General features: G+C 54.1%; 4 protein-coding genes and 4 non-coding genes across 9 annotated transcripts in view; 4 read left to right on the top strand and 4 right to left on the bottom strand.

Moving 5' to 3' along the window:
- The window catches only part of LOC115916518 (zinc finger and BTB domain-containing protein 45-like), a 1,497-nt gene extending 1,273 nt beyond the window's left edge, over nt 1-224 (top strand). Inside the window, 1 exon segment of the mRNA XM_030970253.1 lies at nt 1-224. This exon segment is cut by the window's left edge and continues 254 nt beyond it. Coding sequence (XP_030826113.1) covers nt 1-224 — 224 coding nt within the window.
- A 3,039-nt stretch (nt 225-3,263) lies between these two features.
- Nucleotides 3,264-4,836, bottom strand: LOC115916522. 2 transcript variants are annotated; one of them, XR_004061606.1, is made up of 3 exons: nt 4,559-4,836; nt 4,211-4,452; nt 3,264-3,858 (listed from the first exon to the last, which is right to left on the bottom strand). XR_004061606.1 is itself a non-coding variant. In XM_030970258.1 (2 exons), exons 1-2 carry the CDS (start codon nt 4,691-4,693, stop codon nt 3,370-3,372), a joined length of 624 nt encoding a protein of 207 aa, XP_030826118.1. In that variant the 5' UTR covers nt 4,694-4,836; the 3' UTR covers nt 3,264-3,369. The 2 variants fall into 2 exon arrangements, 1 of the variants encoding a protein (XP_030826118.1); XM_030970258.1 differs by lacking the exon at nt 4,211-4,452.
- A 28,438-nt stretch (nt 4,837-33,274) lies between these two features.
- Nucleotides 33,275-48,046, top strand: LOC115916524 (deleted in malignant brain tumors 1 protein-like). Its single transcript, XM_030970260.1, has 15 exons — nt 33,275-33,344; nt 33,627-33,680; nt 33,846-33,920; nt 34,059-34,100; nt 34,183-34,245; nt 34,443-34,463; nt 34,690-35,013; nt 35,979-36,053; nt 36,150-36,479; nt 37,569-37,696; nt 39,851-40,060; nt 41,274-41,580; nt 43,596-43,940; nt 45,377-45,478; nt 47,946-48,046. The coding sequence occupies exons 1-15, from the start codon at nt 33,275-33,277 to the stop codon at nt 48,044-48,046; spliced, it is 2,247 nt and encodes a 748-aa protein (XP_030826120.1).
- Nucleotides 48,047-51,300: 3,254 nt separating this feature from the next.
- On the bottom strand, nt 51,301-55,569 carry LOC115916523 (zinc finger protein 629-like). The gene is made up of 2 exons (XM_030970259.1): nt 55,521-55,569; nt 51,301-52,681 (listed from the first exon to the last, which is right to left on the bottom strand). The coding sequence occupies exon 2, from the start codon at nt 52,671-52,673 to the stop codon at nt 51,453-51,455; it is 1,221 nt and encodes a 406-aa protein (XP_030826119.1). The 5' UTR covers nt 52,674-52,681; nt 55,521-55,569; the 3' UTR covers nt 51,301-51,452.
- A 2,478-nt stretch (nt 55,570-58,047) lies between these two features.
- TRNAS-GCU lies at nt 58,048-58,129 on the bottom strand. Its single transcript has one exon. It is a non-coding gene; the product is annotated as a tRNA-Ser (tRNA).
- A 1,548-nt stretch (nt 58,130-59,677) lies between these two features.
- On the top strand, nt 59,678-59,749 carry TRNAM-CAU. Its single transcript has one exon. It is a non-coding gene; the product is annotated as a tRNA-Met (tRNA).
- Nucleotides 59,750-62,247: 2,498 nt separating this feature from the next.
- On the top strand, nt 62,248-62,321 carry TRNAT-AGU. Its single transcript has one exon. It is a non-coding gene; the product is annotated as a tRNA-Thr (tRNA).
- Nucleotides 62,322-62,519: 198 nt separating this feature from the next.
- Nucleotides 62,520-62,591, bottom strand: TRNAE-CUC. The gene has a single exon. It is a non-coding gene; the product is annotated as a tRNA-Glu (tRNA).
- Nucleotides 62,592-68,825: the final 6,234 nt, after the last annotated feature.

Here is a 68,825-nt window from a genome sequence, read left to right as displayed (position 1 = left end):
CACCATCTGGGCTGGCACTGGGGCTACCACTGGGATCATCACCAGGACTGCCACCAGGGCCAGCAGCAGGGCCACCACTGGGACTGCCACCAAGACAATCACCCGGGCTGCCACCAGGGCAACCAGCAGGGCCACCATCTGGGCCACCATCAGGACCATCACTGGAGCCTGGACTGGGCACGTGGCAGGACGTGGCAGGTGCTGGCCCCGCTCACATGGCCTGAGGAGGGGTCCCAGCCCCTTGCAGGGCCATCAGGGTGGGCCTGGGGACTCCTCGGAGGAGCAGCGGGGGTGAAGGATGGAGGAGGTGGGTGAGGGGATCTCCGTGGGGTTCTGGAGGGTGTGGGGACGTTCATGGTGACAGGAGAAGGGGACGGGGATGTGGGGGACGCCCGGGGGTCCAGGCAGGACCAGGAGAAGGGACAGATGAGCAGGAACAGATCCATGAGCAGGGACAGATCCATGAGCAGGGACAGATCCTGACCTGATGGGACACCCAGAATGTTCTGGAACTGAGCTGGGCACGGGGATATGACAGATGGAGCAGGAGTGGCCATGGAGATGCTTGCAGAGCTGGACAATGAGGGTGATGACCTGATGGGATCCCCAGAATGTTCTGGAACTGAGCTGGGCACTTTATGATACCATGAGTGGCCATGGAGATGATTGGTTGGATGGATCACACCATGATTGCCCATGGAGATGCTCAGAGGGCTGGACATTGAGGGTATTGATGTGATTACTCTGGAATGTTCTGGAACTGAGCTGGGCACAGGGATTGGATGGATGGACCGTGAGTGGCCATGGGATTGGTCAGAGGGGTGGACATTGAGGGTGATGATGTCATTGAGCTGGTGGGACCCCCAAAGAATGTTCTGGAACTGAGCTGGGCACAGGGATTGGATGGATGGACCACACTGTGGTTGGCCATGGAGATGCTCAGAGGGCTGGACATTGAAGGTGATGATGTCATTGAGCTGGTGGGACCCCGGAATGTCTCTGGAACTGAGCTGGCACAATGATTGGATGGATGGACCATGAGTGGCCATGGAGATGCTTGGAGGGCTGAACAGAGTTGAGGTGTCGCACCTGGAGAAGGATCCAGGGACACTTAGTGTGACACAGGAGCTTGCAATGGAAAAAAGGTTACTGGGAGATACTGGGAGCACTGGGAGATACTGGAGGTTACTGGGAGATACTGGGAACACTGGGGGTTACTGGGGACGCTCACTCAGGGGGTACTGGGATCACTGGGAGAACTGGGGGTTACTGGGAGATAGTTTACTGCCCCCCCCATGGGATCTCAGCTTCATCACCTTTGCCCCCTCTCCCCACATCTCCCCCTTTTCTGTTAATTAAAAAGGCCCCTCCAATTGTCTTCAAGAGAGCTTTATTGAGGCAAGATGTAACAATCACAACAATCCCTGTTATGATGATGACCCACAGCAGCCCTCTTAAGACAGAGGAGGCCCACTCAGGAATTCCCCATCAGTTAAACAGCCTGCCCAGCCAGTCGGACGCCTTTTTCTCAGTCTTAATGTCGTTCCCCTGATTTAACAATCCCTTTATGTTCGCCCTGTATCGAGCTGCTGTGCGAAAACAAGTTGAAGCAGCAAAGTCCTTCAAAGTCCTCACATCCGTGGCCACGGGAGAGCAGCAGAAAGTCGACTGCTGCCCTGTTTTGCGACGTGGCGTGCCTGGTGGTCTCCTCGTCCGCAAGGAGATCAGACAGCGCAGCGGACGTGGCGTTGGCCTGCTTACTGAGCCAACACCCCAGGTGAGAAATCTCACCGAGGGCCTTCGCAGCGGCGACCCAGGGTAGAAAGATGGGATACCGCAGCCCTCTTTGTTGTTCCCCAAGCGTAAATTTGGCTATCGCAATCTGGACCAAATTCTTCAAAGGATCTCTTTTGGTAGGCCAATTTGCTATTCTGCTTCCAGTTCTGCAATTGAGTGGTATTTGGGGTGAGGGTAGTCAGCTGGCCAAGGCTGCAGGGACCCCCTTTGATGTTGGAGGGGATTCCTGCCCACAGCCTATCGCCACAGATAAGAAACACTCCCCTTGGGAGCTCTCTGGGGTGTGACATGGACTCGGAAGGTGTGGTGCTGGTGTAGTTGCACCATTCAGCTCTGTTGTACCACTTATCGTTTGGTGAGACATCTTTGCTTGGAGGTCTCGTGGTTTGCCAATTAGGTCTTGCTGTATGCACAAAGTTAATGCAGTACTTTGCTCTAGATGAGCCCAACAAGTCTAACTCGTGGGGCTTTTGTGAGGCACGTGGAAGAATCCTTGTCCATTCATCCCAGGAGTCCACAGGGCTGGGTTTCTTACCTATGAACAGATAATCTTTTTCCATTAGGGGGACTCCCACCAGGCACGTAGATAACGGATCGTCCACGCTTCCTTCCCATGGCCGTACAAAAGGTGTCCTGTTGGAGAACTTCGCCAAGGTGACTCAAACGTTTGGGCTGGGGGACGATCCAGCCAGAGGTCACCTGATTGGAAATGAGGATACAGGCGAGGGCGGCAAGACTGGCTGCAAAGCTGGGGATGCCCGGAAGTGTGGCAACAAGAAGCGTGTTCCTCCCCTCGGTCTGCACCTGTGTACCTGATCTTTTGTTAGGAAACAAAGACCCATTAGAACAAGTCTCCTTCCTTGCGGCCCCCTTGGGAGGACACCAGCTCTGCATACCACCACCTCCAAATCCCAGACTATGCCGAAGTGTAGTAAAGTTCCTTGATGCCTTGATTGATACGTATGTGTTTAGGAAGTGTAAAGCCCCCCAGGAGCATGGAGTGCAAAAGAGGTGCCTCCTGCATGGAAAAGCACGGGACTTCTAAATTGCCTTTTATATGAAAAACGTGCAACCTCAAAGGCAGCTTTTACACAAAACCACGCGACCTACTTGAAAAACACGCGACCTCAGCTCATCCGTGGGAAAGCACGTAACTTCCAAAAACACTGCCTACAAAAGACATGCAACTTTGCCGTACCCTTACAACCTCAACCTAACTCCAACTTTCATGGCTTTCCAATTGTTGAAAAGGTTTCCTAACCAAAACAAGGGGCCCAAACCATCCCAACCTATTCCAGACTTATAATGGGTAAGGGGGCCGGCTCGCTGGCGTGGAGCCGTGCCGCAGAACACAAGCGCTCAGTGAGCCACCTCTGGCAAACAAAACCGGCGCTGCGGGATGAACCGAACGCCGAGTCAAGGCACCCGATGCCAACACTCATCAGACCCCAAAATTATTAGGGATCTTGGGGCCAATAAGCTCTCAACCATAACTCAAGCTTTCTCTGTCTTGTCTTTGCAACCCCTGTTCTCACGGGAAATGGTCGTTTCCTGTTAGACATCAACCTGTACTCAAACTTTCTCTGACACCTCCCTCTTCTTTATGGGTTGAAGAGGGAGCAGGAGGATGGGAAAGAGGAGAAGGAGATGCAGGAGAAGTGCCAGAGGGAGGGAGAAGGGAAGGATGATGGCAAAGAATGGAGGAGTGAGAAAGGGGCGGAACCCGACGCGCATAATGTCGGCAGTCGGGAGGAGGCAATGACTTCTTGCTAATAACGGCCCTTTGGGAAGGGTGGGAGTACATTTGTGTACAAAATGTTTGTCTGCTCGATCAAGGGGATATATCTGCGTGTAATGAGCATCCTTGCAACCAGGTTTGGCTACGTCCCCTTCCTGCTTCTCCTTTTCCACGGGAAGGCCGATTCCGGGGCAGGATGGGCGACACGGTGGGCTTGTCTGTCGGCAGGTGAATCTTCCTGTGTCTGCCATCATCGAAAGGTTGAAGTTCTTCTCCTTGTAGGAGACGGTGACTGAAATGTTGGGTGTTCCTCCGGATAATTTCTGTGTAAAATAAACATCATGATTAGACATATCAGGGTCTTGTCCTGGAAGCACATACATCTGTGCAAAAGGAGTGTGCTTGCACAAAGTGTACGGCGGTGTGGTACAGGAAACAGTCACAGTTATTTCATTGGAAGGGTGAACGGTACCAACCCCTGGGATTACAGTAATTTCAAAAGGAGTGTGTTTGTTGTCCCCAACGATCAGCACCTCGATGGTCCTGTCGTGGAAGGGAGGCTCCAAGAAGCCAGCTGGAACCCTGTCAAAGTCCTCGTCCTCTAGCATAATTGTGACTGAGCTGCGGAGGACTCTGCAAAGGCTCGAGTCTAACTGCCCTGTCCCACAGAAGTACCTGAAACCTCCCTCGGGGCTCCAAGCCTCAGAAATGACCCGTCTGGGAACTGGTTCTCGCTGCCACCTGGAACCGCTGCGGCCTGCCACTTGGTGTCATTGCACAGGGCCGGGGCGCGCTGAAAAAACCGTTTCCCGGATGCCGAGGAGGCTGCTGGAACCGCGGTGGGCGAGGAGCGAAGGAGGTGGGCATCCTCGCAGAGTGAGCAACGGAGGCGGGCAGGTGGGAATCGATGCGTCCATCTGACAGGGGGCAGGGACAGTTGGCATAAACATGGCCATGCTGCTTGCAATTAAATTATTGAATATTATTTAAAGTAACCATTGCCTCCCCAACACCCTTGCTTACCGCAGCTGCAACTGTCTGTTCCATGGAGGTGGCTCTGGTGCAGGCGGTGACCATCTGGGGGATAGAAGGCTCAGGGTCCTGTGGAAGAGCTCTGAGTATCTTCTTGGTGTCTGGGTTGGTGTTAGTCATGACCATTTTTCAGAGTAGCTCGTCCCTGGCTTCCACGTTGTCAATCTGCCTTTCGATGGCTTCTCGGAGGCGGTCCACGAACTTGATGAAGGGCTCATCGACTCCCTGGTGGATGGCTGAGAAGCTTTGCAAGGGGGTGGCACTGTCTGGGATCTTTAAAAGAGCAGTTTTACCAGTTAGTTTAATTTCATTAATCACATCAACAGGCAATAACAAAAAAATCTCCTTCAGCTGCAAATGCATCCATAGCACCATCACCTAATCCTTGTATTTGATGTTTCTCAATCAGGGCCTTTAACAGTTTTTTCCAATTGGCTTCCCAGAGAAGAAACTCAGTGGGGGACAACAGGGCTGTCATAATGTACTTTAAGTCATGGGCTACTAGACTATGTCCAGTAAATGTTAGTTCTAGTAAATTTTTAAAACAGGCTGAACCTCTCCCATAGTCTTTCGCTGCTTTCTGCAGCTCTTTGATCTCTGTGTATGGAATTTGCTCCCACCTCGCGTTCCCATTTGGATTAAGAATGGCTGGAGCAGCCACCCAGTCCAGGTCCCTTGCCAGCTCAAGGTTCACGTCCCTGATTGCCTCCTCCCGGATCTTTGCCCAGCTGCTCCCCGGCCTGGTGTTGTGGCCGGGGGTGCAGCAAGTCTCCTCCCGTGAGGCAGGGACCGGGCAAGCTACAACACAGGGTTTCCAGCAAGCCAAGATGGCAGCCTTCTGGTTTAAACCACGCCCACTTCCCATCCCGTTGCCATGGGAACCAGAAGGCACAAGTGATAGGGCGGCGCAGCTTGATTGATGATGTCACGCCCCTGGGCGGGGCCTTCTGGGGAAACACCACCCACAGAAGACCCACCCCGGGGAGGGGTAAAGGGGGTGGAAGGGGCGGGGCCCGACGCCCGTGACGACGCTCGGGAGAGGGCGGGACCCGGCGTGGGGGGGCGTGGCCGGGGAGTGGCGGGAGAGCCCTTGGGAGGAGGGGAATGGCGGCCACGAGGCCGCCGCCATCTTGGGCTGCCCATGGCCACCGCCATTTTGTGAACAAGAACCGGGGGAGAAACCGGGACCCGAACTGCAAACAGAGGTTTTAGGATCGGGGGTACGGGTAAATTCCAGTCTGGGGTGGCCAGTCCCAGGCTGGGAGAGGGGCTGGTGGATGCAGGAGACAGCCGGGGAACAATGTTTGCATCCTGCATCCACCACGGGTGCAGAGGCTTTAGGAGTAGGGCGGGGGGGACACGGGGAAGGAGGACCGGGATACTGGGCTTTTCCCCTTTGTTTTATCAACTTAAAAATCGAATTAAACCAAGCAGTGAATTTTCCAACCCTGAAATTTCCCTTAACTTGCTCTAAATAAATGCATTTCCCCGCTTTTTCCCCAAAACGTAACAGACAAAACATCTTCCCGAGGAATCTCGTGAAAATGCTCAAACAGAAACCAAACTAATACCGCAACATCCCTTTTTAAAAAACAATTTTTTTCCCGAAACAAGAAGACTTTGAATTTGGAGATAAAACTCTCTCTCGAGTGTGGGATAGGTGACTTCCCATCGCTAAAAACCCACTCGCAAGGCAAACACATTAAAATAAAAGTGGATTCGTCCGGCGGGGGGGGGGAGGTGCGCGCTCCGATGAGCGCTGTATTTTACTTACCAAAGTTCTCCCAAAGTCCCGGACAGACAGACAGACGCCGCGGAGCGGCTGGCTGTGCTCCTGCCAGTCTTTTTCAGCTTCGCAGCGGCTCCCCCGGGGCCGGGTTCTGTGCGGAGCTCAAGAGAAGCCTCAGCAGGGCACGGGGGCCCAGCCCTGAGCGCAGGCGGGACCTCGGGTTAAGAAGGGGAGCGGAGGGGCGGGCACAGCGCTGCTCTCTGCTGAAGAGAGGGTTTGTGCTTCTTGTGAAAGGGGGTGAGGAGGGAGGAGACTGGGGGGAAGGGAGGGGGAAAGGGGGGAAATTTGGAAAGGGAGATTAGGGGTGAAATGGGGGTTTTGTGGGTTATAGGAAAGGAAAGGGGTGTGTTGGAAAAACTAGGGTGAATGGGTGTAAAAAGGAAAATTGGGGGAAAAAAAGGGAAAAAAAAAAAAATAAAATATAAAAAAAAAAAATTTATATTAAAAAAAAAAAAGAGAAAAGAAAAAAAAAAAAAAAATAAAAATAAAAATTATTAGAATATAAGATTAAAAAAAAGAATGAAAAAGAAAAAAAAAAAAAGACAAAAAAAAAAAAATAAAAAAAGGGGGAGGAGGGGGAGGAAAAAAAAAAAACACAAAAAGAAAAATTTTTTAAAAAAAAAAGAGTTATTTATTTATTAAAACTTTATATATAATTTAAAATTAAAAATAAATATTTTTTATTTTTTTAGTTTTTCTTTTCTTTTTCTAAAAAAATAAATAAAAAGAAAAGGAGTTCGTTTGTTATATTAATTTGTAAAGTATAACAATATATTAATGTTTTATTAAATAATGGTGTTTTTTTTGTTTTGTTTCTTTTTTTTTATAAAAAAAAAAATTTAAAAAAAAAAAATCCTATTTTAAATATTATTTAAAAAAAAAAAAAAAAATTAAAATAAAAAAAAAATAATAAATTATTAATAAAAAAAAAAACAAAAAAAATTTAATTTTTTTTTAAAAAAAAGAAAAAAAAAAAAAAATAAATTATATCTATTACGGGAAAGATGGAAAAAAGGGTGAGTTGGGAGTGGTAGTTGTTGTTAAAAAGGGGAATAGGGGGAAAAAAGGGGAAAGAGGGGGAAGGGGGGGAGTGGAGGTGAGGGAGATAGTAGGTGTTATGATATTTTGTAAAAAAAAAAAAAAAAAAAAGATAAAATATGTATGTTTTTTTTTTTGAGGTGGTTTTGAAGGGAGGGTCTTTTTTTGGACAAAACTAAATCTAAAAATTTATTATAAATAAACATTTTTTTTTTTTTTGTAATTTAAAAATAATATAAATTATTAAAAAAAAAATAATTTTTTTTAAAAAAATATAAAAAAAAGCCGGGCCCTATGGGTTTTTTCTTTTTAATTTAAAATTTTAATTTTATTATTTTTTTATAAAATATTTTTTTTTATTTAACAAACACCACATCTAACAGTTATATCATTTATCACACTGCTCACGCAGGTGCAGTGATCTGGCAAAACACAAAGCCCAACATTTCCAGGGTCTATCTTTAACATTTTCCAGCGCCCCCATTGTCATCCTCCCCCCTTTGAACGCATTTTCCCTTCGCTGTAGGTGTAAATGTTTTCACTCCATACAGTCCTTTATCTCTCAATTCATGCTGGAGATTTTTCAAATCCACGGTTGATGTAAACGTTGTCACGAACTGGAGAACCAGGAGATGCTGGGCATGGATCTCGTGTCAGCGCCTTTATTATCCTCTGTTTCCAGGACGTTTTCTTCTGTACCTCCCCCTTTAAATGCTGTAAACTAACCAAATTGCCAAGAATACAATTAGTAAGGTTATCACACTCTCCATGACAGATTTAACCCATGAACTCGCGTTCCACCCTAACCCTTCAAAGACTTTACCTAACCAGCTCGTAGTCAAATCCTTTTGCTCTTCTTGTGCTTCATGCTCTGTTTGTTTGATTGGTGTCACACTCTACATCTGCAGTTACATTTGGGATGTGAACACAGCAGTGATCAACCCGTCCCTTTAAAACCCCACATGCTCCATGCTCTTCCAGGAGTAACACATCTAAGGCCAGTCGATTTTGTAAAGTCATTTTTGTGGTGGCTTGTAACTGTACGTTTAATTCTTTAAATCCTTCCCGGGCGATTCTTGCTTGGCCTGTAAGTTTGTACAGTGTGAAAAACGCCAATCACTTGTTTTCAAAATTTTAAAAGTTTCATAGTAATAAAAAAAATGGTTATAAAAATAGTAATAAATCAGAGTAATAATAATTTGGACCATCAGGATTTAAGACCATATGGGACAATAAAGACAAAGAGTTACGGACAGCCGGGTACCTCTTTCCAGGCAGCATGGGCCCGGGAAAAAGGACACACCTCTAACTGTCGGGATCTCTAGCTGGTCAGAGTGACTTCGAGAAAAGTTCGAAAGTCTTTTTTCTCAGCTCGGCGCTTGAAGAAGGAGTCAGGGCTCTTCATTTTTCGGTCTCAAGGTTGTTTATTTTATCTCATCTATAAAAAATTTTCTCTTGCTCTGCCGAGGTCAGCTCAGCAAGACAGTTCCAGGCACTCTCCGCCCGCTCCCAAGGCTGCGTCGTCTTTTGTACTACAAATTACGTATATCATATTTACTTTTACTTTCTAATACTTATCACTCATGTTAGACAGTGCACTTATATTCTAAACTAATCTCTAAGTGCTAACATTACAGCAGAAGATGGAGGCCAAGAAGAAGAAGGAGAAAGGCTGGGCACACCCAGTTCCCTCTATCTTGCTTCTTGAACTCTCATACTAAAAAACTCAAAATCTTCTTTTCTAGCTCGTGATAATTTCACTATTATTCTACCTAAACTGTTGTGGCTTGCTGATCTTCATATAAGGTTGGTAATTTGCTCCATGGGTCATAATCAAAACTACAGGTGTCTTGGGCTTTGCGACAGGGTCTCTGAGACTCTTAACAGGGGTCTTGGTGTCTTGGACAGCTAGAGGTGTGTCTTGGGTCTTGACATCTAACAAAAGGAGTAATCTTTAAGAGCAATAGCCTGTTGCATATTCATACACTTCATCCATGATGCATAAATTCTTATTGAAACACAGGATCTTGTCTGGTCAGTGTCAACTTTTTCACCTAATCCCCACAGCGCCAAAGAGGCTGAACAGAGCCCATCTCTTCTTGTTAGGAAAGCAATAAATACTTTTCTCTGAAAGATTTAGGTGTCCGGTGGTTGTTTATTCGATAAGAGTGTCTCCTTCCTTTCTTAGAGGGAGAGAAAAGAAAAACAAACTACACTAAAACAGTTCTTATTTGTGACAAAAAAGTTACCTTCTAATTACAAGACTGCATCCACTATTAAAATGTTAATACAGCACAACTAATCCCTACATCGAAATCCATTTGGTAAATATCTGCGTAGAGCCATATAATGTGCATTTCTCACATACAGCATTTCTCTATTCTGATAGTTTGCTGTAGGACCAAGCAAAGACTCTGGGGCCCACCCAAATTTCTCTCCACTGGAGGGTTCTTGCCGAGTGTCATCTGAATTTTCATTGTCCAGAACTTCTCGTCTTGCTCTTATCTGCAGGAGTTCATGTTTGCCACTAAATGGGGACTTTTTCCAAATTGGACACAAGGTTGGGAGGCCTAAAATAATTTCCTTTACTTTCCCATCTACAGGCAGATGTGTTGTCCAGGTACCATCGCTTGTTGCCCATACAAATTGTCCTGGACCTCGAATTGTACTCCTGATGCATCCTACAACTGCTTTACAATTCACTCTGCCTTGTGGATGTTTGATCCCTCTGCAAGCACAACCAGTTTGCAGGGCTGTTGCCAGGTGTGGTGTAGGAATCCATATAAAGTTAGATGGTTTCAGGTTTGTGGGAAAACAGACAAGCCTTAGTTATGACAGAATTGTTAATGTTGCTGATGCACCTCGTTCAGCTGCAGGGAGACGTGAGGAACAGAACACCAGACCTGTGTCAACGTTCCGGAATTGCTTTCTAAGCTGCAGGAAGTATCCGTGGCAAAGCTGAATTTTACAAATAGACTTTTACGCATTGATTTCTTATAAATGACCAAGCAAGCGTTGTTTGAACTCAAGCTACGTGTGTTCACGTCGATTGGTTAAACTGTCTGTCAGTGTGTTTCTGCTCTGTGCGATTGGCTGAGACGAGTATTTAGCAGTTTGTAACAGCAAACTGCTGTGATATTTTTCACAGCAAATTTCTGTGATATTTTCTATAATTCTTTTACAGTGTGGCAAATAGCATTGCCATTGTTTGATGCCTCCTGATGCTCCCATAAGGGTTCCTAATGTGCCATCACTTAGAATTCAGTCTTCCTGGCTCATGGGTTTCATCCATGTTCTGTTTTCTCCCAGGTTTCCTCGGCTGCTTACCTCGATTTGGGTACCTGTTTACATGCAATTGTTTTGTTCCCTTGTATTTCAGGTAGTTTTGATGTTATGATTCCCCAATTTACTGGGTCTCCTGCTGCCTTTGGCATTGGCAGACAGGCGGTTATCCTGCTGGTGTTTTGCATTTTGGCCAAATCTTTGAGTAATCCAATCATTACATTCTCGGCCTGAACTGCATTGGAAACTTTTATCACCTGTGTTCCTGCTTGTACCTCTCTCTTCATTTCTAGAATGAAGAGTGGATGGTTTTGCATTCAACATCCCAAAGACATTAATGACCATAACCTTAGCACAATTACTGATAGCATTCTCAAAGGAATTAAACACCTCTTCTCAAAGCAATTAAACACAACTTATCCTCTCAAAGCAATTAAACACAACTTATCTTCTCAAAGCGATTAAACACAACTTATCCTCTCAAAGCGATTAAACACATCTTGTCTTCTCAAAGGAGTTAAACACATCTTATCCTTTCAAAGTGATTAAACACATCTTCTCAAAGCAATTAAACACATCTTATCCTCTGAAAGGAATTAAGCACATCTTATCTTCTCAAAGGAATTAAACACATCTTCTCAAAACAATTAAACACATCTTACCTTCTCAAAGCAATTAAACACATCTTATCTTCTCAAAGGAATTAAACACATCTTCTCAGAGCAATTAAACACAACTTATCCTCTCAAAGTGATTAAACACATCTTATCTTCTCAAAGCAATTAAACACATCTTCTCAAAGGAATTAAACACATCTTATCCTCTCAAAGGAATTAAACACATCTTCTCAAAGCAATTAAACACATCTTACCTTCTCAAAGGAATTAAACACATCTTCTCAAAGGAATTAAACACAACTTATCTTCTCAAAGGAATTAAACACATCTTATCTTCTCAAAGCAATTAAACACATCTTCTCAAAGCAATTAAACACATCTTATCTTCCCAAACCAATTAAACACATTTTATCTGCAGCCTTGCTGGTTCCACAGCTTACACAGTCCGTGACCCAGGGTGGATTTTCTTCACTCGGCTGTAGTGAATCCAGGGGTCCACGCCAGGTGCTTTGACTGCTGTACAGGTGGTCAGCAGTACCTTTTCCACCTTTCTTTCAGCGGTTCTTCGTTCCAGTTTTTGATGCACGCCTCGTCTCCCAGATGTACGTTACGGACTGGATTCTGCAGAGCCAGCGGTCTGTTCCACACGAGGATGCTCCGGAGCCGAGCTGAAGCTTTCCCGAGAGACAGAACATAATTATGCAATTCCTGCTTTCCTGTGGCGTGTACGTCAGGGTGAGGCTCACGAGATTCGTATGGTTTCCCATGCAATATCTCAAAAGGACTGACCGACATCTCCGTGCACATCAGGGTGAGGCTCAGAGATCCATATCACTTCCCATGCAATATCTCACAAGGACTGACCGACATCTCCTTGTACGTTAGTGTGAGGCTCAGGGGATCCATATCATTTCCCATGCAATATCTCACAAGGACTGACCGACATCTCCGTGCACATCAGGGTGAGGCTCAGAGATCCATATGGCTCCCATGCAATATCTCACAAGGACTGGCTGACATTGTGTACATCAGGGTGAGGCTCAGAGATCCATATCATTCCCATGCAATATCTCACAAGGACTGACCAACATCTCATTAGTGTGAGGCTCAGAGATCCATATCATTTCCCATGCAATATCTCACAAGGACTGACCAACATCTCATTAGTGTGAGGCTCAGAGATCCATATAATTTCCCATGCAAACAACATTCCACATAGGTGACTCAGGGGTGATAATTCCACACACCGACATCTCCGTGTACATTAGGGTGAGGCTCAGAGATCCATATCACTTCCCATGCAATATCTCACAAGGACTGGCTGACATCTCCATGTACATCAGGGTGAGGCTCAGGGATCCATATCATTTCCCATGCAATATCTCACAAGGCTGACCACATCTCATTAGTGTGAGCTCAGGTTCCCATCATAATCTTCGTGCACATCAGGGTGAGGTTCATGAGATCCATATGGCTCCCATGCAATATCTCACAAGGACTGACCGACATCTCCGTGCACATCAGGGTGAGGCTCAGGGGATCCATATGGCTCCCATGCAATATCTCACAAGGCTGGCGACATCTCTGTGACATCAGGTGAGGTTCATATCTTAGATCAACATTGGCTAGGTAATTCAATTCACAAGGACTCGCTGACATCCCACTCCTGGGCTTTACCCGAATCCTCAGCAGTGCTATTGGCAAAGCCTGGGGCCACTGCAGTTTGCCTTCTTGGCATATTTTACTGATTTGCCTTTTTAGTGTCTGGTCCATCCTCTCTCCCTGTCCGCTTGCCTGGGGTCTCCATGGTGTGTGGAGGTCCCAAGTTATCTCCAGCAATATCCTGGTCTCTCTCACTGCTGTAGCCATGAAACGGGGCCCCTATCTGATGACAACACCCGAACCTGGGAATAATCTCCTGTAACAACCACCTAACTGTTTGCTTGGTCTGTGCGACAGGGAAGGGCTTCTGGCCATCCAGAAAATGTGTCAGCCCCCGCTAACAGGTATTTGTATCCTCGAGTTCTTGGCAATTCTACAAAATCCACCTGCCAACAGTCTCCTGGCTCTATTCCTACCCGAATTCTTCCTGCCTGGCCACTGGGTTGTTCTTCAAGCAGATATCACATTTTGACATTACTGATTTTGCCATTGTTAGCATCCTTACTGAGATTAAACTCTGCTTTAGCAATTTTACCAATGCCTCTGCGCCCCAATGACATTTGTTCTGTTTAATTTGTAGAACTTCTCTCATTATCAGGGGGGGTGCCACTGTTTGTCCTTGTGCAGTCACACACCAAACCTCTGAATTCCTTTGTGCATTCAGCAAACGCGCCAGCCTCTCATCTTCCACTGAGTATTTTGGTTTTGGAGGCAAATTGAACTGGGATACATTGAGCTTCAAAGGTGTCAGTGCCGTTGTTGTCTGCACCTCTCAAGCAAGCTGTCGGGCTGCCCAGTCTGCCCTTCGATTTCCCTCGCCGGTTTTGGAGTTCCCTGCAGTGTGCGATCGCCGCCCGCTCAGGTGTTTGCGCTGCTCCCATTGACGGCGGGACCGCGTGCTGGTGTTCAACGCGCGCGCCTCGAGAAGGCAACGGTCCAGGACCGCGTGCTGGTGTTCAACGCGCGCCTCGAGAAGGCAACGGTCCAGGACCGCGTGCTGGTGTTCAACGCGGCCGCCGCGAAAACAACGGTCAGGACCGGGGCTGGGGTTTCTACGGGCGCTCCACAGCGGTACTGGGGTTCCTTCGAGCCCTGGGTACAGGGCGCACTGGGGAAACTGGGGTACTGGGGGTACTGGGGGAAACTGGGGGTACTGGGAACACTGGGGGTACTGGGAACACTGGGGGTTACTGGGGGAAACTGGGGGTACTGGGGGATACTGGGAGGTACTGGGAGCACTGGGGGCTACTGGGAGCACAGGGACACACTGGGGGTTCCTGGGAGATACTGGGAGCCACTGGGAGGTACTGGGCATACTGGGGGTTACTGGGAGACACTGGGAAATACTGAGGCTTACTGGGGGATACTGGGAGCACTGGGAGATACTGGGGGAAATGGGAGATACTGGGAGTTCTGGGGGATCCTGGGGGTTACTGGAAGATACTGAGAACACTGGGAGTTACTGGGAGATACTGGGAGCACTGGGGGCTACTGGGAACACTGGGAGTTACTGGGAGCCACTGGGAGATACCGGGAGTTACTGGGAGGTACTGGGCATACTGGGGGTTACTGGGAACATTGGGAAATACTGGCAGATACTGGGAGCACTGGGGGTTACTGGGGGTTACTGGGAGCACTGGGAGTTACTGGGAGATACTGGGACATACTGGGGGTTACTGGGAGATTCTGAGAACACTGGGAGTTCATGGGAGCCACTGGGAGGTACTGGGAGCACTGGGGGTTACTGGGAGATACTGGGAGTTACTGGGAGATACTGGGAACACTGGGAGTTACTGGGGGTTACTGGGAGCACTGGGATACTGGGAATTACTGGGGGTTACTGGGAACACTGGGAAGTACTGGGGATACTGGGAACACTGGGAGCACTGGGGGAAATTGGGAGATACTGGGAGCATTGGGGGATCCTGGGAGTTACTGGGAACACTGGGAGATACTGGGAGCCGCTGGGAGATACTGGGAGTTACTGGGGGTTACTGGGAGCACTGGGGGTTACCTCTGCACACTCGTGCTCTCTTGGGCCTCCTCCAGCTGTGCTGCCTCGGTGCCACCCTGGTTTGTCCAGGTGTTCTAAGCCTCCTGACACTGACGTTCTCGTAGTGAAGTTCCTGTAAATAACCCGCTGTTCTGGTTCCTTTGTGGAGAAGGAGACACTCGATGGACTCCTGGTTTGTCCAGCGTCATTGCAGAGGTGGCACTGTCGTTGGCGTTCTTGTAGTGAAGTTCCTCTAAATAACCCGCTGGTTTGCGTTCCTTTATGGAGGAGGAGAGACTCGATGGACTCCTGGTTTGTCCAGCGTCATTGCAGAGGCGGCACTGTCACCCTCCAATCCGCCGGCGCTTTTGGAAATCTGCAAACGCTGCAGTCAGAAATTGAACTGCCCTCTTTCCTCCGTCACCTCGAGATCGGCGGTGTGCTCGCTTGCCTCGGTGACACCCAGAGCAAAGCCGGCTGCGGGAGGTTCCTGGTTCTCAACGTGATGCCGGGCGCTGTGCTCGCGTCCCTCGGTGACACCCGGGAGCAAAGCCGGCTGTGGGACGTTCCTGGTTCTCAACGCGACGCCGGGCGCTGTGCTCACGTCCCTTGGTGACACCCGGGAGCAAAGCCGGCTGTGGGACGTTCCTGGTTCTCAACGCGACGCCGTCCTGCTCGGCCAGGCCTGCCGGGATTTCCTCATCCCGCCTGGGGACGGCCAAGGGCCCAGTCCTGTTCTGGTTCCAGGGCGGAGGGAGAGACGTGGATCTGGCCCCGCGTTTCAGAAGGCTTCATTTATAATTTTGTGATTTATACATCCATCTAAAAGAAAGGGGAGTTTCCAGAAGCTGCTCAGCTACCTAAGAATAGAAAAGCAAAAGGAATGAGCAACAAACCTCGCTCTCCAAGCTCAATCCCAGTCCTGCGTTGGCCACCGACTCCGAACATCCCAGCTGAGCCCATCCCGGCCGACGTGCCGCAGTGCACAGCACCGGGACATGTTCGTGTCTGAGTGACCCTGAGTGTCCCCTGTGTCACTGAGTGACCCTGAGTGACCCCTGAGTGTCCCTGAGTGACCCTGAGTGACCCTGAGTGTCACTGAGTGACCCCTGAGTGACCCCTGAGTGTCCCTGAGTGACCCCTGAGTGACCCCTGAGTGACCCTGAGTGACCCCTGAGTGACCCCTGCTATGACCCCTGAGTGACCCTGAGTGCTGAGTGTCCCTGGTGACCCTGGTGACCCTGAGTGTCCCTGAGTGACCCCTGTAGTGACCCCTGAGTAGACCCTGAGTGTCCCTGGTGACCCCTGAGTGACCCCTGGTGACCCTGAGTGACCCCTGAGTGACCCTGGTGACCCCCTGAGTGTCCCTGGTGACCCTGACCCCTGGTGACCCCTGGTGACCCCTGGTGCCCCTGTGACCCTGGTGACCCCTGAGTGTCCCTGAGTGACCCCTGGTGACCCCTGAGTGACCCTGGTGACCCCTGAGTGACCCCTGGTGACCCCCTGAGTGACCCCTGAGTGACCCTGAGTGACCCCTGAGTGACCCCTGCGTGACCCTGAGTGTCCCTGAGTGACCCTGAGTGACCCCTGAGTGACCCCTGAGTGTCCCTGAGTGTCACTGAGTGACCCCTGAGTGTCCCTGAGTGACCCCTGAGTGACCCCTGAGTGACCCTGAGTGACCCCTGAGTGTCCTTGAGTGACCCTGAGTGACCCCTGAGTGACCCCTGAGTCACCCTGAGTGACCCTGAGTGTCCTTGAGTGACCCTGAGTGACCCTGAGTGACCCTGAGTGACCCCTGAGGTGACCCTGGTGACCCCTGGTGACCCCTGGTGACCCCTGAGTGACCCTGAGTGACCCCTGAGTGTCCTTGAGTGACCCTGAGTGACCCCTGAGTGACCCCTGAGTGACCCCTGAGTGACCCTGAGTGTCCCTGACTGACCCTGAGTGACCCCTGAGTGACCCTGAGTGACCCCTGTGTCCCTGAGTGACCCTGAGTGTCCCCTGTGTCCCTGAGTGACCCCTGAGTGTCACTGAGTGACCCCTGAGTGACCCTGAGTGACCCTGAGTGACCCTGAGTGACCCCTGAGTGACCCCTGAGTGACCCCTGAGTGACCCCTGAGTGACCCTGAGTGTCCCTGTCCCAGGACACCCCAAATTTGGGTGTCACCCACACCCGAGGGGACGCTGACGTCACCCGTGATGTCACCTGTGACGTCACCTGTGATGTCACCTGTGACGTCACCCGTGATGTCACCTGTGACGTCACGGTGCCAGCTGTACGGCGGGCGGTGTTACGTCATGGTGTACGTCACACGGTGGGTGTAGGTTTATGTCTGTACTGGTCCGTACTGGTCCATACTGGTTTATACTGGTCTGTACTGGTTTTTACTGGTTTGTACTGGTTTTATTGAATTTTTACTGGTCCATACTGGTTTGTACTGGTCCATACTGGTTTGTACTGGTTTATACTGGTTTTATTGAGTTTTTACTGGTCCATACTGGTCCATACTGGTCCATACTGGTCTATACTGGTCCATACTGGTCTATACTGGTCTATACTGGTCTATACTGGTCCGCACTGGTCCGCGCCGCTCTCCGCTCTCCGCGTTCGCCGTTCCGGGGGCTCCGGGGGCAGCAGGGGCTCACCTGGGGGGAGGGAAGGGGTCAGGGGGGGTTGGGGGGACCCCAAAATCCCCCAAATTCACCCCAAAACCCCTCAGGGACCCCCAAATCCACCCCAAAATCTCGTTTGCGCCCCAAAATTCCCCCAAATTCCCCCAGGGACCCCCAAAACCTTCCCGGGAACCCCAAATTCCCCAAATTCACCCCAAAACCCCTCAGGGACCCCCAAACCTCACTGGGACCCCCAAAATCCCCAAACCCCCTCCCCAAAATCTCCTCAATTCACCCCGAGCTCCCCCAAATCCCACCCCCAGGACCCCCCAAAATCTCCCAAATTCCCCCCAAAAACCCCAAATTCCCCCAAATTCCCCCCAAAATCCCCCCCAGGACCCCAAAATCCCCAAATCCATCCCAAACCCCTCAGGGACCCCCAAAAATCCCCAAATCTGCCCCAAAATCCCCCCAACCCCCCAAAAAAACCCCCAAATTCCCCAAAATCCCCCAGGACCCCCAAAATCCCCCAAAATCCCCAGGACCCCCCACGAGACCCCCCAGGGGACCCCGGGGGAATTTGTGGGATTTTGGGGGTCCCTGGGGGTGTCTCAGGGGATTTTGGGGAATTTGGGGGGAATTTGGGGGATCCCTGGGGGGATTTGGGGGTTTTGGGGTCCCCCGAGGGGTTTTTGGGGTGGATTTTGGGGATTTTTGGGGTCACCTGAGACATTTTTGGGGTGGATTTTGAGGATTTGGGGTTTTTTTGGGGGAGGGATTTTGGGGGAATTTGTGGGGGGATTTTGGGGATTTGGGGAGAATTTTGGGTTTTTGGGGGAGGATTTGGGGGATTTTGGGGTCCCAGGGCCATTTTTGGGGTGGATTTTGGGGGATTTGGGGGAATTTGGGGGTTTTTTTGAGGGAATTTTTGGGATTTGGGGGTTTTGGGGAGGATTTTGGGGTCCCTCAAGCCGTTTTTGGGGTGGATTTGGGGGTTTTTGGGGAGGATTTTGGTGGTTTTGGGTTCCCCAGGACGTTTATGGGGGGATTTGGGGGCCTGGGGGAGAATTTTGGGTTTTTTGGGGTTTTTGGGGGAGGATTTGAGGGGTTTTGGGGTCCCTGGGGCATTTTTGGGGTGGATTTTGGGGGATTTGGGGGTTTTGGGGGGGAGGATTTTGGGGATTTTGGGGGTACCTGAACCGTTTGGGGAACTTTGGGTTTTTGGGGTGGATTTTGGGGATTTTGGGGTTAATTTTTGGGGTGGATTTTGGAGATTTGGGATTTTGGGGGGAGGGATTTTTGGGGGGTTTGTGGGGGATATTGGGGGAGTATTTGGGGGATTTTGGGATTTCTGGGGAGGATTTTGGTGGTTTTGGGGACCCCAAGACATTTCTGGGGGATTTGGGGGATTGGGGAAGAATTTGAGGATTTGGGGAGAATTTTGTGGTTTTTGGGGAGGATTTGGGGGTTTTGGGGACCCAGAGCCATTTTTGGGGTGGATTTTGGGGTTTTTTTTGAGGGAATTTTGGGGATTTGGGGGTCCCTGGGTTTTTGGGGTGGATTTTGGGGCTTTGGGTCCCAACGTTTTGGGGATTGGGGATGGGGAGTTTGGGGTGGGGAGATTTTGGGTTTTGGGGTTTTGGGGGTGGGGGTTTGGGGGTCCCCGGCCATTTTGGGGTGGATTTTGGGGTTTTGGGGGGAATTTGGGGCATTCTGGGGGATTTTGGGGTCCCCTGATCCGTTTTTGGGGTGGATTTTGGGAGTTTTGGGGGGGAATTTTGGGGTACCTGAACCGTTTTGGGGGAACTTGGGGAATTTGGGGAATTTGGGGGTTTTTGGGGAGGATTTTGGGGGGAATTTGGGGGATCCCTGGGGGGATTTGGGGGTTTTGGGGTCCCCCGAGGGGTTTTTGGGGTGGATTTTGGGGATTTGGGGTTTTTGGGGTCCCAGAGCCATTTTTGGGGAGGATTTTGGGGATTTTGGGGTTTTTGGGGAGGATTTTGGTGGTTTTGTGTTCCCCAAGACGTTTCTGGGGGGATTTTGGGGATTGGGGGAGAATTTCGGGGAGAATTTTGAGGTTTTTGGGGAGGATTTGGGGGATTTTAGGGTCCCTGAGCTGTTTCTGGGGTGGATTTTGGGGAATTTTGAGAGAATTTGGGGGATTTTGGGGAGGATTTTGGGGATTTTGGGGTTGTTAGGGAGGATTTGGGGGGATTTTGGGGATCCCTCAAGCCGTTTTTGGGGTGGATTTTGGGGATTTTTGAGGGAATTTTGGGAATTTTGGGGTTTTGTGGAGGATTTTGGGGCCCCTGAAGCCATTTTTTGGGGTGGATTTTGGGGTGGATTTGGGGGTTTTTGGGGTGGATTTTGGGGGTTTTGGAGGGAATTTTGGGGATTTTGGGGTCCCTCAAGCCATTTTTTGGGGGGAATGTTGGGTATTTTGGGTCCCCGAGCCGTACCTGGCCGTGTCTGTGCCCACGTGGCGCCCCTGGCATACCTGGCGCACCTGGCACACCTGGCGCACAGGTAGAGGCCCAGCAGGGCCCCGCAGAGCCCCGCCCCCACCCCCAGCAGCGCCCCCAGCAGCGAACAGGAGTCGGGCGGGGCTGGGCAGGTGAGAGAGAGAGAGAGAGAGAGAGAGACAGGTGAGGGACGGACAGGTGAGACAGGTGAGACATGGACAGGGGAGATATGGACAGGTGAGACATGGACAGGTGAGATATGCACAGGTGAGACAGGTGAGACATAGACAGGGGAGATATGGACAGGTGAGACATGGACAGGTGAGATATGGACAGGTGAGGGATGGACAGGTGAGATATGGACAGGTGAGACATGGACAGGTGAGACAGGTGAGACATGGACAGGTGAGAGAGAGACAGGTGAGATATGGACAGGTGAGACAGGTGAGAGAGAGACAGGTGAGAGAGAGACAGGTGAGATATGGACAGGTGAGATATGGACAGGTGAGACATGGACAGGTGAGATATGGACAGGTGAGATATGCACAGGTGAGATATGGACAGGTGATGTATGGACAGGTGACAGAGAGACAGGTGATGTATGGACAGGTGATGTATGGACAGGTGAGACATGGACAGGTGAGATATGGACAGGTGAGAGATACAGGTGAGACATGGACAGATGAGATACAGGTGAGACAAGTTAAGGACAGGTGAGGGATGGACAGGCAAGATACAGGTGAGACACAGGTGAGACACAGACAGGTGAGATATGGACAGGTGAGACAGGTGAGATACAGCGAGATGGGCAGGTAAGGGAGACAGGTAACAGATGACAGAGGTGAGGGATGGACAGGTGAGGGATGGACAGGTGAGGGACGGACAGGTGAGGGATGGACAGGTGAGGGACGGACAGGTGAGGGACGGACAGGTGAGAGATGGACAGGTGAGAGATGGACAGGTGAGGGATGGACAGGTGAGGGACAGACAGGTGAGGGATGGACAGGTGAGGGATGGACAGGTGAGGGATGGACAGGTGAGGGATGCCCAGGACAGATGGGACAGGAGATCACAGGTGAGGGGCAGGTGAGATACAGGTGAGAGATGGACAGGTGAGGGGCAGGTGAGAGAGATTAGATACAGGTGAGACAGGTGAGGGACAGGTGAGAGCGATGGGACAGGTGAGGGACGGACAGGTAAGACAGGTGACACACAAGCAGGTGAGACAGGTGAGGGACAGATGGGGCAGGTGAGGGGACAGGTGAGAGGGGTGGGACGGGAGAGCACAGGTGGGGACAGGTGAGATGGACAAGTGGGGACAGGTGAGATACAGGTGAGCCAGGTGAGGGATGGACAGGTGAGACACGTAGGAACAGGTGAGACAGGTGAGACACAGGTGAGAGACAGATGAAGGATGTGCAGGTGGTGACAGGTGACACCAGGTGACCCCACCTGCCCGCACCTGCCCCGCCCCCCAGCTCCCCGCTCACCTGGCGGCTCCTCACAGGCCACGTTGGCGACCGCACCTGTCCCGCAGGTGCCCGTGCCGAGCCGCGGGCACTCGATCAGCAGCTCCTCGGAGCCCCGGCAGGTGAGCTCGGCCAGGTGAGGCTGCCCCACCTGGGCCAGGTGAGGCTCCTGCCCGGCCAGGTGAGGCCCCGCAGGTGCGCTGAGGGCGGGGCCGCAGCCCAGCTGCCGGCACAGCACCTGCGCCTCGGGCAGCCCCCAGGTGAGGCCGCACACCTGCAGCCAGGTGCGGTTCAGCAGCACCTGCACCTGCCCCGAGCAGGGCCTGGCCCCGCCCTGCAGCCGCACCTGGGGGGGATCCGCACCTGGGGGGGGAGGGGAGGGAGGGCTCAGGTGGGGGTGGGGACAGGTGAGGGCACCTGAGCTCACCTGAGCACACCTGGGTGTCTCACCCCATCTGTGTTACCTGAGCACACCTGGGCACACCTGAACCCACTGAACCCACCTGAGCTCATCTGAGCACACGTGGAAGCACCTGGGGAGCACCTGGGCACACCTGAGCTCATCTGAGCACACCTGAGCTCACCTGGGCACACCTGGGTGCCTCACCCCATCTACATTACCTGAGCGCACCTGAACCCCACCTGTGGCTCAGCTGTTCTCACCTGTCCCACCTGTCCCTCACCTGTGCTCACCTGAGCACACCTTTGGCTCACCTGTCCCACCTGTCCCCTCACCTGTCCTGGTGCTCACCTGTCCCTCACCTGTCCCACCTGTCCAACCTGTGCTCACCTGAGCTCACCTTTGGCTCACCTGTCCCACCTGTCCCTCACCTGAGCAGATGGCGCCGGCGTCCTCGCCGTGCCCGCAGTCGTGCTCTCCCCAGGTGTGCAGGGCGCACCTGGCCAAGGTGAGCTCCTCACCTGTGCAGTGCGTCCCGTCCAGCCAGATCGGCCCCTCCCCCTGCCCGAAGTGGGCGTGGCCAGGTGCGGCCAGGGCGGAGCCGCAGCCCAGGGAGCGGCAGATCACCTGTGGGGGGGAGGGGACAGGTGAGATGGGGGGGGGACAGGTGTGCCCAGGTGTGCCCAGGTGTGCCCAGGTGTGTCACAGGTGTGTCACAGGTGTTCCCACGTGTGTCCAGGTGTATCTGTTGATATCTCCAGGTGTGTCCAGGTGTGTCCAGGTGTCCCCAGGTGTGTCCGGGTGTGCCCAGGTGTATCTGTGGATATCCCCAGGTGTGCTCAGGTGTCCCCAAGTGTCCCCACCTGTCCCCAGGTGTGCCAAGGTTTGCCCAGGTGTGCCCAGATGTGTCCCCAGGTGTGCCCCAGGTGTGTCCAGGTGTGCCCCAGGTGTGTCCCCAGGTGTGTCCCAGGTGTGTCCCCAGGTGTGCCCAGGTGTGCCCAGGTGTGTCCCCAGGTGTGTCCCAGGTGTGTCCCCAGGTGTGTCCCAGGTGTGTCCCCAGATGTGCCCAGGTGTGTCTGTGGATATTCCCAGGTGTGCCCAGGTGTGCCCAGGTGTGTCCCCAGGTGTGCCCAGGTGTGCCGAGGTGTGCCCAGGTGTCCCCAGGTGTGTCACAGATGTGTCCGGGTGTGCCCAGGTGTGTCGGTATCCCCAGGTGTGCTCCCCAGGTGTCCCCAGCTGTCCCCAGGTGTGCCCCAGGTGTCCCCAGGTGTGTCCCCAGGTGTGTCCCACCTGTCCCCAGGTGTGCCCAGGTGTGCCCAGGTGTGCCCCAGGTGTGCCCAGGTGTGTCTGTGGATATTCCCAGGTGTGCCCCAGGCGTGCCCAGGTGTGTCCCGGGTACCCCCAGCTGCCCCAGGTACCCCCAGGTGTGTCCCCACCTGTCCCAGCTGTGTCCCCTGGGCTCACCTGTGTGTCTGCCATGTCCCAGGTATGGCCCCAGGTGTGTCCCCAGGTACCCCCACCTGTCCCCATCTGTCCCCAGGTGTGTCCCCAGGTACCCCCAGGTGTGTCCCATGTGTGTCCCAGGTGTGTCCCCACCCCCAGGTGTGTCCCCAGGTGTGTCCCCATCCCCAGGTGTGCCCTCATCCCCAGGTGTGCCCCCAGCTCTCACCTGTGCGTCCACCATGTCCCAGGTGTGTCCCAGGTGTGTCCCCATCCCCAGGTGTGTCCCAGGTGTGTCCCCAGGTGTGTCCCCAGGTGTGTCCCCATCCCCAGGTGTGTCCCCAGGTGTGTCCCCACCGGGTGCATGTCCCAGGTGTGTCCCAGGTGTGTCCCCACCCCCAGGTGTGTCCCCACCCCATGCATGCCCCAGGTGTGTCCCCAGGTGTGTCCCAGGTGTGTCCCAGGTGTGTCCCCACCCCCAGGTGTGTCCCCAGGTGTCCCCCCGCTCTCACCTGTGCGTCCGCCATGTCCCAGGTGTCGTCGCAGACCGAGCCCCACCTGTCCCTGTGCAGCACCTCCACCCTGCCCACGCACCTGGACGAGCCGTTCACCAACCGCACCTGGGGGCACACCTGGGGTCACCTGAGCTGCACCCGGGGGCACCCAAGGGCACCTGCAGCACACCTGGGCACGCCTGGGGGCATTGGGAACACCTGAGCACACCTGGGGGCGCCTGGGGGTACCTGGGACACACCTGGGGTCACCTGAGGGTACACCTGAGCAAACCTGGGCACACCTGGGCACACCTGGGGTCACCTGAGCTGCACCCGGCGGCACCCAAGGGCACCTGCAGCACACCTGGGCACACCTGGAGTCACCGGGGGTAACCTGGGGACACACCTAGGGGTACACCTGGCTCACCTGGGCACACCTGGGCACACCTGGGCGCACCCTTGCACACCTGGCGTCACCTGAGCAGCACCTGTGGGCACCCAAGGGCACCTGGGCACACCTGGGCCAAGCTGGGGGTACCTGAGCCACACCTGTGGGCACACCTGGGTCACCCAAGGGCACACCTGGGCACACCTGGGTCACCTGGGTCACCTGCGGTAGCCACAGACACACCTGGGAGCAGCTGGGGGTACCTGAGGGCACCTGGGGGCATCTGGGCACACCTGGGCACACCTTGGGGCACCTGCGGGCACACCTGGGTCACCTGAGCACACCTGAGGGCACCTGTGGGCACAGCAGGGGTACCTGGGGACACCTGGGGACACCTGGGCGCACCTGGGGACACACCTGGGGACACCTGGGGTTACCTAGGATCACCTTGGGTCACACCTGGGCCCTTACCTTCAACCGATCCTGGGCGTCCACCTGCGGCTCCACCTGTGAGTGCACCTGGGGATTCACCTGGGCATCCACCTGCGAGTGCACCTGTGGGCACACCTGAGTCGTTACCTGGTTCCATACCTGGTAACACACCTGGGCATCCACCTGGGGTTCACCTGTGCCCTCACCTCACCTGTGCCCTCACCTGTGCCCTCACCTGGGCATCCACCTGTGCATCCACCTGGGGATTCACCTGGGGCTGCACCTGCAGCAGGGGATCAGCATCTGTGGGGGAGGGAAAGAGGGGAGTGGCGCACCTGAGCACACCTGAGCACACCTGAGCACACCTGAGCACACCTGTACACACCTGAGCACACCTGAGCACACCTGTACACACCTGCTCACCTGTCCATATCTCACCTGCACAGCACACACCTGCACACACCTGTAATTTGTAGACACAATAACTGTTAATTTGTTATGTAATAATAAAAAAAAAATTAACAGACACTGTCCATGTCCCACCTGCTCTCACCTGTGCACACCTGTCCATAGCTGCACAGCTGCACACACCTGCGCACCTGTCCCTGCTCACCTGCGCAGTGCACACCTGCACACCTGTCCTGCACACACCTGAGCACACCTGCACACACCTGTCCGTATCTCACCTGCACCCACCTGCGCACATCTGTGCCTGTCTCACCCGCTCTCACCTGCCCTCACTCACCTGTGCAGCGCACACCTGCACACACCTGAGCACACCTGTCCATGTCCCACCTGCTCACACCTGTACACCTGTCTATAGCTGCACACCCGCACACACCTGAGTACACCTGTCCACATCTGAGCACACCTGTCCATGTCTCACCTGCACACACCTGTCCGTGTCTCACCTGCGCACCGCACACCTGCGTCCTCCCCATGGTGGCAGTTGTGGCTGCACACCTGTCCACACCTGTCCACACCTGTCCACACCTGTCCATACCTGTCCATACCTGCACATACCTGTCCCTACCTGTCCATACCTGTGTCTCACCTGTGCACCGCACACCTGCATCCTCCCCATGGTGGCAGTTGTGGCTGCACACCTGTCCATACCTGTCCATACCTGTCCATACCTGTCCATACCTGTCCACACCTGCGCACACCTGTCCATGCTCACCTGTCCGTGTCTCACCTGCACATTGCACACCTGCGTCCTCCCCATGGTGGCAGTTGTGGCTGCACACCTGTCCACACCTGTCCACACCTGTCCACACCTGTCCACACCTGCGCACACCTGTCCATACCTGCGCACACCTGTTCACACCTGCGCACACCTGTCCATGCTCACCTGTCCGTGTCTCACCTGCGCACCGCACACCTGCGTCCTCCCCATGGTGGCAGTTGTGCTCCCCCCAGGCGCGGGCGGGGCAGCTCCGAAGCTCCGCCTCCCAGCCTTGGCAGGTGACGTCATCGAGCCAGACGGGGCCCTCACCTGGCCCGAACTCACCTGGGCCGGGCAGGGCGCGCAGGGCGGGGCCGCAGCGCACCTGGCGGCAGGTGACGCGCGCGGCCGCCAGGTCCCAGGTGTCGTCGCACACCGTGCCCCACCTGCCCGCGTGGAACACCTCGACGCGCCCAAGCACCTGTGCGGCCCCCCCGCCAGGCGCACCTGGCCCTCCTGGGGCTCACCTGGGGGCACGGAACGGGCACAGGTGAGGGCACCTGGGCACGCTCAGCACCGACAGGTGAGCTCAGCTGGGCATCCAGGGGCTCACCTGGGCACCCAACATGGACAGGTGAGCTCAGTTGGGCACTCAATGAGGACAGGTGAGCTCACCTGGGCACTCCAGGGTTTCACCTGGGCACCCAACAGGGACAGGTGAGCTCAGTTGGGCACCCAACATGGACAGGTGAGCTCACCTGAAGGTGCCAGGGGCTCACCTGGGTGTGCCAGGAGCTCACCTGGGCACTCCAGGAGCTCACCTGGGCACCCAATGGGGCTCACCTGGGCACGCAACAGGGACAGGTGAGCTCACCTGAGCACCAAGAGCTCACCTGAGGGGGCCACAGGTTCACCTGGGCGCTCCAGGCGCTCACCTGTGGGTGCCATGGGCTCACCTGGGCACCCAATGGGGACAGGTGAGGGCAGGGGGTGCCCACAGGGACAGGTGAGCTCACCTGGGCACCCAATGGAGCTCACCTGGGGGTGGCAGGTTCTTACCTGAGGGTTCCGGGGTCGCACCTGGGGAACACAGAACATGGACAGGTGAGCTCGGGGGGGGCACGGTGGGGACAGGTGAGCTCACCTGGGCACCAAGAGCTCACCTGGGCACTCCAGGGGCTCACCTGGGCACCCAACAGTCCCAGGTGAGCTCAGTTGGGCACCCAATGGGGACAGGTGAGCTCAGCTAGGTGTGCCAGGGGCTCACCTGGGCACCCAGAACATGGACAGGTGAGCTCACCTGGGCACCAAGAACTCACCTGAAGGTGCCAGGAGCTCACCTGGGCACAACAGGAGCTCACCTGGGCACCCAATGGGGACAGGTGAGCTCAGCTAGGTGTGCCAGGGGCTCACCTGGGCACACAGAACACAGCCAGGTGAGCTCACCTGGGCACTCCAGGGTTTCACCTGGGCACCCAATGGGGACAGGTGAGCTCACCTGAAGGTGCCAGGGGCTCACATGGGCACCCAATGGGGCTCACCTGGGCACCAAGAGCTCACCTGAGGGTGCCAGGAGCTCACCTGGGTGTGCCAGGGGCTCACCTGGGCACCCAGAACATGGACAGGTGAGCTCAGCTGGGCACACCAGGAGCTCACCTGGGTGTGCCAGGGGCTCACCTGGGTGCCCAACACGGACAGGTGAGCTCACCTGAAGGTACCACAGGTTCACCTGGCCCTCCTGGGGCTCACCTGGGCACACAGAACACGGACAGGTGAGCTCACCTGGGAACAACAGGGTTTCACCTGGGCACCCAATGGGGACAGGTGAGCTCAGCTGAAGGTGCCAGGAGCTCACCTGGGCACCCAACATGGACAGGTGAGCTCAGCTGGGCACCAAGAGCTCACCTGGGCACCCCATGGGGCTCACCTGGGCACCAAGCACTCACCTGAGGGTCCCGGGGTAGCACCTGAGGGTGGCAGGGCCTCACCTGGGGGCACACCTGGAACACGGGGCACGGACAGGTGAGCTCACCTGGGCACCCCATGGGGGGGAAATTGGGAGAAACGTGGGAATTTTCCACCAAAATTCACGGATTTGATCCCAAAAATTTCTGGGATTTGGGGCAAAACCTCAGGGATTTGATCCCAAAATTCGGGGATTTGATCCTAAAAAATTCCGGGATTTTATCCCGAAAGATTTCGGGATTCGAGTCTAAAATTTGGGGATTTCATCCCAAAATATTCTGGGACTTCATCCCAAAATATTCTGGGATTTTTTCCCCAAAATTCCCAAATTTTATCCCAAAATAATTTGGGGATATCTTTCCCCCCCCCAAAAAAAAAAAATCAGGATTTGGGGGCAAAATTCAGGAATTTTATACCAAAAAATTCAGGGATTTCCCCCCAAAATTGGGAGATTTTTATCCCCAAATTGAGCAATTTTATGCCAAAAAAATCGAGGGATTTTATCCCAAAAATCGCCTTTTTCCCCCAAATTTCGATAAATGGGAAAAATGAGGAGGAAAAATTGGGGAAATCGGGAAAAATGTGGGGGGAGGGAGGAGAAAAATTGGGGAAAATTGGGAAAATTTGGGGAAAAATCAAGGAAAAAGGGGAAAAGGTGGGGGAAGGGAGGAGAAAAATTGGGAAAATGAGGAGAAAATTGGGGGAAAATTGGGAAAATTGTGGAAAATTGGGGGAAAAGAGGAGAAAGATTGGGGGAAAATGGGGAAATTTGGGAAAAAATCGGGAAATTTTGGGAAAAGTCGAGGGGAAAAAAGTGGGGGAAGGAAGGAGAAAAATTGGGGAAAATCGGGAAAATTTGGGGAAAAATTTGGGGAAAAAAGGGGGGAAAGGAAGAGAAAAATTGGGGAAAAGGAGGAGAAAATGGAGGAAAAATCAGGAAAATTTGGTAAATGTGGGAAAAAGGGGGAGAAGTGAGAAAATGAGAAGGAAAAATTGGGGAAAATGTGGGGAAAAGGAGGAGAAAATTGGGAAAATTCAGGAAAAAATCGAAGAAAAAGGGGAAAAAGTGGGGGAAGGAAAGAGAAAAATTGGGGAAAAGGGAGGAGAAAAATCGGGGAAATGGGGAGAAAAATTGGGAAAATATGGGAAAAATTGGGAAAAATCGAGGAAGGAAGGAGAAAAATTGGGGAAAATCGGGGAAAATTGGGGAAAAAATGAAAAAAAATCGGGGAAAAGGGGAGAAATGAGGGGAAAACCTGAGAAAAATTGGGGAAAATTGGGAAAATTTGGGAAAAAATTGTGGGAAAATTGGGGGGAAAGTGGGGGGAGGATGGAGAAAATTGGGGGAAAGGAGGAGAAAATTGGGGGAAATTGGGAGAAATTGTGGAAAATTGAGGGGAAAGAGGAGAAAGATTGGGGAAAAATGGGGAAATTTGGGAAAAAATTGGGAAATTTGGGAAAAGGCGAGGGCAAAAAAAGTGGGGGAAGGAAGGAGAAAAATTGGGGAAAAGAGGAGAAAATTGGGGAAAATTGGGAAAATTGTGGAAAAATTGGGGGAAAAGGGGGAAAAAGGAGGAGAAAAATTGGGAAAAAGGAGGAGAAAATGGAGGAAAAATCAGGAAAATTTGGTAAATGTGGGAAAAAGGGGGAGAAGTGAGAAAATGAGAAGGAAAAATTGGGGAAAATGTGGGGAAAAGGAGGAGAAAATTGGGAAAATCAGGAAAATTTGGGGAAAAATTGCAGAAAAATGGGAAAATAGGGGAAGGAAAGAGAAATTGGGGGAAAGGGGGAGAAAAATTGGGAAAAATAAATGAAAATTGGGAAAAATGGAGGGAAAAATTAGAAAAAAATTGAGGGAAAACGAGGAAAAATGAGGGGAAAACCTGGAAAATTGGGGAAAAAAGGGGGGAAAAATGGGGGAAAAGGGGAAATGGAGAAAAGGGGGAGAAAAATGGGAAAAATGAGAAAAAATTGGGGGGAAATGGGGAAAAATTGGGGGAAAATTGAAGAAAAAAGGGGGAAAGTGGGGGGAAGGGAGGAGAAAAAATGGGAAAAAATGGGGAAATTTGGGAAAAAATCGAGAAAAAGGGGAGAGGTGGGGGAAGGAAAAATTGGGAAAAAGGGAGCAGAAAAATCGGGAAAATTTGGGAAAATTGGGAAAAAATTGGGAAAAAATTGAGGAAGGAAAGAGAAAAATTGGGGAAAAATCGGGTGAAAAGGGGGAAGGGAGGAGAAAAATCGGGAAAAATCGGGAAAATTGGGGGGAAAACGGGGAGGGAATGGGGGAATTCTGGGAAATTGGGGATTTCGGGAATTCGGGAGCCGGGAGGGGCCGAAGGTCGCGCGGGGGCCCCAAAATCGCGGAATTTGCCCCCAAAAATCGATGGAGGCCCAAGGGCGGGGGAGGGGCGGAATTCCCGGGAAAAAATGGGCGGGAAAAGGGAAATTCCGGGAATTTGGGAAAGGGGGGGGGGGAATGGGGGCAAAAAATGGGAATTTGGGGAAAACAATCCTGAATTTTGGGGTTAACCAAGGGAATTTTGGGATAAAATCCCCGAATTTTTTGGAATAAAGTCCCTCAAGTTTGGGGTGAAATCCTGATTTTTTTTCAAATAAAATTTCCCAGTTTTGGGATGAAATCTCCGAATTGTTTTGGAATAAAATCGCTGAATTTTGGCCCCAAATCCCGAAATGTTGGAATCAAAATCTGGATTTTTTGGGGGATTAAAATCCCAGAATTTTTTGAGATTAAGCCTCCAAAATTCCCCGAATTTTGGGATAAAGTCTCCCAGTTTTGGCCCCAAATCCTGATTCTTTTTTTGGAATCAAATCCCCGAATTTTGCGATAGAATCCCTCATTTTTTGGGGATAAACTCCCTGAATTTTGGCCCCAAATCCTGAATTTTTGGGGGTGAAATCCCCCGGTTTTGGAGGGGAAATTCCTGATTTTTTGGGTATAAAATCCCTGAATTTTGGCCCCAAATCCTGATTTTTTTTTTGTGGGGGGGCAGAAATCCCCAAATTATTTTGGCATAAAATTTGGGAATTTGGGGATAAAATCCCAGAATATTTTGGGATGAAATCGCCGAATTTTGGGATAAAATACCTGAGGTTTGGCCCCAAATACCAGAAACTTTTGGGATAAAATCCGTGAATTTTGGTGGAAAATTCCCGAATTTTGTCCCCAAATCCTGAAATTCTTTGGGATAAAATCCCTCAATTTTTTTTCCATAAAATCCTCACATTTTGGACTGAAATCCCCAAATTTTTTGGGATAAAATCCCTGAAATTTTTGGGATAAAATCCCAGGTTTTTTGCGATACAATCCGCGAATTTTTGTGAAACCGCCCTCCCCTCCATTTTAGGATAAAACCCCCGAATTTGGGGCATAAAATCCCTGAATTTTAATGGAAAATTTCGAATTTTGGACTCAAATCCCCCAGTTTTTTGGGATGAATTTCCCACGCTTTGGCCCCAAATCATGAATTTTTGGGGGGGATAAAATCCCCGAATTTGGGTATAAAATCCCCGAAATTTTTGGGATTAAATCACCCTATTTTGGGATAAAAATCCCTCAAGTTTTGGGATAAACTGCCCAATTTTGGGATAAAATCCCTGAATTTTGGCTTAAAATACCTGATTATTTTGGGATTAATCCCCCGAATTTTGGGATAAAATTCCCAAATATTTTGTGGTCCATCCCCCCAATTTTGGGGTAAAATCCGACCATTTTGGGGTAAAATCTCCTTTTTACATTTTTTTAATAAAATCCCCGAATTTTTTGGGATAAAATCCCCCAATTTTTTTTGGGATTGAATCACCCAATTTTGGGCTACCCCGCCCTCCCCCCTTCCCCCCCAATTTTGGGATAAACTCCTCCAATTTGGGGATAAAAACCCGGAATTTTTAAATAAAATTCCCTAAATTTTTTTGGGGCTAAAATCCCCCAATTTTGGGACAAACCTCCCCCCCGATGACGTCACTCACCGCCCAGGTGCAGCAGCAGCCCCACGAGGCCCCAGGTGAGCGCACCTGGAGCCGCCATGGCCGCGGGTGGGGCCCGGGCAGCGCCCCGCCCCCACAGCGAGGCCCCGCCCCCACAGCGAGACCCCGCCCACGCACCGAGACCGCGCCCCCGCACCGAGACCCCGCCCCGCACACGAGACCCCGCCCACGCACAGAGACCCCGCCCCCAAAGCGAGACCCCGCCCCCGCACAGAGACCCCGCCCCCTAAGCGAGACCCCGCCCACGCACAGAGACCCCGCCCACACAGCGAGACCCCGCCCCTTCCAGGTCACCCCTCCCCCCGTGACCCCGCCCCCTGTAACCCCGCCCCTCTCCCACAGCTGGCCCCGCCCCTCCCCTTAGAGGTGACCCCGCCCCCTACTGACCCCGCCTGCGTTGACCCCGCCCCTTTCCCCACGTGACCCCCCTCTCCCCCCGTGACCCCGCCCCTCCTCCTCCAAGTGACCCCGCCCCTCCCCACGGGTGACCCCGCCCCCTGTTGACCCCGCCCCTTCTTCCCCTGTAACCCCGCCCCTTCCCCTGCTGACCCCGCCCCTCTCCCTCGCTGACTCCGCCCCCAGCGCTGACTCCACCCCCCCATGTGACTCCGCCCCTTCCCCCCCTCGGTGACCCCGGGGCGGGGGGAGGGGCGGGCGGCGTCAGAGGCGCTGCGGGAACGGAACTGGGGAGAGAGACAGGTGAGGGACACCTGGGGACAGGTGAGGGACACCTGGGGACACCTGGGGACAGGTGAGGGACACCTGGGGACAGCTGGGGACACCTGGGGACTCCTGGGGACACCTGGGGACTCCTGGGGACAGCTGGGGACACCTGGGGACACCTGGGGACAGGTTAGGGACACCTGGGGACACCTGGGGACAGGTGAGGGACACCTGGGGACAGCTGGGGACAGCTGGGGACACCTGGGGACAGGTGAGGGACACCTGGGGACACCTGGGGGGCAAGTAACACTCAGCTAGGCACACCTGGGGGGTACCTGGGGTGACTCCTGGTGTCACCTGGGGACACCTGAGGGGTGGGGACACACCTGGGGGGCACCTGGGGACACCTGAGGGGCACCTGGGCACACCTCGGGCACCTGGGGAGGGAGGGAGGGAGGTAAAATTCACCTGGGCACACCTGGGCACAGCCAGGACACACCTGGGAACACCTGGGAGGACTCCTGGGGTCACCTCGGGACACGTGGGGACACCTGAGGGGTGGGGACACACCTGGGGATGGACACCTGGCTCAGGTGTGGGGGAGGGGGGATCTTAAACCACTGGGGGGACCCTCACCTGTCCCAGCCCCTCCCCCCTCACCTGTCCCAGCCCCTCCCCCTCACCTGTCCTGACCCTTTACCTGTCCCCTCCCCCCCACCTGTGCCCCAGCTCAGCCTGTCCTGAGACCTCACCTGGGCCCATCTGAGCCCACCTGGATCCACCTGGACTCACCTGAGCCCACCTGAGCCCACCTGTCCTCCTCACCTGCCATGAGGATTCGGGCCCCCCCTCACCTGGGGGCTCACCTGGGGCTGCTCCTGCACCTGTGGGGGCTCTGCGGTGAGTGGGGGAGGGGCCAGGTGAGGGGGGAGGAGGGGCCAGGTGAGGGGGGAGGAGGGGCCAGGTGAGGGGGGTCAGACAGGTGTGGGAGGGGCTCAGGTGAGACCTCCCAGCTCTCCACACCAGGTGAGCTCCTGGAGTGCCCAGGTGAGCTCACCTGTCCATGTTGGGTGCCCAGGTGAGCTCCTGGTGCCCAGGTGAGCCCCATGGGGTGCCCAGGTGAGCTCACCGGTCCATGTTGGGTGCCCAGGTGAGCTCACCTGTCCGTGCCCCGTGTTCCAGGTGTGCCCCCAGGTGAGGCCCTGCCACCCTCAGGTGCGACCCCGGGACCCTCAGGTGAGTGCTTGGTGCCCAGGTGAGCCCCATGGGGTGCCCAGGTGAGCTCTTGGTGCCCAGGTGAGCTCACCTGTCCATGTTGGGTGCCCAGGTGAGCTCCTGGCACACCCAGGTGAGCTCCTGGTGTGCCCAGGTGAGCTCACCTGTCCCTGTCCCGTGTTCCAGGTGTGACCACAGGTGTGACCCTGCCACCTTCAGGCGCCACCCCGGGACCCTCAGGTGAGCCCCTGGTGTGCCCAGGTGAGCTCTTGGTGCCCAGGTGAGCCCCATTGGGTGCCCAGGTGAGCTCACCTGTCCGTGTTCTGTGTGCCCAGGTGAGCTCACCTGTCCCCACCGTGCCCCCCCCGAGCTCACCTGTCCATGTTCTGTGTTCCCCAGGTGCGACCCCGGAACCCTCAGGTAAGAACCTGCCACCCCCAGGTGAGCTCCATTGGGTGCCCAGGTGAGCTCACCTGTCCCTGTGGGCACCCCCTGCCCTCACCTGTCCCCATTGGGTGCCCAGGTGAGCCCATGGCACCCACAGGTGAGCGCCTGGAGTGCCCAGGTGAACCTGTGGCACCCTCAGGTGAGCTCTTGGTGCTCAGGTGAGCTCACCTGTCCCTGTTGGGTGCCCAGGTGAGCCCCATTGGGTGCCCAGGTGAGCTCCTGGAGTGCCCAGGTGAGCTCCTGGCACACCCAGGTGAGCCCCTGGCACCTTCAGGTGAGCTCACCTGTCCATGTTGGGTGCCCAACTGAGCTCACCTGTCCCTGTTGGGTGCCCAGGTGAAACCCTGGAGTGCCCAGGTGAGCTCACCTGTCCATGTCGGGTGCCCAGGTGAGCTCCTGGAGTGCCCAGGTGAGCCCCTGGCACACCCAGCTGAGCTCACCTGTCCATGTTCTGGGTGCCCAGGTGAACTCACCTGTGCCCCTCCCGACCTCACCTGTCCCTGTTCCGTGCGCCCAGCTGAGCTCACCTGTCGGTGCTGAGCGTGCCCAGGTGCCCTCACCTGTGCCCATTCCGTGCCCCCAGGTGAGCCCCAGGAGGGCCAGGTGCGCCTGGCCGGGGGCCCGCACAGGTGCGCGGGGCGCGTCGAGGTGTTCCACGCGGGCAGGTGGGGCACGGTGTGCGACGACACCTGGGACCTGGCGGCCGCGCGCGTCACCTGCCGCCAGGTGCGCTGCGGCCCCGCCCTCTGGGCGCCGGGGGCGGCGCAGTTCGGGGAGGGGGCGGGGCCCATCTGGCTGGACGGGCTCAGGTGCAACGGGAGCGAGGCTCACCTGGCCGAGTGCGCCGGGCACACCTGGGGCGAGCACAGGTGCAACCACGCCGAGGACGCCGGCGCCGCGTGCGCAGGTGAGACGCGGGGCGGGGGAGCGCAGGTGTGCGCTCAGGTACGCGCAGGGGAGGGATAGGTGAGCGCGGGTGAGCTGTCCCACACCTGTCCCAGGTAACCCTGACCCCCTCACCTGTCCCTCACCTGTCCCCAGGTAACCCCCAGGTAATCCTGCCCCACACCTGTCCCCAGGTAACCCTGCCCCCTCTCACCTGTCCCACACCTGTCCCAGGTAACCCTGCCCCACACCTGTCCCACACCTGTCCCAGGTGCCCCCCAAGTGCCCCCCAGGTACCTCCCAGCTAACCCTGTCCCACTCACCTGTGCCACTCACCTGTCCCACACCTGTCCCCAGGTAACCCTGACCCCCACACCTGTCCCTCACCTGTCCCACCTGTCCCAGGTAACCCCCAGGGGACCCCCAGGTGACCCTGACCTCCTCACCTGTCCCACACCTGTCCTGTACCTCACCTGTCCCTGCCCCCCCACCTGCCCACTCACCTGTCCCACACCTGTCCCTCTCTGTCCCTCACCTGCCCCTGCCCCACACCTGTCCCAGGTAACCCTGACCCCACACCTGTCCCTCACCTGCCCAACACCTGTCCCTGCCCCATTCCTGCCCCACACCTGTCCTGTACCTGTCCCACACTTGTCCCAGGTAACCCTGACCCCTCACCTGTCCCAGGTAACCCTGCCCACCTGTCCCAGGTACCCCAGGTAACCCTGACCCCCCACACCTGTCCCTCACCTGTCCCAGGTAACCCTCACCTGTCCCAGGTGACCCTGACCCCTCACCTGTCCCAGGTAACCCTGACCCCCCACCTGTCCTAGGTACCCCAGGTAACCCTGGCCCCCTCACACACCTGTCCCTCACCTGTGCCCAGGTAACCCTGACCCCCCCTCACCTGTCCCTCACCTGTCCCAGGTGACCCTCACCTGTCCCAGGTAACCCTGACACCCCTCACCTGTCCCTCACCTGTCCCAGGTAACCCTCACCTGTCCCAGGTAACCCTGACCCCCTCACCTGTCCCAGGTGACCCTGACCCCTCACCTGTCCCAGGTAACCCTGACCCCCTCACCTGTCCGAGGTGACCCTGACCCCTCACCTGTGCCCAGGTAACCCCCAGGTAACCTCTCTCTCCCTTTCCCCCCCCAGACTCGTCGGTGCCGGCCCCGCCCCAGGTGCGCCTCTCAGGTGCGCCCGACAGGTGCGCGGGGCGGGTGGAGGTGCTGCGCGCTCACCTGTGGGGCACCGTCTGCGACGACACCTGGGGGCTGCGGCAGGCCCAGGTGCTCTGCGCTCACCTGGGCTGCGGCCCCGCCCTGGAGGCGCCAGGTGCGGCCAGGTACGGCAGGGGGGCGGGGCCCATCTGGCTGGATGACGTCACCTGCACGGGGGAGGAGCTCGACTTCTTCAGGTGCGGCCACCGCGCCTGGGGGGAGCACAACTGCCACCACGGGGAGGACGCAGGTGTGATCTGCGCAGGTGAGTGCGGACAGGTGTGCACAGGTGTGACATGGACAGGTGAGACAGGTGTGTGCACAGGTGTGACACACCTGGGGGGAGCACAACTGCCACCACGGGGAGGACGCAGGTGTGATCTGCGCGGGTGAGTGCAGACAGGTGTGCACAGGTGTGATATGGACAGGTGAGACAGGTGTGACAGGTGTGATATGGACAGGTGTGTGTGCAGGTGTGACAGGTGTGACACACCTGGGGGGAGCACAACTGCCACCACGGGGAGGACGCAGGTGTGATCTGCGCAGGTGAGTGCGGACAGGTGTGCACAGGTGTGACAGGTGTGACAGGTGTGACAGGTGTGACAGGTGTGATATGGACAGGTGTGTGTGCAGGTGTGCACAGGTGTGATGCACCTGGGGGGAGCGCAACTGTCACCACAGGGAGGACGCAGGTGTGGTGTGTGCAGGTGAGCACCGACAGGTGTGAACAGGTGTGATATGGACAGGTGAGACATGGACAGGTGTGTGCAGGTGAGCACCAACAGGTGAGACAGGTGAGACATGGACAGTGTACACAGGTGTGTACAGGTGTGATAGGGACAGGTGTGCACAGGTGAGACAGGTGAGATATGGACAGGTGGGCACAGGTGAGCTCTGACAGGTGTGATAGATATGGACAGGTGTGCGCAGATGAGACATGGACAGGTGAGACATGGACAGGTGTGTGCAGGTGAGCACCCACAGGTGTGCACAGGTGAGACAGGTGAGATATGGACAGGTGTGGTGTGCACAGGTGCGCACAGGTGTGATATGGACGGCTGTGTGCACAGGTGAGCCATGCACAGGTGAGGTGCGAGCTCCTATAAGGCAGGTCTCACCTGTCCAGGTGAACCTCACCTGGCTCTGAGCTCTCACCTGTGCAACCTCACAGGTAACCCCAGCACAGGTGAGCCTCACCTGGCTCTGAGCTCTCACCTGTCCCTGTCTCGCAGGTAACTCGAGCTCAGGTGAGCCTCACCTGGCTCTGGGTCTCACCTGTCCGTGTCTCACAGGTAACCCCAGCCCAGGTGAGCCTCACCTGTCTCTGACCCTCACCTGTCCCGTGTCCCCGCAGGTAACTCGAGCTCAGGTGCGGTGCGGCTGGCGGCCGGGCCTCACCTGTGCGCAGGTAGGGTGGAGGTGCTGCACGAGGGGCGCTGGGGCAGCGTCTGCGACCGCGGCTGGGACCTGAGCGACGCCCAGGTGAGCACAGGTGGGACAGGTGAGCCCTGGGGGGGGACAGGTGAGCCCTGGGGGGCAGGGGGGACAGGTGAGCACAGGTGGGGGGGACAGGTGAGGCTGGGGGGGGACAGGTGAGCACAGGTGGGGGGACAGGTGAGGCTGAATGGGACAGGTGAGCACAGGTGGGACAGGTGAGTTCGGGTGGGGGGGACAGGTGAGGCTCAGTGGGACAGGTGAGCACAGGTGAGCACAGGTGGGACAGGTGAGCTCGGGTGGGGGGACAGGTGAGCACAGGTGGGACAAGTGAGCACAGGTGAGCACAGGTGAGGGTGGGTGAGTAGGGGGGTGTACAGGTGAGCACAGCTGGGACAGGTGAGCCCTGAGGGGGGGGACAGGTGAGCACAGGTGAGCACAGGTGGGACAGGTGAACCTTGGGGGGTGGGGGGACAGGTAAGGCTGAGTGGGGCAGGTGAGCACAGGTGGGACAGGTGGGACAGGTGAGGGTGGGGGGGGACAGGTGAGCTCAGGTGTATCCCTGGGCGAGCTCAGGTGTGTTTGGGGTCACTCAGGTGTGTTTGCAGCTCAGGCAGGTGCGTTTACCTGTTCCCCAGGTGTGTGTGCCACTCACTCAGGTGTGTTACCTGTCCCCAGGTGTATTTAAGGTCACCCAGGTGTATTTACCTGTCCCCAGGTGTGTGTGTCTCACCCAGGTGTGTTACCTATCCCCAGGTGTGTGTCTCCTTCACCCAGGTGTGTTTAATGTCACTCAGGTGTGTTTACCTGCCCCAGGTGTGTGTGTCACTCACTCAGGTGTGTTTAATGTCACCCAGGTGTATTTACCTGTCCCCAGGTGTATTTAAGGTCACTCAGGTGTATTTACCTGTCCCACAGGTGTGTGTAGTTCACTCAGGTGTGTCCCTGGGCTCGCCCAGGTGTGTTACCTGTCCCCAGGTGTGTGTTTATCTCAGCCAGGTGTATTTAAGGTCACTCAGGTGGGTGGGTGTGTCACTCAGGTGTGTTTACCTGTCCCACAGGTGTGTTTAAGGTCTCACAGGTGTATTTAAAGTGACTCAGGTATATTTACCTGTCCCACAGGTAGTCTGGCACCAGGTGTGTGTGTGTAGCTCACCCAGGTGTGTTACCTGTCCCCAGGTGTGTGTTTATCTCACTCAGGTGTTTTTAGGATCACCCAGGTGTTTTTACCTGCCCCAGGTGTGTTACCTGTCCCACAGGTGTGTGTGTGTCACTCACTCGGGTGTATTTAACATCACCCAGGTGTGTTTGTGTTACCTGCTCCCAGGTGTGTTTAGTCAGGTGTATTTAATGTCACCCAGGTGCGTTACCTGCCCCAGGTGTGTTTACCTGCCCCAGGTGTGTTTAATGTCACCCAGGTGTGTTACCTGTCCCAGGTGTATTTAATGTCACCCAGGTGTGTTACCTGCCCCAGGTGTGTGTGTGTTGCTCACCAAGGTGTGTTACCTGTCCCCAGGTGTGTTACCTGCCCCAGGTGTGTGTCTCACTCACCCAGGTGTGTTTAATGTCACCCAGGTGTGTTACCTGTCCCAGGTGCATGTCTCACTCACCCAGGTGTGTTACATGTCCCCAGGTGTGTGTGTCTCACCCAGGTGTGTTACCTGTCCCACAGGTGTGTGTGTGTGTGTGCACTCACTCAGGTGTGTGTATCTCACCAGGTGTGTTACCTGTCCCGCAGGTGGTGTACTGCCAGGTGTGTGTGTGTCACTCACCCAGGTGTGTTACCTGTCCCCCAGGTGTGTGTGTCTCACCCAGGTGTGTTACCTGTCCCGCAGGTGTGGGTGTGTGTCACTCACCAGGTGTGTTACCTCTCCCCAGGTGTATTTAAGGTCACCTAGGTGTGTTACCTGTCCCCCAGGTGTGTGTGTCTCACCAGGTGTGTTACCTGTCCCCCAGGTGTGTTACCTGTCCCCCAGGTGTGTGTGTCACTCACTCAGGTGTGTGTCACTCACCCAGGTGTGTTACCTGTCCCCCAGGTGTGTGTGTCTCACCCAGGTGTGTTACCTGTCCCCAGGTGTGTGTCTCACTCACCCAGGTGTGTTACTTGTCCCGCAGGTGTGTGTGTGTGTGTCACTCACCCAGGTGTGTTACCTGTCCCCCAGGTGTATTTAAGGTCACTCAGGTGTGTTACCTGTCCCGCAGGTGGTGTGCCGCCAGGTGGGCTGTGGGCGGGCCCTGTCGGCGCCGGGCGGGGCGCGGTTCGGGCGGGGCTCTGGCCAGGTGTGGCTGAGCGATCTCACCTGCGCGGGCAGCGAGCGGCACCTGGGGCAGTGCCCCGCCCCCGCCTGGGGCAGCAGCACCTGCGGGCACGAGCAGGACGCGGCGGTGGAGTGCGCAGGTGAGCACGGACAGGTGAGGCGGGGGGGACAGGTGAGGGCAGGTGCTCACCTGTCCAGCCCCACCTGTCCCCTTTCCCCACAGCCCCGCCCCCCTCCCCCTCACCTGTCCATCTCCTCACCTGTGCCCCCTCACACCCCCACCTGTGTCACCTGCCCCTCACCTGCTCACCCCTCCCCTGTCCATTCATTCATCTGTCCCTTACCTGCCCCACACCTGTCCATCCCTTTACCTGTCCCTCACCTGTCCCACGTGTCTCCCCTCACCTGTCCATCCCTCACCTGTTTCCCCTCATCTGTCACACACCTGTCCCTCACCTGTCCATCCCTTACGTGTCCATCACTCACCTGTCCACCCCTCACCTGTCCATCATTCACCTGTCCATCCCTTACCTGTCCATCCCTTACCTGTCCATCACCCAGCTGTCCCTCACCTGTCCCTCACCTGTTTCCCCACAGCCACTCCTGCCACGCCCTCACCTGTCCATCCCTTACCTGTCCATCCCCTGTCCATCCCTTACCTGTCCATCCCTCACCTGTCCATCCCTCACCTGTTCCTCACCTGTCTCCCCTCACCTGTCCACTGCTCACCTGTCCATCCCTCACCTGCAGCCCTGCCCCCATCCCCTCTCCTGTTTCCCCTCTCCTGTTTCCCCTCACCTGTCCCCTTTCTCTGCAGCCCCCCCCTCAACCTCACCTGTCCCTCACCTCTCACCTGTCCATCCCTCACCTGTCTCCCCTCACCTGCAGCCCTGCCCCCACACCCTCACCTGTCCCTCACCTGTCCATCCCCTCACCTGTCACTCACCTGTCTCCTTTCCCTGCAGCCCCTCCCTCCTCACCCTTACCTGTCCAGTCTTCACCTGTCCCTCACCTGTCCCCTCTCCCTGGTGGCCCCACCCCCACACCCTCACCTGTCCCTCACCTGTCCCCTTTACCCTGTAGCCCCTCCCCCCACACCCTCACCTGTCCAGTCCTCACCTGTCACTCACCTGTCTCACCTGTCTCTCACCTGTCTCTCACCTGTCACTCACCTGTCACTCACCTGTCTCTCACCTGTCACTCACCTGTCACTCACCTGTCCAGTCCTCACCTGTCACTCACCTGTCTCACCTGTCTCTCACCTGTCTCTCACCTGTCACTCACCTGTCTCTCACCTGTCTCTCACCTGTCTCTCCGCAGCCCCTCCCCCCTCCCCCTCACCTGTCCCGGCCTCTCCGCCCCCCCAGGTGCGCCTGGCCGGGGGCCCGCACAGGTGCGCGGGGCGGGTGGAGCTGCTGCACCTGGGCAGGTGGGGCTCGGTGTGCGGCCGCACCTGGGACCTGGCGGCCGCACAAGTCACCTGCCGCCAGGTGCGCTGCGGCCCCGCCCTGGCCGCACCTGGGCGCGCGCGCTTCGGGCCGGGTGAGGGCCCCGTGTGGCTGGGCCAGGTGCGCTGCACAGGTGAGGAGCTCACCTTGGACAGGTGCGAGAGGCGGCCCTGGGGGGAGAGCGGTGGCTGCGGGCACGAGGAGGACGCAGCGGCCGTGTGCGCAGGTGAGCACAGGTGTGCGCAGGTGTGCACAGGTGTGTGCAGGTGAGCACAGGTGTGCGCAGGTGTGTACAGGTGTGCACAGGTGAGCACAGGTGAGCACAGATGTGAGCGGGTGAGCACAGGTGTGAGCAGGTGAGCTCAGGTGTGTGCAGGTGAGCACAGGTGTGCGCAGGTGTGAGCAGGTGTGAGCAGGTGAGCACAGGTGTGCGCAGGTGAGCGACAGGTGTGAGCAGGTGTGCACAGGTGTGAGCAGGTGAGCACAGGTGTGCTGAGCACAGGTGTGCGCAAGTGAGCACAGGTGTGAGCAGGTGAGCACAGGTGTGTGCAGGTGTGTGCAGGTGTGCGCAGGTGTGCGCAGGTGAGCACAAGTGTGTGCAGGTGAGCGACAGGTAAAGGGACAGGTGAGCACCTGGGACAGGTGAGCACAGGTGTGCGCAGGTGAGCAACAGGTGAGGGACAATTGAGCACCTGGGACAGGTGAGGGGACAGGTGTACGCAGGTGAGCACCTGGGGGCGCAGGTGAGCACCTGGGAGCACCTGGGACAGGTAAAGGGACTGGTGAGCACCTGGGGATACAGGTGTGCGCAGGTGAGCCCCTGGGACAGGTGAGGGACAGGTGAGCCCCTGGGACAGGTAAAGGGGCACAGGTGTGTGCAGGTGAGGGACAGGTGTGCACTGATGAGCACCTGGGACAGATGAACACAGGTGAGCACCTGGGGGCACAGGTGAGCTCAGGTGTTATGAGGTCTGTTCAGGTACCCCCAGGTGTGCCCAGGTGAGCTCAGGTGTCCCCAGGTGTGCCAAGGTGTGTCCAGCCGTGCTCAGGTGTGCCCAGGTGAGCTCAGGTGGGTTCAGGTGAGCTGAGGTCCTCCCAGGTGTTATGAGGTCTGCTCAGGTGCCCCCAGATGTGCCCAGGTGAGCTCAGGTAACACAGGTTGGTTCAGGTGGGCTCAGGTGAGAACCAGGGGGCTCAGGTGCTCCCAGGTGCCCCCAGGTGAGCTCAGGTGTGCTCAGATGGGTTCAGGTGAGCTCAGGTGCGCCCAGGTGTCCTCAGGTGTGCCCAGGTGTGTCCTGGTGCTCCTGGGTGAGCTCAGGTGACCTCAGGTGTACTCAGTTAACACAGGTGGGTTCAGGTGAGCTCAGGTGTGCCCCCAGGTGAGCTCAGGTGGGTTCAGGTGCCCCCAAGCTCCCCCAGGTCCCCCCAGGCACCTCCAGGTGAGCTCAGGTGTGCTCAGGTGAGCTCAGGTGGGTTCAGGTGTCCCCAGGTGCCCTCAGGTAATCTCAGGTGTCCTCAGGTGAGCTCAGGATGGTTCACTTGAGCTCAGGTGCCCCCAGGTACTGCCAGGTGTGCTCAGATGAGCTCAGGTGTCCCCAGGTGCCCTCAGGTAATCTCAGGTGTCCTCAGGTGAGCTCAGGATGGTTCACTTGAGCTCAGGTGCCCTCAGGTATGGCCAGGTGTGCTCAGATGAGCTCAGGTGTGCTCAGGTGCTCCCCTGCTGTGCTCAGGTGTGCTCAGGTGAGCTCAGGATGGTTCAGGTGAGCTCAGGTGTGCTCAGGTGCTCTCCAGGTGCCCTCAGGTAATCTCAGGTGTGCTCAGGTTAGCTCAGGTACCCTCATCTGTCCCCATTTCCCCCCCCTGGGTGAGGCACCCAGGTGTGCCCCGGTGAGCTCAGTTCAGCTCAGGTGCCCCCAGGTGAGCCATGGGGAGCTCAGGTGTGTCCAGGTGTGCTCAGTTGAGCCCAGGTGGATTCAGGTGAGCTCAGGTGCCCCCAGGTACCCCCAGGTGTCCCCCCAGGTGTGCCCAGGTGAGCTCAGGTGTGCTCAGATTAGCTCAGGTGTGCCCAGGTGCTCCCCAGGTGCTTCCACGTGTGCTCAGATGAGCTCAGGTGGGTTCAGGTGTGCCCAGGTGTGCTCAGGTAACACAGATGGGGTGAGACACCCAGGTGTGCTCAGGTGAGCTCAGGTGCCCTCACCTGTCCCCACCCCCACCTGAGCCCTCCCTCCCCTCCCCCCCCAGGTGCGGATCCCCCCCAGGTGCGGCTGCGGGGCGGGGCCGGGCCCTGCTCGGGGCAGGTGCAGGTGCTGCTGAACCGCACCTGGCTGCAGGTGTGCGGCCTCACCTGGGGGCTGCCCGAGGCGCAGGTGCTGTGCCGGCAGCTGGGCTGCGGCCCCGCCCTCAGCGCACCTGCGGGGCCTCACCTGGCCGGGCAGGAGCCTCACCTGGCCCAGGTGGGGCAGCTTTACCTGGCCGGGCTCACCTGTGACGGATCCGAGGCGCACCTGGCGGACTGTCTGCAGGAGGGGGCGGGGCCGAGCACCTGCGCAGGTGGGGCGGCCGAGGTCAGGTGTGAGATGCCCAAAGGTGAGGGGGGGGGAGGGGCTAAAGGGGGTGGGGCTAAAGGGGAGCGGGGAGGGGCTTGTGGTGAAGGACAGGTGTGGGGGAGGGGCCGAAGGTGTGGGGGGGGGGCTCCAGGGGAGGGACAGGTGTGGGGGAGGGGCTGAAGGAGGGGGAGGGGCCAAAAGTGTGGGGGGGAGGTACTAAAGGTGACCCCCAGGTGTGGGGGAGGGGAAAAAGAAAAGGACAAGTGTGGGGGAGGGGCCAAAGGTGTGGGGGAGGTGAGGGGGAGGGGCTAAAGGCGTGGGGGAGGGGCTCCAGGTAACCCCCAGGTGTGGGGGAGGAGCTAAAGGTGAGGGGGAGGGGCTAAAGGTGTGGGGGAGGGGCTAAAGGTGTAGGGGAGGGGCTAAAGGTGGGGGAGGGGCTAAAGGTGAGGGGGAGGGGCTAAAGGTGAACCCCCAGGTGTGGGGGAGGGGAAAAAGGTGAGGGGCTGGTGGGGGGGGGAGGAGCTGCCGGTGAGCACAGGTGTGACAGGCGGGCTCCAGGTGAGCCAAAGGTGAGAGACCAGGACAGGTGAAAAGAGCCAGGCCAGGTGGGACAGGTGAGAAGGGACCAGTGAAAGTGGGAGTGTGAAGGGTTAAAGGGAAGGTGAGATAGAAGGTGGGACAGGTGAGGGTGGGACAGGTGTGAAGGTGAAGGGACAGGTGTGAAGGGTTAAACCAGGCCAGGTGAGAAGAACCAGGCCAGGTGGGACAGTAGGGTGGGTGAGATTGTGGTGCAGGTGTGCGGGTAGGTGGACAGGAAAGTGGTGGTTAGAGCGTGAGGGGGGTGAGAAAGCCAGGCCAGGTGGGACAGGTGAAGGTGGGACAGGTGTGAAGGGTGAGGCAGGTGAGGACAGGTAAGGACAGGTGAGAAGGACAGGACAGGTGAGGCAGGTGAAGGTGGGACAGGTGAGTGCAGGTGAGAAGGGAGGAGCCAGGACAAGTGTGAAGATTTAGGACAGGTAGGACAGGTGAGTACAGGTGAGAAGAGCCGGGACAGGTGAGACAGGTGAAGGTGGGACAGGTGAGAGAGGTGGAAGAGGCAAGGACAGGTAAAGACAGGTAGAGACAGGTGAGTCCAGGTGTGAAGGCTGGGACAGGTGAGGACAGGTGAGGACAGGTGGGAAGTATGGGACAGGTGAGAAGAGCCAGGACAGGTGAGACAGGTGAAGGTGGGGCAGGTGAGAAAGATGGGACAGGTGTGAAAGGTGGGACAGGTGAGAAAGGTGGGGCAGGTGAGGACAGGTGAGTCCAGGTGAAAAAGGTGGGGTACAGGTAAGGACAGGTGAGAAGGCTGGGACAGGTGAGGACAGGTGAAGGTGGGACAGGTCAGGACAGGTAAGCACAGGTGATTCCAGGTGAGAAGGGTGGGACAGGTGATTCCAGGTGTGACGTCTCCCCCGACCCCTCACCTGTCCCCAGGTGCGGCCCCCACCTGCTCGTACCTGGTGGCGCTGCTGGTGCTGCTGATGTCACTGGGCGGGGCCCTGCTCTGGCTCACCTTGCGGGCCAGGTGTGTCCCAGGTGAGTCCCAGGTGTGTCCCAGGTGAGTCCCAGGTGTGTCCCAGGTGAGCCCCGCCCCTGCCCCGCCCCCAGCTGTCCCCAGGTGTCCCCAGGTGTGTCCCAGGTGTGTCCCCACGTGACCCCAGATGTCCCCAGGCGTGTCCCAGGTGACCCCAGGTGACCCCAGGTGTGTCCCCAGCTCACCTGGACGCCCCGAGGGCCCCCAGCACCATTTACCTGCCCAGGAGGGCCTCACCTGGCGAGGGGGAGGAGCTGCAGCTGATGGATGACGCCCCCTGAGCTCACCTGGTGGAGCTCACCTGGAGCGTGGAACTCACCTGGAGCTCACCTGGGGACTGGAACCTCTCACCTGAACCTCACCTGGAATCTCTCACCTGGAATTTCTCACCTGAACCTCACCTGGCTGCTCTCACCTGAGCATCTCACCTGCAATCTCTCACCTGGACTCCTCATCTGAACCTCTCACCTGGAATTTCTCACCTGGAGTCCTCACCTTGAACCTCACCTGGCTGCTCTCACCTGGAACCTCTCACTTGAACCTCATGTGGAATCCTCACCTGAACCTCACCTGGAATCCTCACCTGAACCGCTCACCTGTAATTTCTCACCTGGAATCCTCACCTGGAATCCTCACCTGAACTTCTCACCTGGAATCCTCACCTGGAACCTCTCACCTGCAATCCTCACCTGGCTGCTCTCACCTGGAATCCTCACCTGAGCATCTCACCTGGAATCTCTCACCTTGAACCTTACCTGGAATTTCTCACCTGGAATTGCTCATCTGGCTACTCCCACCTGAACCTCTCACCTGGCTGCTCTCACCTGGAATTTCTCACCTGGAATCTCTCACCTGAACCTCACCTGGAATTTCTCACCTGGAATCTTCACCTGGCCGCTCTCACCTGAACATCTCACCTGCAATCTCTCACCTGGAGTCCTCACCTGGAACCCTCACCTTGAACCTCACCTGGCTGCTCTCACCTGCAATCTCTTACCTGAACCTCTCACCTGAACCTCACTTGGAATTTCTCACCTGCAATCTCTCACCTGGCTCCTCTCACCTGCAATCTCTCACCTGGGATCTTCACCTGGACTCCTCACCTGAACCTCTCACCTGAAATCCTTACCTTGAACCTCACCTGGCTGCTCTCACCTGGAACCTCTCACTTGAACCTCATGTGGAATCCTCACCTGGCTCCTCTCACCTGGAATCCTCACCTGAACCTCACCTGGAATCCTCACCTGGAATCCTCACCTGAACCGCTCACCTGGCTGCTCTCACCTGCAATCTCTTACCTGAACCTCTCACCTGACCTCACTTGGAATTTCTCACCTTTCCATGGATCTTCACCTCCCCCTTTTCACCTCTCCTCTCCCTTGCTCCGCCGCTACCTGAACCTCACCTGAACCTCACCTGGCTCCTCTCACCTGGAATCGTCACCTGAACTTCTCACCTGAACCTCTCACCTGGAATTTCTCACCTGAACCTCACCTGGCCGCTCTCACCTGGCCCCTCCCCCCTCTGTGGCAGGTCAGGTGTCCCCGCGCACCTGGGCAGGTGAATAAATTAAAAATGGCGTCTGGAGCCTCCAGGTGTGAACTTTGGGGATCCCCCACCCCCCCTCCAGGTGTGACAGGTGTGAACCTCAGGTGTCCCCAACCCCCACCAGGTGTGAATTTTGGGAATCCCAAACCCCACAGGTGTCAAATCTCAGGTGTTCCTGTGTCCTCCAGGTGAGAACCTGAGTGGTGCCCCGCCCTCCAGGTGTGAATTTTGGGAATCCCAAACCACCCAGGTGTGAATCTCAGGTGACCCCACCCACTCAGGTGTGAATTTTTGGGTTCCCCATCCCCCCAGGTGTGACAGGTGTGAACCTCAGGTGTCCCCCATCCCTCCAGGTGTGAATCTCAGGTGTCCCCAAAACCTCCAGGTGTGACAGGTGTGAACCTCAGGTGTCCCCAACCCCTCCAGGTGTGAATTTTGGGAGGTCCCAGCCCCTCCAGGTGTGAATTTGGGTGGATCTCGCCCTCCAGGTGTGAATTTGGGAATCCCAAGCCCTCAGGTGTGACAGGTGTGAATCTCAGGTATTCCCAACCCCCTCAGGTGTGAATTTTGTGAGGTTCCCATTCCCCCAGGTGTGAATTCTGGGACATCCCCAACCCCCCAGGTGTGACAGGTGTGAATTTCGGGAGGCTCTTGTTCTCCAGGTGTCAATTTTGGGAATCCCAAACCCCTCAGGTGTCAATCTCAGGTGTCCCCGACCCCCCCAGGTGTGAATTTTGGGAGGTCCCAGCCCCTCCAGGTGTGAATCTCAGGTGTTCTCACCCTCCAGGTGTGAATTTTGGGAATCCCAAACCCCACAGGTGTCAATCTCAGGTGTCCCCAACCCCCCCAGGTGTGACAGGTGTGAATTTTGGGAGGTCTCCACCCCTCCAGGTGTGAATCTCAGGTGTTCTCACCCTCCAGGTGTGAATTTTGGGTCTCTCCCCTCCCCTCACCCGCCACACCTGCCCCCTGATTCCGCCCCCGGAGCTCCAGGTGAGACCGGCGATGACGTCATCAATTAACGATCCTTTAATGAACGAGCCAGGTGTGTCCCGCCCACCCCCAGCGCTACAGGTACCGCCCGGAAAGGTGGGACAGGTGAGCTCAGGTGAGCCCCAGGTGTGTTCAGGTGAGTCCCAGGTGAGCTCAGGGGTGTTCAAGGCTGTCCCAGGTGTGCCCCAGATGTGTCTCAGATTAGCTCAGGTGTGCCCCAGGTGTGCTCAGGTGTGTCCAGGTGAGCCCCAGGTCTTCCCCAGGTATGCTCAGGTGTGTCCCGGGTGTGCTCAGGTGTGTCCCAGGTAAGCTCAGGTGTGCTAGGGCTGTCCCAGGTGTGCTCGGGTGTGTTCAGGGCTGTCCCAGGTGTGTCCCAGATTAACTCAGGTGTGGTCAGGTGTGCCCAGGTGAGCTGAGGTGTGCCCCAGGTGTGCTCCTGCCCCACCCAGGTGTGCCCTGCCCCATCCAGGTGTGCCCCAGGTGTGCCCCAGGTGTGCTCCAGGTGTGCCCCTGCCCCATCCAGGTGTGCACAGCCCCATCCAGGTGTGCCCCAGGTGTGCTCCAGGTGTGCCCCTGCCCCATCCAGGTGTGCCCCAGGTGTGCCCTGCCCCATCCAGGTGCGCCCCTGCCCCATCCAGGTGTGCCCTGCCCCATCCAGGTGTGCCCCAGGTGTGCTCCAGGTGTGCCCCTGCCCCATCCAGGTGTGCACAACCCCATCCAGGTGCATCCCTGCCCCACCCAGGTGTGCCCTGCCCCATCCAGGTGTGCCCCAGGTGTGCTGCAGGTGTGCCCCTGCCCCATCCAGGTGTGCACAGCCCCATCCAGGTGTGCCCCAGGTGTGCTCCAGGTGTGCCCCTGCCCCATCCAGGTGTGCCCCAGGTGTGCCCTGCCCCATCCAGGTGCGCCCCTGCCCCATCCAGGTGTGCCCTGCCCCATCCAGGTGTGCCCTGCCCAGTCCCAGGTGCACCTGGAGCTCCCCAAACCTCACACGAGTCCATCCTGGGCTCAGGTGAGTGCCCAGGTGAGTGCCCAGGTGAGTGCCCAGGTGAGCCCTCGCAGTGCTGGGGTCACACCTGCCCACAGGTGAGCCCTGGAGGTTCCTCAGTTCCTCACCTGCCGTTGATGATGTCACAGCTCAGGTGTGGCCATGCTGGGACCCCTCACCTGCGGCTCAGGTGATGCAGAGTTCAGGGTCCACACCTGGCCAGGGGTCCCTCACCTGGGGCTCAGGTGCTGCAGATTTTGGGGTTCACACCTGGCTGGAATCTCCTCACCTGTAGCTCAGGTGTTCCTCTCCAGGTGATGCAGGGTTCAGGGTCCACACCTGGCCTGGATCCCCTGACCTGCGGCTCAGGTGTCACTCAGGTGTTCCTCTCCAGGTGCTGCAGATTTCGGTGTCCACACCTGGCTGAGGTGCCCTCACCTGGGGCTCAGGTGTTGCAGATTTCAGAGTCCACACCTGTCCAGGGGTCTCACACCTGGGGCTCAGGTGTCACTGTCCAGGTGTTCCTGCCCCACCTTTTTGGGGTCCACAGGAGATTTTTGGGGTCCACACCTGTCCAGGTGTTGCAGGTGAAGCTTTTTAGGATCCACCTGAGATGTTTGGGGTCCACACCTGTCTGCGCTCACAGGTACCGAGTCCTCTCACCTGGTGCTTGATCCACGGGGCTCAGGTGATGCCGCCACACCTTTCCAGGGCGCTTACCTGTCCAGGTGTGCAGTTCTAGGTTCCACACCTGTCCAGGGTCACAGATCTGGGGTTCCCACACCTGGGGCTCAGGTGTCACTGTCCAGGTGCTTCTGCCACACCTTTTTGGGGTCCACAGGAGATTTTTGGGGTCCACACCTGTCCAGGTGTTGCTGCTGCACCTCTCAGGTGTTCACAGAAGATTTTTGGGGTTCCACACCTGGCCGGGCTCACAGGTACCGAGTCCTCTCACCTGGGGCTTCATCCAAGGGGCTCAGGTGGTCCAGGTGACACCACCACACCTTTTTAGGGAGCTCACCTGTGCAGGTGTGCAGTTCTGGGGTTCCCACACCTGGGGCTCAGGTGTCACTGTCCAGGTGCTTCTGCCACACCTTTCTGGGGTCCACAGGAGATTTTTGGGTCCACACCTGTCCAGGGTCACAGAACTGGGATTCCCACACCTGGGGTGCAGGTGTCACTGTCCAGGTGTTGCAGGTGAAGCTTTCTGGGGTCCACACCTGTCCAGGTGTGCATTTCTGGGGTTCCCACACCTGGGGCGCAGGTGTCACTGTCCAGGTGTTGCAGGTGAAGCTTTCTGGGGTCCACACCTGTCTTGGGACGCAAATTCAGGGTTCCCACACCTGGGGCTCAGGTGTTGCAGTCCAGGTGTTGCTGCTGCACCTTTTTAGGGTCCAAACACAATTTTTTGGGGTCCACACCTGTCCGGGTGTTCCTGCTGCACCTTTCTGGTGTCCAAACTCAATTTTTGGGTCCACACCTGTCCGGGCTCACAGGTACCGAGTCCTCTCACCTGGGGCTTCATCCACAAGGCTCAGGTAAGACAGGCGATGCCACCACACCTTTCCTAGGGTGCTCACCTGTCCAGGTGTGCAGTTCTGGGGTTCCCACACCTGGGGCTCAGGTGTTGCAGTCCAGGTGTTCCTGCTGCACCTTTCTGAGGTCCACAGGAGATTTTTGGGTCCACACCGGTCCAGGGTCACAGGTACTGAGTTCCCACACCTGCGGCTCAGGTGTCACTGTCCAGGTGTTGCAGGTGAAGCTTTTTGGGGTCCACAGCTGTCCACATGTGCAGTTCTGGGGTTCCCACACCTGGGGCTCAGGTGTCACTGTCCAGGTGTTCCTGCCGCACCGTTTTAGGGTCCAAACACAATTTTTTGGGGTCCACACCTGTCCGGGCTCACAGGTACCGAGTCCTCTCACCTGGGGCTTCATCCACGAGGCTCAGGTGGTCCAGGTGAAGACAGGTGACGTCACCACACCTTTCCCAGGGTGCTCACCTGTCGTGGCCGCCCTCACCTGCGCCTCAGGTGTCGCGGTGCACGCGCTGGTGCTGCAGCAGGTTGGAGGGGTGCGCGAACCCCTTGGCGCACACGCCGCACTTGTAGGGCGTCTCACCTGTGTGCACCTTCTCGTGCACGGCCAGGTAGGCCAGGTCCTTGAAGAACTTGTGGCAGTGGCTGCACTGGTGCGGCCTCACCTGGCTGTGCACGCGCCGGTGCTGCAGCAGCAGCGAGGGCCGCGCGAACGCCTTGCCGCACGCCTCGCACCTGTACGGCCGCTCACCTGTGTGCGCCCGCTGGTGGATGGCCAGGTAGGAGGACTGCTTGAACGCTTTCCCGCAGGTGCGGCAGGCGAAGGGGCGCTCACCTGTGTGCACGCGCTCGTGCGAGGCCAGCGCGTTGCTCTGCTTGAAGGCCTTGCCGCAGAGCGCGCACCTGAAGGGGCGGTCACCTGTGTGCACGCGCTCGTGCACCTTGAGCGAGTGGCCGTAGGTGAAGCGCTTCCCGCACACGCCGCAGGTGTGCGGCTTGTCCTCGCACCTGTGCCGCCGGTGCAGCAGCAGCGCGTTGGCCGCCGGGAAATCCTTGCCGCACTCGCCGCACCTGAAGGGTCTTCTTCTCGGCCGCCAGGTGCGTCAGGGCGTGGCGCTGGCGCTCGTAAGGCGTCTTGAAGGACTTGGCGCACCTGGGGCAGGTGAAGGGGCGCTGGCCGCTGTGGATGCGGCGGTGCTCCTGCAGGTTGGAGGAGCGCTTGAAGCGCTTCCCGCACAGGTCGCACCTGTGCGGCCGCTCCTCCGTGTGCACCAGGGCGTGGCTCTTGAAGTCCGAGTGGCGCTTGAAGGTGGCGCGGCACAGGTGGCAGGTGAAGGGCCGCGCCTCCGTGTGCACCACCTGGTGGCTCAGCAGCTCCCAGGTGCGCTTGAAGCTCTTGTGGCAGGCGGGGCACTGGAAGGGTTTGTCGGCCACGATCACCTGGCGGATCTCCAGGTGAGCAGGTAGCTCCTCTTCCTCCTTACCTGCGCCGTCCTCCTCCTCCTCGTCGTCGTTTTCAGCCTCACCTGGCGCACCTGAGCGCCCGCCCAGCACCAGCTTGGCGGTGGAGTAGACGCCGCGCTCGTCGATGAGCTGCACGAAGCCGGGCGTGGCGGCCTCACCTGGCTCAGGTGAGCTGGTCTCCAGGCCTGGAGCACCCGGGTGGGCCCAGGGGAGCTGCAGGTGGGAGGGGCCGGGCTGGGCGGGGGGTGGGCGTGGCCGCAGGTAGAGGCGGGGCCGGCGGGAGGAGGTGGAGGGGGCACCTGGAGAGCGGCGCACCTGGAGGGAGGCACCCGGGTGGTGGTCTTGGTCTTCATCGTCACCTGGATCTTCATCGTCATCATCACCTGGATCTTCATCGTCGTCATCACCTGGATCCTCTTCACCTGGATCTTCATCATCACCTGCGTCTTCCTCACCTGGATCTTCTTCATCACCTGGTTCTTCCTCACCTGGATCTTCCTCACATGGTTCTTCACCTGTTCCTTCCTCACCTGGTCCTTCCTCCTCCTCACCTGGTCCTTCCTCCTCCTCACCTGGTCCTTCCTCCTCCTCACCTGGCTGCTCCTCCTCCTCCTCCTCCTCTTCCTCGGACAGGTGAGGGATCACCTGGGCAAAGGGGGAATGGCCCTCCATGGCCACACCTGGAAAAGGGGGGATGGGGACAGGTGAGGGACAGGTGAGGGACAGGTGAGGAATTGGGAATTCCCTGATGCGGATTTGGGATCCACTCTGGGAATTCCCTGGGACGGATTTGGGGATCCACCTTGGGAATCTCCCGAGGGGGATTCGGGAATTCCCAAATTGGGGGATTTGGGATCCACTTTGGGAATTCCCCGAGGGGGATTTGGGGATCCTGGGGGGGGAATTCCGGGAATTCCCAGCTGGATTTGGGGATCTCCTTGTGGATTTGGGAATCCCTTTTTAGGAATCCTAGGGGACGGATTTTGGGGATCCCTTGAGTTGAATTTGGGGATCCCCTTGGGAATCTCCCGAGGTGGATTTGGGGAATCCCTGGAACGCCCCAAGGCAGATTTGGGGATCCCTTGGGAATTCCCCGGGATGGATTTTGGGGATCCTCCCACATGGATTTGGGGATCCCCTTGGGAATTCTGAGGTGAATTTGGGGATCCCCTCAGGAATCCCTTGGGATGGATTTGGGGATCCCTTTGGGAACCTCCTGAGTGAAATTTGGGGATAACCCCCCATGGATTTGGGGATCCCTTTGGGAATTCCATGGGCAGGATTTGGGGAATCCTTGGAACGCCCCAAGGTGGATTTTGGGGATCCCCTTGGGAATTCTGAGGTGAATTTGGGGATCCCCTTGGGAATCCCTTGGGACAGATTTGGGGATCCCTTTGGGAACCTCCTGAGTGAAATTTGGGGATCCCCTCCCCCCATGGATTTGGGGATCCTTTTGGGAATTCCCCAGGATGGATTTCGGGGATTCCCCCTGGGATGGGTTTGGGATCCCTCTGGGAATCTCCTGGAGCAGAATTTGGGGATCCCCCCTGGGAATTCCTCGGGATGGATTTTGGGGATCCTCCCACATGGATCTGGAGTTCCCTTGAGTTGAATTTGGGGATCCCCCCGGGAATTCCCTGAGTGGGATTTGGGGATCCTGCCCCCACAGATTTGGGGATCCCTTTGGGAACCTCCTGAGCGGGATTTTGGGGATCCCTTGAGTTGAATCTGGGGATCCCTTTGGGAATTCCATGGGCAGGATTTGGGGAATCCCAAATTGGGAATCTCCCCAGAGCGGGATTTGGGATCCCCGTGGGAATTCCCTGGAGTGGATTTTGGGGCTCCCAAAATAACCCGGGATCCCAAAATCATTTGGGATCTCAAAATCCAGGATCCCAAAATAATCCGGGATTGGAATTTTGGGAATTTTGACACCACCAAGGAGGCCCCAAATCCCAAAATCCAGGATCGGAATTTTGGGAATTCTGATGCCATCGCCAGGCTCCAAAATCCCAAAATTTGGGATTGGAATTTTGGGAGTTCTGATGGCTCTGAGGAGGCCCCGAAATCCCAAAACCCCCCAACATTCCAAAATCCTAAAACACCGACTCCCAAAAACCTAAATCTCGAAATCCCCAAAATTCCCAAGATCCCAAAAATCCAAACCCCAAATCCCAAAATCCTAAAATCCCAAATCCCAAAATCCCAAATCTCAAAATCCTAAAACCCCCAAATCCCAAAAATTCCAAAATTCTAGAACACCAACCCCCAAAATCCAAAATACCGAAATTCCCAAGAACCCAAAATCCCAACACCCCAAAATCCTAAAATCCCAAAACCCCAAATCCCAAAATCCCCAAATCCCCAAAATCCCCAAAACTCCAAAATCCAGGATTGGGAATTTTGGGAATTCGGCCACCGAAGAGGCCCGAAAAATTTGGGATCTCCTGAGGTGGAATTTGGGGATTTGGGATCCTCGGGGATGGGATTTGGGATTTCCCAATTGGGATTTGGGATCCTCTCAGGAATCTCTGGGATTTGGGATCCCCTGAGGTGGAATTTGGGGATTTGGGGATTTGGAATCCCTCGGGATGGGTTTGGGGTTTGGGATTTGGGAACTCCTTGGATGGAATTTGGGGATTTGGGATCCTCCGAGGTGGAGTTTGGGATTTGGGATCCCCTGGGCAGGAATTTGGGATTTGGGATCTCCCCGGATGGGATTTGGGATCCTCTGGGTTGGAATTTGGGGATTTGGGCACCTCTCTGGGTCAGGTCTGGGATTTGGGGTCCTCTGAGGGATCCCTGGGATTGGGATTTGGGATCCCCAAAATTCGGGATTTGGGATCCCCTGAGGGGAAATTTGGGATTTTCCAAAAAAGGAGGGGGAAAAAAAAAAAGTTGGAATTTGGGATTTGGGAATTCCCTGAGGTGAGATTTGGGGATTTGGGAACACCCCGGATTGGAATTTGGGGATTTGGGATCCCCCAGGATGGGATTTGGGGGTTTGGGAATTTGGGAATTCCCTGGGATGGGATTTGGGATCCTCGCAGGGATCTCTGGGATTTGGGAATTTGGGAATTTGGGGATTTGGGATCCCCTGGGATGGGATTTGGGGATTTGGGAACACCCTGGATTGGGATTTGGGATCCTCCCAGGGATTTCCTGGGACGGGGTTGGGATCTCCGAAAATTCGGGATTTGGGATTCGGGATCCACTTGGGAACGGCCCCAGTAAATCCCAGTTTATCCCAGTTTGTCCCAATCCCATCCCAGTCCCTCCCAGTCCATCCCAGTCCCTCCCAGTCCATCCCAGTCCATCCCAGTCCATCCCAGTTTATCCCGGTCCATCCCAGTCCATCCCAGTCCATCCCAGTTTATCCCAGTCTCTCCCAGTCCCTCCCAGTCCATCCCAGTCCATCCCAGTCCATCCCAGTTTATCCCGGTCCATCCCAGTCTATCCCAGTCCATCCCAGTTTATCCCGGTCCATCCCGGTCCATCCCGGGTCTCTCCGTTTCTCACCGGGCGCCGCCGCCGCCCCCGGAGCCACTTCCGGCCGCGCTCGCGCGCGATGACGTCACCGCCGGAATGGGCGGGGCCTGGGCGGGGCCTGGGACAAACTGGGATGGACTGGGAGAAACTGGGATGGACTGGGACGGACTGGGATGGACTGGGATGGACTGGGGGAGCTTTAAAAGGGGAATTTTAGGGAGAGAATGATCCCAAAATCGCGGATTTCCCGCCAAAAAAATCGGGGGTTTCCCGCCAAAAATCGGGGGTTTCCCGCCAAATTTGGGGATTGAACCCCCAAAAATCGGGGATTGAACCTCAAAAATCGGGAATTTTAACCCCAAAAATCGGGAATTTTAACCCAAAAATCGGGGATTTCCCCTAAAAATCGGAGATGGAAGCCCAAAAATGGAGGATTTAACCCCAGAACTGGGGATTTCCTGCCAAAACCCGGGGATTTCACCCCAAAAGTCCGGGATTTAAAACTTCAAAAATTGGGAATTGAAGTCCAAAAAAATTGGGGAGTTCGCCATAAAAATCGGGGATTTGAAGCAAAATCGGGGATCGAACCCCAAAACATCGAGGATTTCACCCCAAAATTGGGGGATTGAACCCCAAAAATTTTGAATTTCTCGCCAAAAATCGGGAATTTAACATCAAAAATCGGCAACTGAAGCCCAAAAAAACCAAGGAATTAACCCCGAAAATCGGGAATTTAATGTCAAAAATGGGGAATTAACCCCAAAACCCGGGGATTTAACCCCAAAAATCCGGGATTTAAAACTTCAAAAATCGGGAATCGAAGCCCAAAAAATCCGGGAGTTCACCTCAAAAATCGGGGATTTAATGCAAATTTGGGGATTGAACCCCAAAAATTTTGAATTTCCCGCCAAAACCCGGAGATTTGAACCCCAAAAATCAATGATTTCACCCCAAAATTCGGGGATTTCACCCCAAAAATCGGGGATTTAACACGAAAATTCGGGGAATTTGAACCCAAAAATCGTGGATTTCAACCCCAAAATCAGGAATTTTATGCCCCCAAACCCGGGGATTTCACACAAAAAAAATTGGGGATTTAACCCAAAAATCGGGGATTTCCCGCCAAAAATCGAGGGTTTCACCCTAAAAATTGGGAATTCTTCCCCAAAATCGGGGATTCCCACCCAAAAATTGAATTTTTCCCACAAAAAATCAGGGATTTCCCACCAAAAAATTGGGGATTGAAGCCCAAAAATCGGGGATTTCACCCCGAAATTGGGAATTTCACCCCGGAACTGGGAATTTCCTGCCAAAAATCGAGGATTAAACCCCAAAAATCGGGGATTTCACCCCAAAAAACGGGAATTGAGGCCCGAAAATCGGGAATTGAAGCCCCCAAAATCCAGGATTTGAAACCCCAAAAATTTGGAATTGAATCTCAAAAATCGAGAAATTAACCCCAAAATCGGGGATTTTCTGCCGAAAATCGGGGATTTCACCCAAAAATTGGGAATTCCCTTCAAAAATCGAGGATTTAACCCCAAAAATCGGGGATTTTTGGCAAAAAACATTTCCAGATCAGGGTGGGATGGGGGAAAACGGGATCACCCCATAAAAATTGGAATTCCGGGTTTTTCACCCCAAAATTTGGCTCCCGATGAGAGGGGGATTGGGGAATTTGGGGTCACCCAAAAAATCGGGGATTTCACCCCAAAACTGGAGGATTTAACCCCAAAACTGGGAATTTCCTGCAAAAAAAAAATCGGGGTTTTGACCCCAAAAGTTGAGGTATTTCACCACAAAAATTGGGAATTAAAGCCCAAAAATCGAGGATTTCACCCCAAAATTCGGGGATTTCAACCCCAAAACCCGAGGATTTAATTGCAAAAATTCGGGGATTCACCCCAAAAATCGGGAATTTACCCCAAAATGGGAGATTTCCCACCAAAAATCGGGGATTTGTCCTGAAAAATCGGAGATTTCACCCCAAAAAATGAGGGATTTGTCACCCCAAAAATCAGAGGTTGAACCCCAAAAATTGCGGATTTAACCCGAAAAATCCGGGATTTCACCCAAAATCGGGGATTGAACCCCAAAATCCGGGATTTAAAACCCCAAAAATCGGGAATTGAAGCCCAAAAAATCGGGGAGTTCACCTCAAAAATCGGGGATTTGAATCCCAAAAAACGAGGATTTCACCCCAAAATTCGGAGATTTCAACCCCCAAAAAATCAGGGATTTAACTGCAAACATTCTGGGAATGAACCCCAAAAATCTGAGATTTCCCCGAAAACCGCATCAGAGTGAGACTGAGGACTTTGGGATCCCCCAAAAAAAGCGAATTCCGGGGGTTTCACCCCAAAATCTCAGTTCCGATGAGGGTGGGATTCCAATCCGGGCGTGCAGAGCACAACGGATCAGCAAAAAAGGGAATTTTCAAGTGGGAGAGATCCCCAAATTGGGGGGTTTCCCCCAAAAATCATCTACGGAGATTGGAGAGTTTGGGATTTAACCCAAAAAAGGAAATTTCGGGTTTTTCACCCCAAGAACTCAATCTCGACGAGGGTGGGATTCGAACCCACGCGTGCAGAGCACAATGGATTAGCAGTCCATCGCCTTAACCACTCGGCCACCTCGTCCGCGGCTGCGCGCCCGCGCCCAGCGCCCATAGGCTGCCCTAAGGGGGCGTGGTCAGCGCTGGGGGCGTTGTTGGGGGCGTGGCCTGGGCGTGGCTCCAGCTGCTGAGCTGGCGGGTTCGAATCCCGTGCCCGCCAAATGCGGGAAAATCTCAATTTTCTCTTTTTTTAATTCCAATTTTTCCCATTTTGCCCATATTTCTCCTTGTTCTTTCCGAGTTTTCTCAAATTTTACTCTTCTTTATTCTTTTGTTCATTCTTTTTTCCCAGAAAAGGGAAATAAAATTTAAAAGAGAAAATTAAATTTAAAAAAGGTGAAAAAGAACACAAAAAAAGTAGAAAAGTTTTATTTAAAAAATAAAAATTAAATTCAAAAAGGGAAAAATAAATTCAAAAGAAAATTAAATGAAAAAGGGAAATTTAAAATTTTAATAAGGAGAAAATAAAAAAAGAAAAATTAAATTATAAAAGCGAAAATTAACTAAAAAAGAGAAAAATAAATTTTAGAAAGTGGGAATTAAATAAAAAAGGGAAAAATAAAAAAACCCGAAAGTTAAAAAAGGAGAAAATTCCATTTTAAATACTGGCAAATGAAATTTTAAAAAGAGAAAATTCAATTTTAAAAGAAAATGAAATTTAAAAAATATAAAATTAAAGTATATAAAATAAAGTTTTAAAACGGAAAATGATCAAGAAACCGTAAAAAATAAATTAAAAATAAGAAAAAATAAGAAAAAACTCCAATCAAATTGGTGCTCAAAAAGGGAAAAATGAAATTAAAAAGGGAAAAAGAAATAAAAGGGAGAGTGAGATAATTTTAAAAAGGGAAAATTCAATTTTAAAAATGGGAAAATTAAAACAAAAAAAGAGAAAATAAAAGGGAAAAAAATTTTAAAGGGGAAATAAATAAAAAAGAAAATTAAGTAAAAAAGGAAAAACTCAGTTTTAAAAAGGGAAAATTGAAATTAAAAAAGATAAATAAAAATTTTAAAAAGAGATATTTAAATAAAAAAGGGAAAAGTGGATCAAATAAGGAACATTTAATTAAAAAATGAAAATTAAATAAAAATTAAATTAAATAAATAGGGGAAATTTTGATTTTAAAAATAATTTTAAATTAAAGAAGGGGATAATTAAATTTAAAAAGAGGAAAATTAAATTGAAAAGGGATAAAATAAATTTTTAAAAGGGAAAAATAAATAAAACAGGGGAAAATAAATAAAAAAACAAATTAGATTAACGGGAAAATTCACTATTAAAAAGGGGAAAATTCAAATAAAAAAGAGAAAAATGAACTAAAAAAGGAAATTAAATCTAGAAAAATATATAATTAAATATTAAGAAATAGAAAATTACATTTAAAAACGGGAAAATGAACTTTAAAAAGTGAAAATTAAATGAAGAATTGACCAAAAATCCGTTAAAATCGGCGCTAAACCCGCGGGACGGAAGCGGCGCCGGCGGCGAATAAACCACGGGGACTTTCCAGGCTGATGACGTCACCGGCACTGCGATTCATTAATGCCCAATCAGAACACAAACTGCAAGAGCAGCAGAGTGGCGCAGCGGGAGCGTGCTGGGCCCATAACCCAGAGGTCGATGGATCGAAACCATCCTCTGCTAGCTTGAACTTTTTTTTCCTTTTTTCTTCGAATTTTCCCAATTTTCCCTCTTTTTCCCCTTAATTTTTCAATCCCATTATTTTCCCTTCTTCCTTCCAATTTTCCCTTCATTTTCCCTCTTTTTCCCCTTAATTTTTCAATTCCATTATTTTCCCTTTTTTCCTTCTAATTTTCCCAATTTTCCCTTCATTTTCCCTCTTTTTCCCCTTAATTTTTCAATCCCATTATTTTCCCTTCTTCCTTCCAATTTTCCCTTCATTTTCCCTCTTTTTCCCCTTAATTTTTCAATTCCATTATTTTCCCTTTTTTCCTTCTAATTGTCCCTCTTTTTCCCCTTAATTTTTCAATTCCATTATTTTCCCTTTTTTCCTTCTAATTTTCCCAATTTTCCCTTCATTTTCCCTCTTTTTCCCCTCAATTTTTCAATTCATTTCAGTTTTTTTTTCCCGTCATTTTCCCGGTTTCCTCCCCTCCATTTTCCCATTTATTTTGCATTTTTCCCTCAATTGTCCCATTCCCCCCTGATTTTCCCCTCTATTTTTTTTCAGCAATTTTAGTTTCCCCTCAAATTTTCCATTTACTTTCCATTTTCCCCTCATTTTCTCAATTTTCCCCTCAATTTTCCATTTAATTTCAATGTTTTTCACTTCATTTTTCATATTTCCCCCTCATTTTTCCTAATTAATTTCGGGTTTTCCCCCTCATTTTCCCATTTATTTTCCTTGCAATTTTTCCGTTTATTTTCTCGTTTTTCATCAAATTTCCCTTTTTCCCCCATCAATTTTCCAATTATTTCCCCGCGATTTTTCCATTTATTTCGGTTTTTCCTTCATTTTCCCTTCAATTTTCCCATTTATTTTGCATTTTTTCCTCATTTTCCCTCAATCTTCCATTTATTTTCTCGTTTTTTTCTCATTTTTCCCATTTCCCCCTCAATTTTTCCATTTATTTTGATTTTTCCCTCATTTTTCCCATTTTCCCTCAATTTCGCCTGAAATTTTGGAATATCGGAGAAAAATTCAGGGATTGGGAGCGGAATTTTGGCGGCGAAAATTGAAAATTTTGGTGTAAAAATTGAAAATTTTGGGGTGAAATTTGGGGATTTGGAGGGGAAGTTGAAGATTTTGGGGTGAAATTTGAGGATTTGGGGGCAAAAATTGCAATTTTGGGGTGAATTTTCGAGATTTTGGGGTGAAATTTTCAAATTTTGGGGCAAAATTGGAGGATTTGAGGCACAATTTGGTCATTTTTGGGTTCCCTCAAATTGGGGTGGAAAATGGGGAAGTTCGGGGAATTTCGGGATTTTCCTTTTCTGAGGGAGGGAAAATTTGGGATTTTTGGGTTTTTCTCCTTTTTCGGGGAGGGAAATTTGGGTTTTTTGAGGGTTTTTCCGTTTTTAGGGAGAGGGGAATTTGGGATTTTTTGGGTTTTTCGCTTTGGGGATGAAAAATTGGAGTTTTTGGGTTTTTTTCCTTTTTAGGGGAGGAGAAATTTGGGATTTTTGTTGTTTTTTTATCTTTTTGGGGGAGGGAAATTTGGGGATTTTGGGGTTTTCCTTTTGAGGGAGGGAAAATTTCAGATTTTTTAGGGGGAAAATATTTGGAATTTTGGGGTTTTCCCTTTTTGGGGGGAGGGGGAAAATTGTGATTTTGGGGGAGGAAAAACTTGGGATTTTGGGGTTTTTTTTCCATTTTTGGGGAAGGGAAATTTGGGAATTTTGGGGAGGAAAATTTAGGAACTTTTGGGGTTTTTTTTCTTTTTGGGGGAAGGAAAATTTGGGTTTTTGGGAGGAGAAATTTGGGATTTTGGGGTTTTTTTCCTTTTTAGGGAGGGGAAAATTGGGAATTTTTGGGATTTTCCATTTTAGGGGGAGGGGAAATTTGGGATTTTGGGGTTTTTCTTCTTTAGGGAAGAGAAATTTTGGAATTTAAAGGTTTTTTCTTCATTTAGGGAAGGGAAATGCGGAATTTTTGGGGCAGGAAAATTTGGGGTTTTGGGGTTTTTCTTCTTTAGGGGAATTTTGGGATTTTCCGTTTTTGGGGGAGGGGAAATTTGGGATTTTTGCTTTTTTTCGTTTTCTGGGAAGGAAAATTTGGGAATTTTGGGGGTTTTTTTCCATTTTGGGGTTTTCCATTTTTCGGGGAATGGAAAATTGGGATTTTGGTTTATTTCCTTTTTAAGGGAAGGACAATTTGGGAATTTTGGGGGTTTTCCTTTTGGGGGAGGGAAAAATTCGGATATTTTAGGAAAAGAAATTTGGAATTTTGGGTTGTTCCCTTTTAGGGGGGGAGAAATTTGGGGTTTGGTGGTTTTCTCCTTTTTGGGGGAGCTTTGGGGTTTTTTCCATTTTTGGTGAGGAAAATTCGGGTTTTTGGATTTTCTCCTTTTTGGGGGAGAGGAAATTTGGGATTTTTGGTGAGAGAATTTTGGGATTTTTGAATTTTTCTTTTTTTGAGGGAATTTCGGTTTCCGGGCTTTAGGGCGGCGCACGGAGCGCGCGGCGCCGTGGCTTAGTTGGTTAAAGCGCCTGTCTAGTAAACAGGAGATCCTGGGTTCGAATCCCAGCGGTGCCTCCGCTCTGTCGCGACCCATATCGCGACAGTACCGTCAGTATTTTATGCATTATGTCACTTTTTTTAAAATTTATTTAGTAAATAATTTTTCGACGAAACCCTATATAAGGGGGTGAAGGAAAAACAGGATTCCGAGAGCGGAAGCAGAAATAAGTTGGGGAAAAATTTAAATAAAATGTATTAAAAAAATAAGTGATGTTCCCTGACCGGGAATCGAACCCGGGCCGCGGCGGTGAGAGCGCCGAATCCTAACCACTAGACCACCAGGGAAGGCCACGAGAAACGCCGCGCGGGCGGCAGCAGAGACATCACACAGCGCGCTGATTGGCTAAACCCCTCCCGATGGCCTGTCAATCAAATAGCGAAGCCAATCAGAGCGCGGAACTGGCGTAGGCACGCCCTCCGCCTCAGGTTTCCCGCCGCTCGCTCTCGGCGCTGAGGGGAGGAAATTTGGGGATTTTGGGGTGAAATTCGGGAATTTTGAAGGAAAATTCGGGGATTTTGAGGTGGATTCTCAGTTTTAGAGGGAAATTCGGGGATTCGTGCTCGAATTGCGAAGATTTTGGGGCGAAATTCGCGGATTTTGAGCTGCGCGGCTCCAACGCCCTCAAAGCACGCCGCGCGGTGATTGGCTAAACCCCTCCCGATGCCATGTCAATCAAACATCTCAGCCAATCACAGCGCGGATCGGGGGTAGTCGCTCCCCTCGCCTCAGGTTTCCTGCCTCCCCGTGTGGGGGAGATTTTCGGGGATCTTGGGGTGAAATTCGGGAATTTTGGTGAAAAGATCGGGGATTTAGGGGTGGAATTCGGGAATTTGTGAGAGAAATTCGGCGATTTTCAGCTGCGCGGCACGTACCCCCTCGAAACCAAGCAGCGCGCTGATTGGTTAAAATCCCTCCCGGCAGCGTGTCAATCAAAGGGCACAGCCAATCAGAGCGCGGAACTGGCATGGTCACGCCCTCCGCCTCAGGTTTCCCGCCGCTCTCTCCCGGCGCTGAGGGGAGGAAATTTGGGGATTTTGAGGGTGGAATTCGGGAATTTTCGGGAAAAATTCGGGGATTTTGGGGGGGAACTCGCGGGTTCGTGGCGGAAATGCGGAAATTCTGGGGGAAAATTCGGGGATTTTGAGTAGAAAGTCGCGGATTTTGCTCCGAAGCGGCATGCTGTGCGCTGATTGGCTGGGATTGTACGGAGAAAGTGTCAATCAAACTGCGCAGCCAATCAGGAGCGCGGATCTGGGTGGTCACGCCCCTCGCCTAGCACTTCCCGCTGCTCTCGCCCGACGCTGTGGGGAAGAAATTTGGGGATTTTGGGGTGAAATTCGGGAATTTTGGTGAAAAGTTCGAGGATTTAGGGATGAAATTCGGGAAATTGTGAGCGAAATGCGGAGATTTTAAGGGAAAACTCTGAGATTTGCGTTGGAAATTCGGGGATCTTGAGCGGCGCGGCTCTGGTGCCCTCAAAGCACGCCGCGCACCGATTGGCTAAACTCCTCCCGGTGCCGTGTCAATCAAAATGCGCAGCCAATCAGAGCACGGTTCCGGGGTGGACACGCCCTCCGCTTCAGGTTTCTCACCTCCCCCTGTGGGGGAGATTTTGGGATAAAATTCGGGAATTTTGGTGAAAAATTCGGGGATTTGGGGCAAAATTAATGGATTTGGGGTGAAACTTGGGGATTTTGAGCTGGAATTTAAAGATTTTGGGGTGAAATTCGGAAAATTGGGGGACAAAATTTGAGGATTTGGGGCAAAATTGAGGGATTTGGTCTGGAATTTGGCTGTTTTGGGGTGAAATTTGGGGATTTTGGGGTGAAATTCGGGGATTTTGGGGTGAATTTGGGGATTTGGGCCCCAGCACACAGACACGAAGCCGCCACCGATCGCTTTTAATGCTTTTTGGGAGGGATTTGATGCCACCGAGGTGCCCAGGTGTGCCCAGGTGTCCTCAGATGCCATCTAGGTGTCCCAAGGTGCACCCAGGTGCCATCCAGGTGTCCCCAAGTGACACTCAGGTGTCCCCAGGTGTCTCCAGATGCCACCAGGTGTCCCTAGGTACCCTCAGATGCCATCCAGGAGCCCCCAGATGTCCCCAGCTGTCCCTCAGGTGTTCTCAGGTGTCCCCAGGTGTGCCCAGGTGTCACTCGAGGCTCAGCCAGGTGTCCGCACGTGTCCGCAGGTGTCCCCAGGGGTCACTCGGGGCTCAGCCAGGTGTCCCTCAGGTGTCCCTCAGGTGTCCCCAGGTGTCCCCAGGTGTCACTCAGGTGTCCCCAGGTGTCACTCAGGTGTCCCCAGGTGTCCCCGGGTGTCACTCGGGCCTCAGCCAGGTGTGCCCAGGTGTCCCCAGGTGTCACTCAGGTGTCCCCAGGTGTCCCCAGGTGTCACTCAGGTGTCCGCAGGTGTCCCCAGGTGTCACTCAGGTGTCCGCAGGTGTCCCCAGGTGTCCCCAGGTGTCACTCAGGTGTCCCCAGGTGTCACTCAGGTGTCCCCAGGTGTCCCCAGGTGTCCCCAGGTGTCACTCAGGTGTGCCCAGGTGTCACTCGGGGCTCAGCCAGGTCCCCGCCTCCTCCACGTCCCGTGACACCACCAGCAGCAGCTCCGAGGCAGCCGGGGCCAGCGCCGCACGCAGGAACTCCCTGGGGACAGACGGGGGACAAACAGGTGAGACAAACACGGGAGAAACAGGTGAGACAAACACGGGACAAACAGGTGAGACAAACACGGGAGAAACAGGTGAGACAAACACGGGAGAAACAGGTGAGACAAACACGGGACAAACAGGTGAGACAAACACGGGAGAAACACGGGACAAACAGGTGAGACAAACACGGGAGAAACAGGTGAGACAAACACGGGACAAACAGGTGAGAAATGCGGGAGAAACAAGGGACACTGAGGGGACAGTGAGGGGACAATGAGGGGACTATGAGGGGACAATGAGGGGACAAACGGGTGACAAATGGGTGAGAACGAGGTGACAAACAGGTGAGAAACGGGACAAACGGGGGAGAAACGGAGGAGAAACAAGGGACAATGAGGGGACAAACGGGTGACAAACAGGGGACAATGATGGGACAAACAGGTGAGAATGAGGTGACAACCGGGTGACAAACAGGGGACAATGAGGGGACAAACAGGTGACAAATGGGTGAGAACAAGGTGACAAAAAGGTGATAAACAGGTGACAATGAGGGGATGAACAGGTGAGAACAAGGTGACAATGAGGGGACAAACAGGGGACAGTGAAGAGACAAACAGGTGATAAAGAGGTGACAATGAGGGGACAAACAGGGGACAAGCGGGTGACAAACGGGACAAGGTGAGAAACAGGTGACAAATGAGTGACAATGAGGGTACAAACAGGTGACAATGAGAGGACGAACAGGTGAGAACAAGGTGACAAAGAGGGGACAGACAGGTGACAAATGGGGGAGAACAAGGTGACAAACAGGTGAGACAAACACAGGGGACAAACGGGGGAGAAACGAGGGACAATGAGGGGACAAACAGGTGAGAACGAGGTGACAACCGGGTGACAAACAGGGGACAGCGAGGGAACATTGAGGTGACAAACAGGTGAGAAACGGGAGAAACGGAGGAACAGGTGACAATGAGGGGACGAACAAGTGACGATGAAGTGATAATGAGGGGACAAACAGGAGACGAATGGGTGAGAACAAAGTGACAAAGAGGTGACAAACAGGTGAGAAAAAGGGGACAGTGAGGGGACAAACAGGTGAGAATCAGGGGACAAACAGGGGACACACAGGGGACAAACAGGTGACAATGAGGTGATAATGAGAGTGCAAACAGGTGACAAATGAGTGAGAACAAGGTGACAGACGGGACAAACAGGTGAGGAAAAGGGGACAATGAGGGGACAAACGGGACAATGAGAGGACAACCGGGTGACAACCAGGTGACAATGAGGGTACAAACAGGTGACAATGAGGGGACAAACAGGGGACAAACAAGTGACAAAGACGGGACAAACAGGTGCCAAACACGTGAGAACGAGGTGACAACCAGGTGACAAACGGGACAAACAGGTGAGAATGAGGTGTCCCCAAGGTGTCCCCAGGTGTCCCCAAGTTCCCCAAGTGCCACCCAGATGTCCCCAGATGGCACCCAAGGTGCCTCCGAAGTGCCACCAAATGCCACCCCAGTGTCCTCAGATGCCACCCCAGTGTCCCCAGGTGTCCCCCAATGTCCCCCAGGTGTCCCCAGGCGTCACCTGAGCTGCGGCTCGGCGCCGATGGCGGCGGGCGCGGGCAGCTTGGAGTCCAGGTTGTAGAAGGTGTCCCCAAAGTGCCCCCAAGATGTCCCCAGATGCCACCCCAGTGTCCCCAATGTCCCCCAGGTGTCCCGGCGTCACCTGAGCTGCGGCTCGGCGCCGATGGCGGCGGGCGCGGGCAGCTTGGAGTCCAGGTTGTAGAAGGTGTCGCCCAGGCGGCGAAGCGAGCCAAGGCGGCGCAGCGGCAGCGCCAGCGGGCCAGCCGCCCAGCCGGGGACGGGACGTTGAGCAGCAAACCCAGCACGCCCGGCACGCACAGCCGCTCCAGGGGGCTGCGGGGCAATTAATGAGGGGGGGGGTTAGTTAATGACAGGGTGATTAATTAATGGGGGGTGGTTAATTAATGGGGGCTGGTTAATTAATGGGGGGTGGTTAATGGGGGGTAATTAATTAATGGGGGGTGATTAATGGGGGTAATTAATGATGGGGTTAATTAATGGGGGGTTAATGAATGAGGGGTTAATTAACGGAGGGTTAATTAACAGGGGTTAATTAATGGGGGAGTTAATTAATGAGAGTAATTAATGAGGGATTAATTAATGAACAGGGGGTTAATTAATAATTGAGAGGTGAATTAATGAGGGGATTAATTAATGATGGGTTAATTAATGAGGGGTTAATTAACGGCGGTGAATTAATTAATGGAGGTTAATTAATGGGGGTTATTTAATGGAGTTAATTAATGGGGTTAATTAATGAGGGTTTAATTAATGGGGGTTAATTAAAGGGAGGTTAATTAATTAATGAGAGGGTAATTAATCAGGGGTTAATTAATGAGAGATTAATTAATGAGGGATTAATTAATGGGGTTAATTAATGGGGGTAATAATGGGGGGGTTAATTAATGAGGGGTTAATTAATGACGGGGTTAATTAATGGGGTAATTAATGAGGGGATTAATTAATGATGGGGTGATTAATGAGAGAGTTAATTAATTAATGAGGGGTAATTAATGGGGGTTAATTAATGGGGGTTAATTAATGGAGGCTTAATTAATAGGGGGTTAATTAATGACGGTTAGTTAATGACAGGGTGATTAATGAGGGGGTTAATTAATGAGGGGTTAATTATGGGGGTTTAATTAATGGAGGATTAATTCATAGGGGTTTAATTAATAAGGGGGTTAATTAATGGGGGGTTAATGGACATTAATTAACGGGGGTTAATTAACAGGGAGTTAATTAATTAATGGGGGTTAATTAATTAATGAGGGGTTGATTATTGAAGGGGTTAATTCATGAGGGGTTAATTAATGAGGGAGTTAATTAATGACAGGGTTAATTAATAAGGGGGTTAATTAATGAGTGAGTTAATTAATGACCGGGTTAATTAATAAGGGGGTTAATTAATGAGGGAGTTAATTAATGACGGGGTTAATTAATAAGGGGGTAAATTAATGATAGGGTGATTAATAAGGGGGTTAATTAATTAATTAACGGGGGTTAATTAATGAGGGGTAATTAATGAGGGTTAATTAATGGGGGGTTAATTAATGGGGAGGAATTAAAGGGTGGTGGGCAATGGTGAAGGGGGGAGGGGAAGGGGGAACCAATTGGGTCTGGGGTCTCTGAGAGGGACCAAATTTGGGTGGGGGGTCTGGGGGGAATTTGGGGAGGGGGTCTCGGGGAATTTGGGTCTGGGGTCTCGGGGAATTTGGGGAGGGGTCTCAGGGAATTTGGGGAGGGGTCTGGAGGAATTTGGGGAGGGGTCTCAGGGAATTTGGGGAGGGGTCTGGGGGAATTTGGGGAGGGGTCTCAGGGAATTTGGGGGGGGGGTCTCTGGGAATTTGGGGAGGGGTCTGGGGAATTTGGGGAGGGTCTCAAGGAATTTGGGGGGGGTCTGGGGGAATTTGGGGGAGGGGTCTCGGGGAATTTGGGGGAGGGGCTCGGGGGAATTTGGGAGGGGTCTGGGGGAATTTGGGAGGGGTCTGGGGGAATTTGGGGGAGGGTCTGGGGAATTTGGGTCTGGGGTCTCGGGGAATTTGGGGAGGGGTCTCGGGGAATTTGGGTCTGGGGTCTCGGGGAATTTGGGGAGGGGTCTCGGGGAATTTGGGTCTGGGGTCTCGGGGAATTTGGGGAGGGTCTCAGGGAATTTGGGGGAGGGGTCTGGGGGAATTTGGGAGGGGTCTCAGGGAATTTGGGGAGGGGTCTCACCGCCGCTTGTCCCACCAGACCGCCGCCAATCCCAGCATTCCCAGCGCCGCCATCACCAC

The sequence above is a fragment of the Camarhynchus parvulus genome, unplaced genomic scaffold (assembly GCF_901933205.1).
Source record: "Camarhynchus parvulus unplaced genomic scaffold, STF_HiC, whole genome shotgun sequence".
In the NCBI taxonomy this organism is placed as follows: Eukaryota; Metazoa; Chordata; class Aves; order Passeriformes; family Thraupidae; genus Camarhynchus; species Camarhynchus parvulus.
The sequence above is the reverse complement of the archived record's forward strand: the minus strand, read 5'-3'. Positions and strand labels throughout refer to the sequence as shown.

Coding starts and splice junctions, on each gene's coding strand:
- LOC115916523 (XM_030970259.1), bottom strand. CDS start 52,673: ATGGAGGGCCATTCCCCCTTTGCCCAGGTGATCCCTCACCTGTCCGAG.
- LOC115916524 (XM_030970260.1), top strand. CDS start 33,275: ATGAGGATTCGGGCCCCCCCTCACCTGGGGGCTCACCTGGGGCTGCTC. Junction 33,345..33,626: donor GCACCTGTGGGGGCTCTGCG/GTGAGTGGGGGA, acceptor CCCGTGTTCCAG/GTGTGCCCCCAGGTGAGGCC. Junction 40,061..41,273: donor GCGCAGGTGAGCACGGACAG/GTGAGGCGGGGG, acceptor CCGCCCCCCCAG/GTGCGCCTGGCCGGGGGCCC.
- LOC115916522 (XM_030970258.1), bottom strand. CDS start 4,693: ATGGTCATGACTAACACCAACCCAGACACCAAGAAGATACTCAGAGCT. Junction 3,859..4,558: donor AACAGACAGTTGCAGCTGCG/GTAAGCAAGGGT, acceptor TATTTTACACAG/AAATTATCCGGAGGAACACC.